General features: G+C 35.9%; 8 protein-coding genes, 3 long non-coding RNA genes and 1 pseudogene across 13 annotated transcripts; 5 read left to right on the plus strand and 7 right to left on the minus strand.

Annotated features, from left to right (window-relative positions):
- The first annotated feature begins 761 nt into the window (after positions 1-761).
- LOC137731952 (auxin efflux carrier component 3-like) lies at positions 762-4,852 on the plus strand. The gene is made up of 6 exons (XM_068471220.1): positions 762-2,132; positions 2,242-2,533; positions 2,639-2,724; positions 3,757-3,914; positions 4,018-4,094; positions 4,376-4,852. Exons 1-6 carry the CDS (start codon positions 896-898, stop codon positions 4,440-4,442), a joined length of 1,917 nt encoding a protein of 638 aa, XP_068327321.1. The 5' UTR covers positions 762-895; the 3' UTR covers positions 4,443-4,852.
- A 5,757-nt stretch (positions 4,853-10,609) lies between these two features.
- Positions 10,610-13,304, plus strand: LOC137731228 (probable aquaporin NIP-type; annotated as a pseudogene).
- Positions 11,657-12,525, plus strand: LOC137730644 (uncharacterized). Its single transcript, XR_011068199.1, has 3 exons — positions 11,657-11,795; positions 11,876-11,994; positions 12,163-12,525. It is a non-coding gene; the product is annotated as an uncharacterized lncRNA (long non-coding RNA).
- Positions 13,305-14,911: 1,607 nt separating the features above from the next.
- LOC137731841 (protein WVD2-like 7) lies at positions 14,912-19,569 on the plus strand. Of its 2 annotated transcripts, XM_068471077.1 has the most exons (9): positions 14,912-15,500; positions 15,622-15,702; positions 16,178-16,843; positions 16,919-17,135; positions 17,228-17,271; positions 17,354-17,425; positions 17,523-17,631; positions 17,997-18,107; positions 19,430-19,569. In XM_068471077.1, exons 2-5 carry the CDS (start codon positions 15,661-15,663, stop codon positions 17,266-17,268), a joined length of 966 nt encoding a protein of 321 aa, XP_068327178.1. In that variant the 5' UTR covers positions 14,912-15,500; positions 15,622-15,660; the 3' UTR covers positions 17,269-17,271; positions 17,354-17,425; positions 17,523-17,631; positions 17,997-18,107; positions 19,430-19,569. The 2 variants fall into 2 exon arrangements, with proteins under 2 accessions (XP_068327178.1, XP_068327179.1); XM_068471078.1 differs by lacking the exons at positions 17,997-18,107; positions 19,430-19,569 and having other exon boundaries at positions 17,523-17,632.
- Positions 19,570-21,608: 2,039 nt separating this feature from the next.
- On the minus strand, positions 21,609-22,091 carry LOC137731229 (extensin-like). Its single transcript, XM_068470330.1, has one exon. It carries the CDS (start codon positions 22,089-22,091, stop codon positions 21,609-21,611), a length of 483 nt encoding a protein of 160 aa, XP_068326431.1.
- Positions 22,092-28,032: 5,941 nt separating this feature from the next.
- On the minus strand, positions 28,033-28,476 carry LOC137731231 (anther-specific proline-rich protein APG-like). The gene has a single exon (XM_068470333.1). It carries the CDS (start codon positions 28,474-28,476, stop codon positions 28,033-28,035), a length of 444 nt encoding a protein of 147 aa, XP_068326434.1.
- A 5,166-nt stretch (positions 28,477-33,642) lies between these two features.
- Positions 33,643-34,623, minus strand: LOC137731232 (uncharacterized). Its single transcript, XM_068470334.1, has 2 exons — positions 34,311-34,623; positions 33,643-33,914 (listed from the first exon to the last, which is right to left on the minus strand). The coding sequence occupies exons 1-2, from the start codon at positions 34,621-34,623 to the stop codon at positions 33,643-33,645; spliced, it is 585 nt and encodes a 194-aa protein (XP_068326435.1).
- A 1,106-nt stretch (positions 34,624-35,729) lies between these two features.
- LOC137730455 (uncharacterized) lies at positions 35,730-37,079 on the minus strand. The gene is made up of 4 exons (XM_068469445.1): positions 36,809-37,079; positions 36,449-36,536; positions 36,242-36,312; positions 35,730-36,132 (listed from the first exon to the last, which is right to left on the minus strand). The coding sequence occupies exons 1-4, from the start codon at positions 36,920-36,922 to the stop codon at positions 35,842-35,844; spliced, it is 564 nt and encodes a 187-aa protein (XP_068325546.1). The 5' UTR covers positions 36,923-37,079; the 3' UTR covers positions 35,730-35,841.
- Positions 37,080-38,640: 1,561 nt separating this feature from the next.
- On the plus strand, positions 38,641-40,096 carry LOC137731703 (uncharacterized). Its single transcript, XM_068470889.1, has one exon. The coding sequence runs from the start codon at positions 38,856-38,858 to the stop codon at positions 39,963-39,965; it is 1,110 nt and encodes a 369-aa protein (XP_068326990.1). The 5' UTR covers positions 38,641-38,855; the 3' UTR covers positions 39,966-40,096.
- Positions 40,097-41,204: 1,108 nt separating this feature from the next.
- Positions 41,205-43,433, minus strand: LOC137730485 (uncharacterized). Its single transcript, XM_068469473.1, has 2 exons — positions 43,173-43,433; positions 41,205-41,646 (listed from the first exon to the last, which is right to left on the minus strand). Exons 1-2 carry the CDS (start codon positions 43,314-43,316, stop codon positions 41,335-41,337), a joined length of 456 nt encoding a protein of 151 aa, XP_068325574.1. The 5' UTR covers positions 43,317-43,433; the 3' UTR covers positions 41,205-41,334.
- A 2,227-nt stretch (positions 43,434-45,660) lies between these two features.
- Positions 45,661-47,624, minus strand: LOC137732208 (uncharacterized). The gene is made up of 2 exons (XR_011068317.1): positions 47,284-47,624; positions 45,661-47,093 (listed from the first exon to the last, which is right to left on the minus strand). It is a non-coding gene; the product is annotated as an uncharacterized lncRNA (long non-coding RNA).
- Positions 47,625-67,136: 19,512 nt separating this feature from the next.
- LOC137732245 (uncharacterized) lies at positions 67,137-68,843 on the minus strand. Of its 2 annotated transcripts, none has more exons than XR_011068321.1 (2): positions 68,709-68,843; positions 67,137-68,580 (listed from the first exon to the last, which is right to left on the minus strand). It is a non-coding gene; the product is annotated as an uncharacterized lncRNA (long non-coding RNA). The 2 variants fall into 2 exon arrangements; XR_011068320.1 differs by having other exon boundaries at positions 67,137-68,612.
- Positions 68,844-71,239: the final 2,396 nt, after the last annotated feature.

Raw genomic sequence — 71,239 nt, forward strand, 5'->3', positions numbered from 1 at the left:
TATATATATATATATTTTAAATCGATATTATTATTTATTAGCAAGCGAAATTATTAGTTGTTATGTAAAAGACCTTAGTTTTCCTTAGACTGAGAGCTTTAACAAAATACTCATGGTATTATTTATTTTAACGAAAAATGACAATTTTACTTTAAAAAGTCACTCATTATATTATTCACTTACAACACATTTTTGTCATTTTGATTAAAACTCAAAATTTTTAAGCAATTTTCATTAATTTTCTTAGAATTAAACCTATACTAGAATGCATAATCATCATTACTTTCTATTATTGTCCTAAAATGTCATATGCGTCTGTATATCTTGACTTTGGAGTAAGGTTTTCTCTTTTCCTATTTCTCTCTCCTTGTCACACACTTTATTTTTTGTCTTATTTCTCTATAAGAAAATCAATATAAGATGTTTACGTAGTTTAATGATACTATTTAAGTAGAATAAGAAGAAATAAGAGAGATTAGGAGAAGAGAATCCTACTCCTCGACTATCATTATCTACTCCGTTATCTCTGTCGCCCTATATATAATATTCCCCCAAAGTTACTACAACTCAATCCCCCTTGTAAAATCACTCCCTCCCTACTCTCAAACTCTCTCTCTCCCTCTCTCTCTCTCTCTCTAGGTTCATCAGCAATATCAGAACCTGAGATAACACACTGATACAGCGCAGCCAACAGCAGCTGCGCAAAGTATACTTCCAATTCCCAGTTCGTTAACTAACGGTTTTCCTCTCCTTCCCATTTTCCCCCTCCCCTCTTCTCCAACTCACATCCAAATGCCATCCCACCTCCACCACGAGATCTGAACACCGGAAGTGTGACTAATAATTAAGCAACGGCGCCGTTTCACTCACGCGCACTCCCAACAGCCAGTCAAAAATGATTTCGTGGCACGACCTTTACAACGTGTTGACGGCGGTGGTGCCGCTGTACGTGGCGATGATATTAGCCTACGGCTCCGTCCGGTGGTGGAAGATCTTCTCCCCTGACCAGTGCTCCGGCATCAACAGCTTCGTCGCGATATTCGCTGTCCCCTTGCTCTCCTTCCACTTTATCTCCACCAACGACCCCTACACCATGAACTTCCGGTTCGTCGCCGCCGATACCCTCCAGAAAATCATCATGCTCTTCGCCCTCAGCCTATGGACCAACTTCACCCGCAACGGCAGCCTAGAGTGGCTGATTACGATTTTCTCCCTCTCCACCCTCCCCAACACTCTCGTCATGGGGATTCCGCTGTTAATCGCCATGTACGGCAAAAAAATCCCGGAATCCGGCAGCCTCATGGTGCAGCTGGTGGTGGTCCAGTGCATCATCTGGTACACTCTCCTCCTCTTCCTGTTCGAGTACCGCGGGGCCAAGCTCTTAATCATGGAGCAGTTTCCGGAGACCGCCGCCTCCATCGTCTCTTTTAAACTCGACTCCGACGTCGTTTCGCTCGACGGCAGGGATTTTTTGGAAACCGATGCCGAAATCGGTAACGACGGAAAGCTCCACGTCAACGTCCGGAAGTCCAACGCATCGAGGCGGTCGTTCTCTGAAATGACGCCCCGGCAGTCTAACCTCAGCAGCGCGGAGATTTACAGCCTGAGCTCCTCCCGAAATCCCACCCCGCGAGGCTCCAACTTTAACCCCTCCGATTTGTACTCCATGATGGGGGTTCATGGGTTCAACACGCGCCACTCCAACTTCGGACCTGCCGACTTGTATTCGGTTCAGTCCTCCCGCGGTCCGACTCCACGGCCCTCCAATTTCGAGGAGAATTGCGCGGCTCAGACCGTTAAGACGGTACCCGCATCGTACCCGGCCCCGAATCCTGAATTCTCGGCGCCGACAGCTAAAAATAGCAACACAATTCAACAGCAGCAGAAGCCGCAAGTGGCAGCGCAACCCGTTTCGGATGGTGCTGCTGCTAAAACGAATAGTCATCACGATGCTAAAGAGCTCCACATGTTCGTTTGGAGCTCCAGCGATTCCCCTGTTTCTGAAGGCAGTGGGCTCCATGTTTTTGGTGGGACCAATTTCGGTGCTGCCGAGGAATCTGGACGGTCCGATCGGGGCGCCAAGGAGATCAGAATGCTTGTTGCTGATCACCTCCAAAATGGAGAAAACAAAGGTAACTAACGTTTATTTTCCCGACAAAAAATGTTCGTAATCTGAATAAAATAAACGAAAATAATTGACATGTTATCATTTTCTTAATTAATATTCTTTACTTTGTGCAGTGGCAGTTCCGGAGACTGCGCCAACGGCGGAGGTGTACGGCGGGGAAGCGTTCAGCTTTGGCGGGAGGGGTGGCGAGGTAGAGGAGGCTGAAAGGGAAAAAGAGGGAACCACAGGGCTTAATAAGCTGGCGTCCAGCTCCACTGCAGAGCTCCACACAAGGGGCGGAAGGCAAATGCCGCCGGCGAGCGTTATGACCCGTCTGATCTTGATCATGGTTTGGCGGAAGCTTATCCGCAATCCCAACACGTATTCCAGCCTCATTGGTCTCATCTGGGCTCTCATCGCTTTCCGGTGAGACAACTTAATCCAGTTTTATTACTTTTGTTTTTTGATATGTTTGATACAAACATTCTTAAATAACATTAAAATTTATGATTTGAATTATTTGATTTGTAGGTGGCATGTGGGGATGCCAAAAATAGTAGAAAAGTCAATTTCCATACTGTCTGATGCTGGGCTTGGAATGGCTATGTTCAGCTTAGGTAAGTTATATGTTTCTTGATTACCATACTCTTTCAAATTAATAACTTCGTATTCTTTTCTTGGATAATACTCAGAAAATTGTTATTTGCACTACACGGTATTTATACAACATTCATAATTAGATAACTGTAACAACAACCACACCAACAATGTTTTATTACAATGAGTGAGGTTGGCTGCATGAATTTTAGAATGCCACTACGCTGGATTTTGCACCAAGTTTTCCGTTAACTTTAAGCATTCCATGTCTTTTCTTAGAGTCTTTTTTCAAGTTTTTCTAGGTTTTCCTCTACCATTTTGCCCAGAGCCTCTAGTTCCTAATAATAAATTGCACCGCCTAGAACAATAGTCGTGGTTCAGTAATTTATACAAGTAAACATTGGCAGAATGTTGTTGTTTAGTGTAAACCGAAATACGTTGTGACAATATATTTCAAGTCATTTATGCATTTGTTATAGCATAATTTCAAATACAGATAAGTTTATATGGGTGTGGATACGCAGTACTCTGACGACTCATAACCAACCAGTGGTTCTTACAGCTGTTTGTTTGGTCACAAGAAAGAGAAGTTGAAGGCTGCAGTTTAAGGAGTTCACTATAATTGGACATTTTTCACGACAGATGCTTAATTAGGTCCAAATTAGTGAATGTAGTTGAAAGTTTGAAATAACCGGCTGGAGTATGGGACTAGGAAATTGAACCTTTTGGTTTGTGTGAAAGAGAGTTTGAAATCATTAGTTTGTGTGAAGTGAGTCTGCAAAATAAGTTAATGGAAATCGTAGGATGCAATTTAAGTTGTCTGGATTGCCTAGTCCTTGGGTCGTAGACAATAAAATTAGTGAGATTCAGAATGAATCTATGTCTCTTACGAAAATAAATAAACTTGTTTATGTTAATATATTTCTATTCACGGGTGGTTTTAGCACTTCTCGTTTGACTTTCCTTCTCTTTGTAACTTAAATTTAATTTGTAACAAAGGGAATAACGGGTTACTGATGATTTTATTGTTGTATTGATGATAAAATTGACAGGTCTTTTCATGGCACTTCAACCCAGGATAATAGCATGTGGGAACTCAGTTGGTGGATATGCAATGGCAGCAAGGTTCCTCACTGGCCCCGCCGTTATGGCTGCCGCCTCCATTGCTGTTGGCCTCCGGGGCACCCTCCTCCACTTAGCTATTGTCCAGGTACTTTTAAATTACCCATCAGGCCCTTCAACTTTTTCCTTTTCTTTTCACTTAACATTGGGATAATTATTAAAAAAAATTTGATCCATGTGTCGCAAACTAGGCTGCTCTTCCTCAAGGAGTTGTTCCCTTTGTCTTTGCCAAGGAGTACAATGTTCATCCAGCCATTCTTAGCACTGCGTAAGTAGAAACATTGTATCTCAAACTTAGTTCTCGTTTGAAAGTGTTGTTAAAATGACTGAAAGTGTTTTTGGTGATATTGATTTTGAGTTTTAAAAGCACTTTAAGTGCTTTTCTCATGATCCATTTGGATTTTTACTAAGGATTGATTTTAAAAACATTTTTACCAAAGCGCTTTCTGTCATTTTTAAAGCACTTCTAATCTAGCGCTTAATCTCTTCTTATCTTAATCAAACTTAATTTTATTTTATAATATTAACCAATTAAATAATTTCTTGCAGGGTTATTTTCGGAATGTTGATAGCGTTACCTATTACGTTGGTCTACTATATTCTTCTGGGATTGTAATTGTTGGTGTCACAGAAGCACAGATGGATGCACAAAGCTAGGAAAAAGAAGAGAGATCAAATTGTATGTGTGTGGTCACGCATATATACTCAAAATGTGTCACACATTGAAATCGACGAGGATTTTCCGGTAGAGAAAAAGCTTAGCTAGCTAGATTAAGTACGATGAAGATCAACGAAGAATCCGCCGAGGTTTGAAGGTGTTCTATTCCAAGTTTTGGGGAGCAAATTAATAGATTTTTTTACTTTATGTAATTACGAAAAGCCCTGTTTATAAGGATCATGCTCCCATGAAAGGCCAAAGTTAGTCTAAATTTGTGAGAGCTTGTTGGAAGGGAGCAAACGCAGAAGAGTAAAACAAGGAAGAAAAGCAGATGATTTATTAATTAATCACTTTGCTTTGTTGCGTTAGATTTATTAATTTTTATTTATTTCTTTAATCATACGAGTTCTTTCTGCTCTCAACTAAACTAAGAAAACAAAATATTTGAGAGCAGTAGAGTTGAAGATGAAGATCGTATCTAACAATGCGATTCCCCACTTATGCCTCTTCTATATTTTAAGCAATGAGTGCAACTTGTGGTACTGTTCTGTGAAGACTTTTACCACTTGGGGTTAGAGCAACTGAGCAAGCAAAAGGCTTTTCTCGAAGGCACATTGTCTTTCTATCAAGTGAAGGTGAGAACGAATCCTTTACGTTTAGGCACAGGGGAGGCGGAGGCCTTTGTGGTCGGGAAGGGGGTGCTGCTTCTTCTTTCTAGAGAAAAAGGTGAGAGAAAGAAAAGCAGGGAGGTAGATAAGCAGAAGTCAAAAGTAGTTTTAAACTGCTACTTAGTACTACTGTTTAATGATATTCTTCTTCATTTATAAGTAAAGGTCTTAAGTTTGATTATCTCCAAAAGCAAATCTGAACCATATTATTATTACCAGTCTATTATAATGCTTAGCACGTTTCCTCAACAATTAATTCTATTGTTTGTTAAAAGAAAGTAGTGGTATTCTTCTTCACTTATAAGTAGAAGGTTTTAAGTTCAATTATCTTCATAAGTAAATTTGAATTATATTATTATTACTAGTTCATTACGATGCTTAGCACATTTTCCCAACAATTAATACTATTATTTGTTAAAAGAAAATAGTTTGAGGCTTAGATTACTCTTTAGCTTTTCACTTTTGATGCAGCCACACTAAGTCACGAAGTCCACAACCCTACCCTACTTTTTAGTTTTTATTTAGGCCCACTAGGCAGTGGTGGGGTGGTCGACACAATTAAATTTAATTGTATTTTTTTAGTTTTTTATTTTTAAAATATTGTTAGTACTCTAAAATATAATTGTGCATTTCAAATTTTTTATGTTTAAAAAAGAAAACTCTTATAAAAAGTGTAAAATTAAAATTTTAAAGTGCTAATAGTAGTTCCTTATTTTTATTTTACTTTTTTCCTCAGGAGAAAATGATGAATAATACTTGGTTACTCAAAGGATGAGTAGGAGTTCCTACTCAAAATTGTTCGATGCAGATTCATAAAAATTTGTGTTTATGATTAGAACTGTTATAAATCATTTAATAAAGATCGTCTCTACAAAAAAAATCAGTTAAAACTAATGTCTTTTAGTGAACAGATGAACGAAATTGGTAAAAACACTACGAACCATCTATGTATTTGCTATAATAGATTGACTAAACATCCTAATATTAATTTATTTTTTGCAGAAATGTTCTTTACATAGTGATTCATAATATGAACAGTACTAAATATAAGACAATTTTGTGATTTCAACATGAGAAATTTTGATTAGAAGTTCTTACTTATCCTTACGTAGTCAAGCAAGCATGTTTGTTCGAAAATGATAGGACGTGATGGGTACCAATCAACCTCTATATGTCATCCATACAGAATGATCAGAGGACATGATCATCCTGATCACCTCCAAGAAAGTCGGTGGTGATCGATCATCAGTTTCATAATTCTTCACATCAATTCGAATTTTAATTGGGTGATTGATTAGATCCTTCATCCAACTGCTGCCCGTAGGTATTTTATGGTACACGATGACGTTAAAAATGTGAGTTAAAGTGGCTCTTGTTGGTAATTAGGGAGATAGACATATTTTATTTGCCAAGACAAAAAAGAATTGTGATTAAAGGGACTAATTTCAAAATAGAACTTCATTAGCTTTCGTGTGTATATAAATGAGCCAATTAAGTTAAGGGCATTTTTTTTTTAGTATAATCGGTATTTTACATTAGTTTATATTAAACGTGAATGAAAAGATTTAAACTTAAGACGTAATAGCTTGACGAAGAGTTTTCAACTATCAGGGTAAAAGAAATGCTTATGGAACTATCCATAGGTTATCTGTCATCCCATGTAGTTTTTATCACAATATTTTATAATATTAGCACGAGAATTGACATTAAACTGTGAGGTGACAGAAAGTCAAACTTTTTAAAGAATCTGCTTAGTATTTCTCGTTACATGATCCACCACTTATAACTTAAGATGGTATTTCAATTACCAATTAATTTAATCAATGTTACTAGATGAAAAATCCATCGACAAGTAGGTGAATTTTAGGATAAGGCATTAGGGCAAAGGGGAACCACCCAAGATTTGAAGTAAGGAGGGTGTATATGTAGTTTTGGGAGGAAACACACGCACTACCTAGTGATAGGTGTTAATTTTCCCCGTAAAAAATTAAAAAAAGTAAGGAGTCAAAGAACAAAAATTAGGCAGTGAATCACGAACAAGGGAAGAAAGACCAACATGCTCGACGATCGATCAGTCGGCCAATAAGAAAACGAAAGCGACGGCAGTCATGCATGCATGTATGAGTGCATTTTTGCTGACCACCCTCAAGTGGTGGTAATGCTCACCACCCTATTTATAAGTTTATAACCAGTAGATGAGTTTGAATTTTGAGATTTGTGCCTATTCACTACATGAATCTCGAAATTCAAACTCATCTAACGGTAATAAATAGAGTGATGAGCATACACCATAGTTTATGATGGTGAGCAAAAATACTCTCATGCATGCATGCATGTTGGAGGTTGGAGGTTGCAAACTGGCGAATTACGAAACGGCGGATTCAGCCTTGACATGCAGATGGGTTCGCTTTCACATGCTCTTGTAGCCACAATCCAACAAATGCAATTAAGCAGCGAGCTCTCACCCCCACTTCTGCACTGTGTTGTCTACCTCACTCTCTTCTCAATCATGTAACAATTCATGATTTATATTCAAACTTCAAATTACATAGACACGTCTTGTGATAAAGTCTTATATCTGTCATGTTGTGTATTTGATAAAATGCTAGTTGAAAGACAATTTACAATGTAAACTCGTTAGGTACTGACCCTTTTCTTGAAATATTGACACTGTCTCAACTCACTATCCCGTTTTAGTAGCTACTACTTGCTAATGATTAAATGGCTAATAATATCGCCAAAATTCAAGTAACTATTGATTGATCATATATAAATAATGGTTAAGATAAAGCCCTACCTTACCTTTTAACTGCTGGCATTTGGAAATGCTAGGGTTTCATGTTAATAAATCAATTAATCTTATACAAATAATATTTAATGTATAACCCTCAACCCTATCTGTTCACTTGTTGCATTTGGAAATGTTAGGTGATAATTACCAAGTTGGAAATAATATCGGTGTGCAAGTGATAATTACTAAGTTATAGATAATATCGGAGTTGTATGGAGTGGACATTTGGCCCGTCTCTCAATAATTTGACATTATTTTGTATTCAAACACATGACCAGAGTGGCCGGGGTCCATGCTCATGTGGATCTCCATACTTTGTTCATGTGGAACTGGAGCCTGGAGAGCTTGCTAAAACTGTTTCAAACAGCGATTGCAGCCAAACATGCCATTGCAATCTATGACTGATAGAATTTCTCATTGACGCCAGTAGATAAAAAGATGTATATAGAATCCAAGCAAGGTAGGGACTGTTTGGGAACCAAGTTCCTCTGAGGCTTTTGGACTTTGTTGTCACAACTTTTCTTTGGATACAAAAGGGAATGGACCCCAATGCGACACGAACCACACAGATATACACATATATATACATATATATATATATATAGGTATATAAATTAAGAGTCCCCCCGATATGGCAGCACTTGAATTATAAGGTCCTAAAACGCCAGGCCTTTTCAAGTTTGAACTTATCTCAATGTAACACACACACACACACACACACACATATATATATCTCTCTCTCTCTTTTTGCAGCTAAAGAAGAAGCCTCTGCATATGCAATGCATGACTAATTGATCGTTTGCTGCTGATTATTCCGAACTTTAGTCGTACATTAGTGCCGTCAGTCCATATATAAAAATTTACTCATTCATTGATCTGGTTTTCAACGAGTTGTTTTAACAATAATGTTATTTAGACTCACAAAACTGCTGATGTTAATTACTGCATGCTCTTTAATAATATAGATGAATTCACCATTGTACGTAAAATATGTTAGCAATATTGTCAATTTATGTAAAGATAAATGGGTGATTAGGTTGGACTGGAGATGAGTAGGGTACACCATAAAGAACATATGGTAGTGTCCTTGTGCGCGTGGCTTCATTCTTGAGCATACATGGGGGCCATGCTACCCTTCTGGTCCTAAGTTCTGCAGGCACACCACCTCATGATACAAAATCAAATCTTCTGAATAATGAAACTATGATTATGTACTGCGTGACTTAATCGGTTCCTTTTAATATTACATGCGCCCTAGCTATTTCATAACCAAAATTTATTCAGGTGGAAAATTTTCAGTAACATAAGTGTGTGTGTGTGTGTGTGTGTGTGTATACATACATATATACATATATAAAAGAATCGAGAGATATCAAAAGAAATGTTGTGCAAGTTGGAGAATTGGCTAGGTTTTTTGGACCAAAACAATAAAGGCGTGGTGCAGATGAAAATAAATAAGAAACAAAAATGCATCATCAAAAGACTGAGAGAGCAATGGAGGAGGTGGTCATGCTGCTGTGGTCTAGAGTAGCGTGAAAAACGAACACGAAAGCCAGAGGGATGGACCAGCTGCGGCTTTGGGACCATTATTTGTTTAATTAGGGTAGGGTTGCAGACTTGCAGTTGAAGACTATTGAGGGCCATCGAGAGAGACATTGCATGTAAATGAGACTTTTGTTCATCCAATCCAATGATAATACAATGATGTTCAAAAAATTAAAGAAAGAACAAAGCCACCATCGATAGTATATAGATATATCTAACTCGGAAAATGAAACTTTCTTGCAACCAGTGCACCGTACCATATTATTCGTTTGATAGACATTTGTCATGTATTTAGAGAGTGAATCATCCATTTAAATGGTGCATCATTATAGACATTTATCATGTGTTTAAATAGTAACTCAATTTACTTATAAATTCATGAAAAGTTCTTCCTCCCATTAATGTGGGATTTATTCTCAACATATCTCTTCAAGTGTGGCGAATTTTCAAGCCAAATACGTGGATAATACAACTAAAATAACGTGGAGCACGTGTGGCCGTTGAACTTCACACATGAAACAATCTACTCCAATACCCCGAAAAAAAAGATATATTTCGTTTGTAACTAAATTAAGCGGATGATAATAAATTTTTTCGATCCTGCACAAACAAGGATAAAATTTTACCCAAACATTCAACTAACTACAGTCAAAGTAAGCGTGTAAAAAAATATTGACTTTGTTGATTTTATTTATAGAGTAAACACCTTTATATATCTCACAAGGACTTCAAAGAGTAGGATTTCTAAGAAAGAACCGATTACATTAAATTACAAAATATCTTTTATGCGTTAAGGCATGCAAAATTTGAGCTGCGTGGTGGGATGGAAGATATATACTAGCCAAATTGTTAAATTGGGTTTGAAACCACGGGCTGAGTTTGTTAATTATATCAAATATTTTTAGCAACAAATTGAAGAACACAAAAGACTGAACGTAGCACTTCGGAGCCCCAGAGTAAGCTGGGCCAGACCCATTTTGGTTCAAACCCTAACCCGAAAATAAAAGTCGAAAACTGATTGAAAAATGCAATGCAATTCAACCCTAATTTTCGTACAAGTTTGGTAATATCTCGGGTGGTCATGGTTATGGTTCCAGGAATTTCAGTTACATGAGGATTTCATGGTTATGGTGTATTCGATTGGTCATATCTCCGGTGCCCACTTTAATCCGGCCATCACCTTCACCATCTTCCGCCATTTTCCACCCAAACACGCATTAATTAATCAAAAACTATTCCACCCAATTAATTAATTAATCATGATTAAATTCTTGTCATATATTCATGCATTCAATTGCATAATTTGTAGTTGCCTCTGTATAATGCAGCGCATGAGTTAGGATCCATCCTTGCAAGCGGGACTTTATGCCTTGTTTTGGGTGCCCCAAGCGGCATATTTTGGAACATAACTAGTTGGACCAGACGTTCGATATTTGGTCATGCAGATCATTGCCTCTTTTGTCTGGATGTTTGTTATTTCAGGCATCGCCACAGATAGTAGAGCTGTTAGTAATTAATCCCTAATATGGTCATACGTATACATATCGATCCGCACTGCATGCATGCATGCAGATTGCAGAATTGGCAGGAATTGCTGTAGGAATGACAATAACTATGGACGTCCCCGTTGCCAGGTACATATATACATATAGCACACATATAAAATACAATAATATTGTACGTTTGGATATATAAAACTAACCACTACAGGAAAAGTGATTATTAGGGGCGTAATATTAGATGCAGAATTTTTTTTTTTGCCTCTAATAGTATTCATTAGGGACCAAAGCATGCATTTGTCTCTATTAAAATAATAGCGACAAACAATAAACCGCCTCTACTAATTTTATCACTTTTAGGGACAGAAAAAAACTGCCTTTACTAAATTTAGCTATTAGAGGCGAATGCAATTAGCCCCTAATTCAACTAATAATTATTTAAATTTAATTATTTTTTCATTAAAGGCGGATGTTTGTACTTATTTATTTAAAAAAAATTATATTTAAGACGGATATGTTTAATTACTATTTAATTTTTACAAAAAAAAATTAAAAAATGAAGGATATTACTATTTACCAGAAGAAAAAAAAATCCATCTAAACTCCAATTCCAATACATACCCACTACCCTCATTTTTCTCTTTTCCCTCTTCCACTGCTGCAAAGTTCATCATTTTCCCCTTTTTCCTTGATTTTTCTTCCCATCCCTTTCTCTTGTGCAGATTTAAACCCGTCCTCTCTTTCTTTCATTCTTCATAATCTTTTGTTGCTATTTTCTTTTTGCTACTCCGAGAGGACCGAATGAAAGGTTTGTTAGAGAGAAGATAAAACTCGTTTCATTTGGTTTGATCGAAGTTTTTTTTCCATCCTGAATTTTTTGTTTTGCAGGTATACTTGAGGGGGTTTTGAATAATTTAGAGTGGAAGAGAATTTCATGAATAGTTTGGAATAGATATATCATTTGATTGATAGGGAGAAAGAGGTTCTCAAGAATTTTCATTTTAGAGGTAATTCCCTTGTATTAATCTTTGTTTATTGATTTTTCTTATATGTTTAATTGATTGTGAAATTCAGGATTGATTTTTCTGTTTGTTCGTACAAATTAGTAAACTTTGTAATTTGGCTTTGTTGTTCGTTACGTTTTATTTTTTCGTTTTGTATTTGTTTATGAACAGTTGTTGATTGAGAACGACTCATGTGCTGCTGCAAAATAAGAAGATGAACTTAGAGATCTAATCTGCAAAGCTTGAGAAACTGAAAGGAAAAGGAGAAGATTTTGAGATCTGGAAAGAAGAAGATGAATCATGCTGGGTTTGAATATTTTGAATGATTCAAAACCAATATCTAACGTTTGGATGGATAATGCATTTATTATATTGTGGATTTACTTTTTTTTGTATAATTGAAAATATTAGGAGCGGATGTAATTATCTACTCGATTTATTATTTTTACATAATTAGAAGGTATTAAGGGCGGATGCTTCTGCCTGTAATGATATGTATTTATAAAAACCTGCCAACATGGCAACAAAAATAATAGGGACGGATATTTGACATTTTTTTGCATCTAATAACAATAGCAACGGCTCTTTTAGGAGCGAATCTACTTTCCGCCCCTCCTTTTTACCAGGGGCAATTTTTCAACATATTGGCACCTATTGGGGGTTTTTAGAGGCAAATATTACTGCCCATATTTATTTGATTTCTTGTAGTGAACGTACTTGAATACATATATATGACATGGTGCAGACCGGTCTTAGGGGCATCGATGGACCCTGCACGGAGCCAAGGGCCAGCAATAGTGATGCACACAGACAAGGGAATATGGATTTATATTGTAGGTCCATTCGTTGGCACCATATATACTCGGTGGAGTTGCCTACAATCTCATTCGGTTCGCTGACAAACCACTGAGAGAGGTAACTGACAAAACAAATACTGCGGAAGTTAAGAAGAGTGCTTCCTTCATCAAATACGTTTCCAAAAACAATTTTTCTAGAACTTAATAACCACGAGTTCATGGCTCAGTGACAAATGACGGATTACGAAGCTTCTTTAAAATAAAAAACGGGAGGTCTCAGTTAACCCGCTGTTAGTGTGGAAGCCAAACTTGTGGCTAGGAGAAGGCTGAAATGCCTCTGTGAGTCTTCTTCCTGGAAGAGGTGGATAACCGCTGCTTGCCACCAATTGTCCTTCTTAAAAAAAAAAAAAAAAAAAAAAAAAAACCTAGTTAATTCATAATCAATTATTACGTACTGTTGTGATGGAATCGATTGGTAGTCGATATCTTCTCCTTCTACAGCCTGCTGCTGCATGACATGCATGTCAAATAGGTCGTATGTTGTTTGGAAGGAAGAATAAAAAAATAAAAAAAATTTCTTTTTTGTTGATTTCTTAATCGGTGTTAAATTAAATTGTTTTTCCATATTTTATTATTTTATGAAATAATTTGTAACTTTTGTGTCATGCTTATGAGGTATTATCAGGTGTATGTTGAATGCGGTCACATGCGTGATATAATAATATTTTACGCAAATTATAACAAACATACTCATAGATTTTAAAAAAGAGACACATCAAGTACGTATGATACGTATTTAATAGCTAACTTCATTTCCAAAAGCATAGGCAGTTCCCAATAATTTCAACAGGTAACCATATATAATTGGCTTACAATTTCCATAACTAGTTACTCTATCAAAATCCTATTTGATTGCAATTGATGTGTAACCATGCATATACATAATGATATATAGCTGCCTTTGTTTAATTAATATGCATATAAATGTGACCTTCCTGAGATGCTCCTTTTCATAAACTTCAAACTAATTATTAATTTAGTTATAAACATTAAATAATCGCACTTTGTTTAAAAAAGGTTAGATCCAAAACACATGGAGCTCCTCACATGCATGAGTCATACGTTGCATAGAGCAAAAATCTCACATGTCCTTCAATTCAAAACTATCACATATTTCTGACTAGCTACTTTAATCGTTTACCAATCGTTACAGGTGTAGTAGGAACTTGTGAAATCAATCAATTGTACTAGCTAATACACACACACACACACACACACACACACACACACACACACACACATATTCGTCAAGGGATCTATATAAATATAAGTTGTCAAGTTATTTTCAAAACCATCTTAATCGATTTCTTTGTTTTTTATGTAGTCTTCAAAGTTATGGTGATCAGCCATAGACTTTTCCATCTGATATGTCCCTAGCTCCCACCAAATGTCTCTGGGGAAAAAACCCTTGACTCTCTCTAATCTTATGGTGCCACATGGGTAATTTTTGGTTGTCATTGTCTTTACTATCTTTGTAATATAAATGGATCAATGTCACCAACATTTTGTTTCTAAGAAAAGAAATTAAAATTAAAAAGCTATACATGTCATATAACAACTTCTATTATAGTTTAGCTATATTTTTCTTTCTTTGGAAACGAAAGATCTCACATTTAATTTCCATAAATAACGAGTCTGTATAATATTTGTGTTGAATTTGATAACTGATTATGTCTTATTTTAAAGTAAAACATCATCGTATGAAAAAAAATATTTATGCTCTATTTCATGTTTGGTTGATATATGCTGACTCTCACTGGTGTTAGGTGTCTATTGTTTTCTTTTCTTTTTTGAATCTATTATTTTCTAGTAGACGAAACCAGAGGAAAAAATAGAAAATAAAATACAACAAAAAATATTAGTGTTCTTTTAACGGACAGGATTACAAGAACACAATTCAATAAACGGACAGAAATCGAGTTTAGAGAGGCGTTGCCGACCGGTATCTTGTATATGTTGGCCACGGCGGGACATGCACAGCCCTTGCACATGGCTCCTCCACAGCTTTAGACTTCGTCCCATATGTGTATTTGTGACTAGTCGGCCCACCCTGATTCTTAACCGAATACCTAGATTCCTACATTTTCTAATCTAACGGCTCTAATCTTTCCACAAGACTATATTTGTTGGAAAAGGAGGTATAGATGGAGGGAGCTGACCGTCCTGGGCAGAACAGAAGACATTAACGACGGAAAGAACGGAGGATATGCAGGCGTTATCGAGGTGTCAGAAGGCAATGATAATATGATGATGCAAACCAACCTTTTTAAGCAAGTCCAACTTTACATTTTGATTTCGTACATGAGTACACTAATCACTTCTCACTCACTCACCAAAAAGTCTTATGTCTCTATCTCTCTCCTACTCTTTCTCTCTCTAGAAACCTCAGAAGCTTGTTAGCCAAACAACAATATCTAAACTTGCAACGCAAAAAACACGAAACCAAGATCTAAAGACAAAGACAGACAAGTGGGTTTTGTGTCCTAGATGCATGTGAGTGTGTTTTTGCTCCTAACACGCTTGCTTCTGATTCCCGACTAACATTTTAGCTCCTTCATTCTTCATAACCCAACTGCTTGATCTCTGGAATCCAATCCCACAGCACTGTTTGATATGCTTTTCTTGTAGCTGTGATATGGGGTTTTGACTAAGGTAAATTCTTAACTTTTCTTGCAATTATTTAACTTTCTCTCATTTGGGTTTTGGATATATATTAATTGACTTGCTTCCCATGTTTTGCTTACTTATTAAGTTCTGATTTTGTCCCTGCAAGATTGGCATTTCTTTGAGGTTTTGAGGGCAGATTGTAGTGATGTCTGGGGAGATGGAAGAGCCCTTTAGTTTTAGCTTTCAGGTACTTCTCTTCTTATGCTCTTTATTAATTTTGTTAGTGAGAATGCTTCTTAAATTCTACCCCAGTATAAGATTAACTGCTTAATCAGGAAGATTATGGCCTGTTTGATAACCGTTTAATTTTATGTGCTAGATATGAGGTTCAAAGACGGATATAAATATAAGCCTAGAGGTTGATTAAATGGGAATGTTCATGTCATAGTAATTTGTAAATCATACCCAAAGCGTGATGAAATTGCATACCGGGGTGATTAGTGAACTCTGATCTGTTTTTCCGATCGCTGATTTGCATCCCCTTGATTTACTTTCAGTAGAAGTGCCCAGTAATTGGATATTAATGCATCCATATTCTCCCACAATGTGCCATTCTGCTACGAATGTTCAAACGAGTGGATGAATTGACAAATTATGTTTAATGATTCATTCTGTTTTGTAGTCATCTGCTTTTATAACAGCTACTTCTTCGAAATGGACAGGCAGACTCTTTACACTCTGGTTCCATATCATTTGGGAGGTTCGAAAACGAAGTTTTATCTTGGGAAAAGTGGTCGTCATTCTCGCATAACAGATATGTTGAAGAGGTTGAAAAATGCTTGAAACCGGGTTCAGTTATTGAGCGGAAAGCTTACTTCGAAGCTCATTTCAAGAAGAAAGGTTTTCCCAAACCAAATTTAGTTGAGTGCCATCGCGGTACAAGTTATCAAGTCTGTGAAAATGGTGTCTTGGAGAGTGATGCTTACGGAGAAGAATTTGAAGACGGAAATGAAGACAACAGTTGCGCTCAATTTGATAAGGGCTCCGAGGGTTCAGAGTACCACGGAGACAGTGAAGTGAATGAATATGAAAAGGGAGATCCTGAAGTTTCATTGTCTGATCCTCAGAGGGCATCTGAGTTGAACAATGAAGATATTCTGGTCGCTATTAAAGATGATAATTCCGAGGAAACAGATCAAATTGGAAAAGGTTGTGACATGTTTTCTTCAATTATCGATGAACCAGAGAACAATGTAATTGAGAATCATGATGGTGATGCTGTGAATGCTGATGAATCATATAATTCAGTTAAGATAAACCCCAAAACTGCAGCAGATGAAGAAGTTAACATGACTATTGTGGAAAGTTTGCATAGTTCTTCTTCAAAGGTATGTTCTTCTATTAACTCATTTTTGTATAGTTAGTAACAGTATTAACTATAAATTCCTCGGTTTCCTGTCTAGTTGAAGGCTGGAAAAGAATGCAAAATTTCCAAGTCCAAAGTAAAATCTAAGGCCAGCATTTCTCCGGTTAAGAGAAGTATTTCTTCTGAGTCGTCTAAAGATTGTACAAAGAACTCTAATAGAGAAAGAGAGGGTACACGAAACGGAGAAACAAAAGCTGTCACCAAAAACCGCCATTCCAACTACACAATCTGTTCCCAGGACTCCAAAATCAGAGGTAAGCATTATGATGTTCTTCACCCTCTACATAGTATAGTATAAGCATATTGGTTTCTCAAAAAACGGTGTGCCTTTGGATTCTACACGCAGGAATCTACAAATCTGAAGGGAAAATCTGCTCACGAGAGTAGAAGGTATATATTGTTGATTGCAAGTAGAAATCCTAGATGCTTTACTGAATGGAACCTCATATGCATACTTCTTGCATTGTTCTAGTGGTAAGAAACTTGGTGAACCTCAACCTCCTGCCGTCAAGCCTGAGTCCAGAGGACGCCAAACGGCAAACAGGTTTATTAGAATTTCTTACTGAATGCTATGAGTGTTTCTATCTTTCAAACTGTAAAATTTTCGTGAAGTCACCCTTCCGTATTCCTCTCTCGTATAGGTTTAACCAAAGAGTCAATTTGACCAAGTCTGATATAAGATCAAGTGTTGCAACTTTCAATTTCAAAAGTTCTGAACGAGCAGAAAGGAGGAAAGAGGCAAACCACCATGTACTTTCTCTGAATTTGTTGTTTCTTTAGATTTGGGTTTCAGATTTATATGGCTTACAATGCTGATATTGACTTGTTCCTTTGATTACGATCGTGTGTATATAATGCTGAATTAGTTCACAAATTCATATTTTTGGATGCATCAATGTGTTGAAAAGATAACTATATCCTTCAAACTAGTGCTGTACTTGCCAGCGGTGGTTCTAATTCCTGGACTTTTGGATGATAAAGTATATATCTACTATCTAGTACTCATAGCTGAGGGAAATGCATGGTTGATGATAATAACACTCGAATTTTCCTGAATGCATGCTCCTGAAACTTCTCTTAAGATTTTCAACGGGTTTCGGTTAATGTTATTGCAGGAAAAAGCCGAAGCTGAGATGAGACAATTCCGCAAAAGCCTCAACTTTAAAGCAGTACCAATGCCTTCCTTCTACCATGTAGCTGTGAATGCAGCGCCTGATGGGAGCAAGGTAAATAACTGCCATTCATTGCATTTAAAGACATGAACTTCCAAGTGAATCGATGAGGTCAAATTTGAAATAGAGAATAAATCCAAGATTAGAGGATGACTTTTTGTTCGACTTTGTTGCATGGTTTCACCACTTTGCCTAAAACTCGCGTTCCGGAAGGATGAATCGCTCCCGAAAAGGAATCTATTGATTCTCTCCCAATTAGTTGGACCGTAGGTGCGATGATTTACTTTACGGGTAAAGTCTCTAGTTCAAGTCCAGGACGGCCCAACTGCACCAAGGAAAAGAATAGAAGAAGCATTTGACTCCTTCATGCATGCTCCACTAGGCTCGGGGGGATATAGCACAATTGGTAGAGCTCCGCTCTTGCAATTGGGTTGTTGCGATTACAGGTTGGATGTCTAATTGTCTAGGCGGTAATGATAGTATCTTGTACCTGAACTGGTGGCTCACTTTTTCGAAGTAATGGGGAAGCGGACATAAACATGCCACTGAAAGACTCTACTGAGACAAAGATGGGCTGTCAAGAACGTATAGGAGGTAGGATGGGCAGTTGGTCAAATCTAGTATGGATCGTACACAGACGGTAGTTGGAATTGGTGACTCTCCTAGGGTTCCCTAGGGAAGAGGATCAAGTTGGCCCTTAGGAACAGCTTGATGCACTATCTCCCTTCAACCCTTTGGAACTACAAGATCACCCCAAGGACATCCAAGGGTCGCAGACCGACCATAGAACCCTGTTCAATAAGTGGACTGCATTAGCTGTCCGCTTTCAGGTTGGGTAGTAAGGGTTAGAGAAAGGCAATCACTCATTCTTTAAACCAGCTTTCTTAAGACCAAAAAGTCGGGTGGAAGGGGGGGGGGGAAGCTCTTCGTTCTTGGTTCTCTTGTAACTAGATCCTCTGGAACCACAAGAATCCTTAGTTAGAATGGGATTCCAACTCAACACCTTTCCTTTTGAGATTTTTAGTACGATGAAAGTTGTAAGTTGTGTTCGGGGTGGGGTGGGGGGGTTATTGTTTATCGTTGGCCTCTATGGTAGAATCAGTCGAGGGCCTGAGAGGTGGTAGTTTACCATGTGACGAATGTCAGCAATTAGAGTCCACTTATCTCCAACTCGCGAATTTAGCCGATACAAAATTATATGATAGCACCCAATTTTTCTGATTCGGCAGTTCAATCTATGCTATGATTTATCATTTTATGTTTTTTCTTTGCACCAAACAGTTCATTTCGGAATGTGAATAAGATTTTGAAATGGAAAATTGGAAAATAATGGCCCCGTTAACTGCGATATCATGGATTTTCTATATATTTTTCAGGTTGTATCTACCAAATTCTCTAAAGTACAAAGCAAGTCAACAAATCCAGGGAGTGGAGCCGCTGCAAGATTTCCATCACATTCAGAGGCAGGCAAGGTTGAACCTCCCACTGCCAACGTTTCTGTAAACACAGCTGATTTGCATGAGGCCTCGAGAGAAACTAACAGCATCATGGCTGATCCCTCTGAAACTAGTTCAGTTTCTTCAGCTACACTGAGCAGCAGAAACTTATCCCGGGATACTGCAACTAAAAGTGAACATCCCAGGACGAAAGGAAGGGAGAAGGATGCTAATACGCAGAAACATCGGTTATTAGAGAGCGGTAAAATGGCAAAAAGTCAGAAAGCTGAAGGGAAGCAGAAAGTGGGAGTCCAAAAAAATAGCAGAGAGATGGCAAGGAAGGGTATGAAAGACGGCGTCGGCTTTGGAAGCAGTTCAAGAATGGGTCATCTAACGGTTGGTGTTGCCTCATGAATGAACACCAAGAGATCGAATATACTCAGCGTGCAGGATGAACACTGCAAGCCTGAAATTTAATGAAAGCAAAGCTTGTAACAAAACATGCAGGTGAAAGGATAATAATATATGGTTGTGCTGTTTGAGGGAGTAGAAAAATTGGAAGCCTAGGCCCTCTTGCCTCCTTCATAAATTAAAAGTTTTATTAAATTTATTCATCATGTAGTGAAACCAAGTTATCTTCCAATGTAATCAAGCACCTTGAAATGGATTAATGAGTTGATTAAGAGCATTTGCTCTTAAATTTGAGGTTCCGAATTTGATTTATCCATCTTCTTCATCATTGCTTGCATAAAAATTGTGGCATGGAAAGTTGGAGAAACTTGACCTGTCTTTTACGGATTGGTGGATAAAATCCCGAATATCTCATCTCGAGATTTCTCCTTGACATTTTTCCTGCCCATGAAACATTCGACATTCTAAAATTTATACAGCCGACTGCATGCAGTGGAATAATACTTTGTTGTGATCGTTGTTGTATAAAACACTTAGAAAAGTCACTAACTAGTTTGACTCCTAACTTCAATTGTTTCAGTCACTTACTCAGTTGTTTCGATTTGGTCGTAACTTGGAGTTCCGTTTCTTTTGTTGATGGGAGAGTTACGTGCACCATATGTTAGGGCAAAACCGTGTTTTGCTCGAATAGTTTGACTCGGATTTCAATTTTGGTCCATATGGTTTTTTTAATTGTTTCAATCAGGTCCCAGAAGAAACAAGTGATGAAAAGTTAGAATCTGGTGCTTGAAAGGTTTGTGGGTTGGAATGTCGTAGGGGAGATAGATATACTCCATACTCCTGTCTGTCTCTACTTTTGACTCTAAATACCAAACAAAAGGCCCCTACCATGAATTAAGCCTACCTATTACCCTAATAGATTTCGATTTATACTTATTGTGTTTGATTAGTGGTTGTAAGATCATCTCCAGCTACGTGCCATGTCTTATGTTAGACCGTAAAATTGATAAAAATAATCTCCAATTAAAGGGCTAAAAAGAATCACGCTAAAGAAATCAGACCACATTTATCCCTAGGCAGACTACTAATAACCAGTTCTCCGTATATTAGTTAAATATTTTTTTCTAAAAACACTTCTCAAATAAACCGATAATGATAATGAGGGTCCTTCACCGTATTTAAAAATTTGGAATGACGACAAAAATGAAAGGAAGGAGCCTGAGGAGGATAATTAACTAGGAATCGTGAAGTTTCCATGGACCTGCCGACTGTTAAGTTAATGATATTTTCTGTCCTGTTGTGCAAATATAAGCAAAACAAGTGATGTAATATACAAATTGGTGGTTACAAAACGTCAAAACCTACTCAAATCATGCACCTTAATACAAAAGAAAACGAGTATAATATCGTCATCTTCATCTTCTTTCTTATCACTTTTCTGTTTCTCTCACTTTTCCAGTGCCAATCCTTAATTTACCTAATCATATTTACAACTAAATGTATTGATGGAAGAGATCAAATGCATAACATGTGTTTGTAATTTAAAGCGTCTGGACGTTTACTCAAGAATTTAAAAAAAATTAAATATAATATCATAAAAATACTTAACATGATTAATTTCATTAAACAAAACATGATGTTTGATCATTCCAACGAGAGATAATTGTTACTAAACTAATTAATTCATTAAAACAAGAAGGCTTTTTAACTAATTTTGCAGAAAGTTAAAAAAGTAGACGAATACAACGAAAAGATTGGTGGTGGCGATAGTGTTGAAGAGCGTTGACGATCTTCTGATTACAGAGGTTGCCGACGAAGCGTCTTTGTTTCCACGAGCACCGTTTTTGAAGTAGAATGGAAAATAAGGTAAGATGGGGTCAGGAGGAGGATTAGCACCATATCCATAACCACCGTTATCAGTAGACGGAGGAGGGTTGTACGGGTAATTTCCATTTGGGTTGTTGACGACGGCCGGAGGCGGGTATGACCCGGTTTGGGACGACGGAGGAGATGGAGTTGTGGTTGTCGGAGTTGTTGTTGTTGGAGTAGAAGTGCTCCCGGTGCCTGTAGGTGGAGGATAACATGGGTATGCACAGGGATTATCTGATATTGTTGTTGCAGGAAAGCTGAGAATTATTGAGAACAAAAAGAGAGCTGACAGGATAAGTGGGTTTATCTTTGCAGCAGCCATGGGAGATTGAATTGAATATGGTGTGGGAGCTTAGGAAAACGAATGAGAGAGGAAGGACAAGGAGAGGTTTGGGGAAGAAGACAAAATGTGTAAACGAGTACAGTTGGTGGAGGTGGAGGTAAAACTATTATTATTAGAAAGAAAACTTTGAGAGTCTTGTCATGACTCAATGAGTAAATAAAAAGAAAGAAAATTAATGCAAAATGATTTTAAAATTTTGAGTTTTATTGATAAGGATAAAATAAAGAGTAAAGTGAATAGTATAAAGATTGACTTTTTAGTGTAAAAATATAGGTTTTCGTTAAAGTGAACAGTACCAAAAACTTTTCGTTAAAGTTGTCTAAAAAGAAAGAAAATATAGAGGGGCCAAAAGGTACTGTTGAAAAAGCAAATTTTAAAAGTTTTAGTAATTTTTCTTCAATACTACGTAATATCGAATCACACGAAAATTGAATAGATGAGATTAAACATAAAACATTTAAGAGTATCTTCAAATAAGATGTCAAATATAGTATGTCAAAATTTTATTTGATGGCTGATGTAGCAAATTGAATACAAGTGCTAAATTCTCTTATTTTCCAATGGATGTGTCAAATATTTATTTTATTATTTTATTGGGCCTAGAATTACATTAACTATTAAAAAAATAATCAAAATTAGTTTCAGTTTTTTTTTTCTTCTATTGGTTGTTAATGGGACCCATGCATTAAAAATTAAATTAAATATATTTGACTCATTCTTTGTTTGTTGTAAAAAAATACAGCTAGAAAATAAGGAGTCAAATGACTTACATGTCGCATCATATATGACATATCCATTGGAGAACACTTAAATGTCTTTTAATCCTATTTGGCATATTTAACATCTCCTTTGGAGATGGTCTAAAAAGTAGTGGCAATCAAATTTAACAACTAAAATACTTGTAATATTGGATAATATGTACATAACATTGAAACCTTACCCTAATTTTAGACCGTGTATAGTTAGAAGATGTCACATTCATACACCCTTGTTTTATGAATATTTTTTTTCTGATATACGAGAAGTTTAGAACCCTGTATGTAGTATTTTTTACCTATCATCCTATTTACCTTCACTTTCACTTTTAAACTTGGCTATTAGTGTTATTTAAAATCGATAGTAGCTAGCCTGCTAAATCAACAAATTTTGAAGTTAATCAACTTGTGCAAGGGAACAAACTTCTTTATACATACCTCGTAGTTCTTGTATGTCAACTCATTTCGAACTTCCTAGGCCTTACGTTACAAAAAAATAAAAGAAATATATATATAGTTCAGTTAGGCTAAAATCACTAATCATTCTTTTTGAGCTCAAACGTCACCCGAATTTGTATAATTTGAAGTCATGGGAAACTTTATGTCTTCCACTTTCGGGAGTGATACATTTGGTAAATCCTAATGTACTTGAGTTTCACAGTAGTTAACTATAGTGAGCCCCAATCACTTGGGGAGAGCTTAGACGTACGTATTGGAAGAAAGTTAGAGGAAATTGCATGTGGGACTAGGCTAGCTAATTAACTATTATTGTAATTATCTGCAATTATTGTCCTTGCGTAGTGAGGGTGCACGTCAAAGATTAAGACATGTCATATGATCGCAGCCTTACATGACTGAAACTCAATCATTTTAGTTTTGGGATAAATTATATCACTCCCTAAAATATATTTCTTTGCTACCTGTCCCAAGTAATGCTTTATGTCATTACTGGGCCAACAGTTTCAGTGGCTTGGATGAAAACAGATCACTTAAACCAACCTGCAGGATTTTGATCAATGTTTGAGAAACTTATATTTATTTTGTTTTGGTGAAAAACCCTAGTCGGTCATCTCTGCAAATAAATTAATAATGCTTTATTCATCTCTCTCGCAATTTCGATTGAATTGTATCCTGTTCCCTAGCTAGCTTCTTCAAACTTGAAACTTGTGTTAATCTGCTATATTATTGGATCTTGTCAAACTATCGAAAGAAGCCGAGTATCGAAGAGCTCAATAATGACTAATGAGTTGTTCCTTTGATTCTTCACCATATATAACGTATAAAAGGGGACATGATGACTACGAGGAACATTCTTTTGGCATAAAGCTACTGGTTAGGTAAAAGCGATAAAGTGATGAATAGAAGTAGGTTACTTTCAAAAGTCGAAACCTCTAATATTATAGGAAAGAAAAACTAGTCCTTCAAGGCATGCATGTCTTTAAATTTTAAAATACAAAAAAATAAGAAAAAAAATTAAAGTCTCTTTGGCTGTGCGTATGTGTGTGACCATATGCATGTGTATCCAGCAAATTATTGTCGACAGCCACCAGCTAAATTCCACACCTAACGATGTTCATTTAAACAAGCATAATTAATATTTGTGAAAAAAAATTTGATAAGCAAATTAATCATGGAGAGAGACAGACAGGTGTAGAAAGATGCAATTGAAAGGCTTTGAATAATTCCGATGATTTTTCTTTGCTGCCACGCAGTCAAAGAGCAAACTTGAAGGCACAACCGCACCGACGGAAGCAAAAAGTGAGCAGAGGTTGAGTAATTTTGACGAACAATGCAACCCAACATATATAAACTCGATCACTCACTAAATAACATGATTACTATGATTTTTGTAAGGGAATTATAGGGTTTACCATTCTATTTCTTACACCTAAGACAGATTCATCCACTATTTGGTACCCTGTCTCCGTTACGGCAATCTTTTTTTTTTTTTTTTTTTTTTTTTGTGACCGTGAAGATTCACAAAGGTATTGTAGCCTCTTCATGGCCACCAACATGTGAATCATTAGCGTCAAGAATCGAATTTAGGATGTGTTGTGTGAAATACGGACCTAAAATTCATCCACAACTATTGAACCACCCCGTGGTGGTTAGTTATAGCTACCATTGATTCTACTAAAGTTATTAGGACCATAATGACCCCCTGAACATCGTGCCTTCTAAATCGCCCTAATGTGATGGTGATGAATTTAAGTTGGACTGGATGAGCACACTACTTTGGCCAAAATTTAAAATAATTTTACTTACCCAATGATATGCAATTATTTATGTTTTCTATCAATAAGAAATCTTCAATTTTTATTTTAAAAAGTTAGATATTTGGGATGAATTACTTGGTGGAAATTATCTCTCTCAACAAAGGTATGTGCTCAACAATTAACTGACTAATATCAAAATTGTGTTTTCAGCAAGTATGATGAAAGTGTTGCAATCTTTTAAGTTTGAATTTTGGGTATTCGAAAGGATGATGCTTTGCTTTATCATCATCTATAGAAAGAGGTGAGCTGTGACGTTAGAAAAGTCCTTGGGAGAACATGTAAAAGTAGAAACTTCCTTTAAAAGTAGCATTTATCTATCTTATAACTTTGAAATTGAAATCTATAAACGTGGCTATAAATAATAGAATGGATTTGTCTTTTTTACACACGAATGATGCTAGATGAGAATCATGCATCACCTTTTTATCTTAAATGTTTTCTTTTCATCGAATTAACGTCAAAATACATATGTAAATTAAGTCAGTTAATTAGAGTAATAAATGCATTTCAGCTTTGCTTATCGTTTCTTCTTTACTCGAAATCAAAATGGGTTGGTCTTCAATTTCATGAATATTGATTTGATGATTTACCATCAGTCTGTTATGTTTGGTTGCATGGTTGGTGACTTGGTTAACCTTATCAATGAGCTGCCACTTACTAAATTAAGCACTGGATTTATCTCTATTTTTGTCACATCTTAATATGCAATTTCTAACTCTAATGATTTTATCCAGACTCTAGAGCAATGCATTAAAAAACCAGTCAGCACAACTGCCACTTTCCAATTGGTGCATACATGAATGGTGTAAGTCTTAATCAAACTTAATTACAAAACCTGCCCTAGGAGACTATTTAAAGTGATGAAAATTGGCCGACGACTCACCAGTCGTTGGTTGTTTATAAAATTCAAGATTAATATGATGTTGAAAAGAGAGAATATTTTGTTCATCGTCTTCAAATGGTCATAATGTTCGTGATTTTATTTATTATTGTTGAATGCGTTTAAATTTTAAGATCTATATGTACATAGATATAGATCTTAAAATTTAAACTTTTCTAATTATAATAAATAGGATGTAAGGCGATGATCTTATTTATTATTATTGAATGCATTTAAATTTTAAAATTACAGAGATATAAATATCAAAATTTAAATTTTTATAATTATAATAAATAGGGTGTAAGACGGTCAAAAGACAATTGTGAGTAAAAATGCTTCTCTAAAAAGAAAGCATCGGACCATAGTTTGGTGAAACCGAAGTTGATCTTTCTTTTACAAGCACAGAAGCATATGCTCTTTTCGACATTTCACACGTTAACGGAATGGGAATGAAGTCTGACATCAAGATCAAATGGTCGGCTTTTTTTTGCATGTCACAGCGACAGGCCCACGTACCCAAATTCAACAGTCCATGTGAACCTTCGTAATTGGCTGTGATGTGAACACATCAACCGACGAAAGAAATTTATATGCAATCGGAACAGAACGTCAAAATGCGTATAGTTTTTGTTTGAAGATTGAATACCACCTCAACCTTCTGATTACATCAAGTTCTTCTCTAAGAACATTAAGTTTTGTTAGGGTTAACTCATGTTCAAGAACAATCTCGACCACCCTAAATCTTACTTGGTGAATGATGAAAACTTCATCGGTTTATATTTTTTCTACCATGAATTTATTTATTTCGACAATTATTAAAATCACTGTTTTGAAAATTTCCATCTAGACCTTGCTTAACCAAGGCACTAAATCTTTATCCACCACTTAGCCCTTTTAGAACTTTGTTGAAATACTGTGTGTCGACTTTTTAAAACCTTTATGGAAAAGGGCTTAGTTTGCATACCTCAGAAAGTTGTTGTATATTGTATGTATTTTATTTTATCAACAGCCCCTTCACAGATTGCGAAAATGGTATATTTTGGTTTTGGATTGCATAGTGTATTGTCTACTGTTCGCATCTGATGACCATTTTCTCCTATATATATGTATATTAAAAATGAATACACCCAACTAGTACTCATGTACATACAAAGGCATCGTTGTCGTTATATCTTTTCAAAATTTAATTTTTTAAAGCACTTGAGTAGTCCAACTGTATGTTCATTAGATTATTAAGTAAGCAAAAATAGTATTTCTCCAATTTAATTCTAACCGTTCGTTTTCTGTACAATTGGGGAGTCCAAACAAGTGAAACTGTCGGAGGAAGTTTTTCTAACAAACGCAATTGAAAAAACTGTGGACAAAATGCACAGGTTCTGCCTTGAATCACATTCATAGTTGAGTCCACATAGCACATGCCACGTGGACACATAAGCTTACCCCTTACCTAAGCTACAAGCACATCAGACGTTCCATGATTAGAGGGTCCACAAATGAAACGAAGTTTTTTAATTAAGACATCAGTGGAAGTGCAAGCTTGTGAGTTGGGTTGTCGGATCCATACACACTCAATCAAAATCCACAGGATCGATCGCATCGATTACGAACGCAATGAAATTTCAATATTAAATTTTAAATTTTCATAATTTGGATGAATTTATTATAATATATTGCTACTATAAACCAAAATTGAATGAAAGAAAATAAAACTTATGAAATTGGAAAAATAAAAGTGATTACGTACTCTAATGCTATTCATAATAAAGTTGAACTTGAAAGATTTTATGGAAGATTATTACACAATTGGCGGGATATGAGATTAGAGCAAGAATTAACAAAATTATTAACCAACCCTTAATATTTTCCTGGATTACAAAAACTGATAATCCTGCCCTCAAACTCTTTATCCTTAACTATAACACCCAGAAATTCAATTTTATCTCCCTTATAATCATCTGAATTAATTTTGTAATACGCACTTACCATATGAATTAACAAGTCATAACTGATCACCAAAAAGCCAGGATACCCAGCAGTCCTAGCAAAACTGGCAACGCGTTAACCGAACTCCGACTGGCACTGTTGATATTCCGGTCGACAGGGTACAACTGCCCTGGTGGACCTGTGATGTATACCATCGCTGAAGGCGGTGGAGGCGTGTATTGACTAGGCGGGTATTGACCAGGCGAGTATGGTGACGGTGGATTCTTGGGAGAAGGCGGCTTCTTGGGAGAAGGTGGCGACGATTTGGGTGGTGGAGGAGGACACGGTGATGGTGGTGGTGGGGATTGAACCGGCGGAGGTGGGCTTGGAGTGCACGAGCCGCACTTGCCCTCGCCGGGCGCGCCTGGGGTGTCATCGCCGTGGACCGGGCCTACTACGTAGGCAGTCAAAAGGAGCATGCTTATTAGCACCACCAGAAGTTTCGACCCATATTGCATTTTGATCGCCATAATGCTGGCTCGTTTGTCTGAAATCTTGATGATTGTATGAATTTGAAGGAGAGGAAGAGGCGGTGGTTTGCTACGTTATTATGTGCATTGGGGGGGGGGGGGGGGGGGGGGGGGGGGGGGGGGTGGTTGAAACTTGAAGAAAGTAAAGTGGTTTGGCTGTAGGGCTAGTGGGTTTTGGTGCGTTAGGAAGAAAGAGGATTAATTAGATGGGCAAACTGGAGTGAGTGAGACGTGTTCTTATGGGGCTCTTTTTCTACTATGTCATCGGTGGAAGGATGTTGCTTTCTGGACCGAGGAATCGCACTGCATGTATGGTCCAAATTAGTCGACCCAACCACCATTTACATTTCATATCTATTGGGTGTATGGGCGTATATACAGGCAATCATTTTTTTTAATGTACGATATCCAGAATATTATGTACAACATTTTCTGAAAGATAACAAAATCTTAGAAAAATAGTGAGGGGAAGAAACCGGAAGCGAGTCGAGGAACAATCAAGAAAGTGGATAAAAGAGAAAATGTGGACTTAATCTGTATAATATGCATTGATTGAATTTAAAGGTAACTGGTTTAATGTTAAAAATTGTAAGAAATTTTACATTTGTGAGACATGCTAAAAAAGTTCTTTTAAAAAGTAAAGCGTTTAATGGACTCTCTGTCTTCTTTATGTTCTTAGTACAATGCTTACAATGTTGGCACATGAATTAATGTTAAATAGTTAGATAGTAAAAATTCTATAAAGAGTCTCCTTAGCATATCTCATACGTTCGAGTTCGTAGTGCAATTTTAAAAATTATTGGGTACTTCAAATTTTTCTTCTTTACGATGTAGTTAACATTTGGCACGTACTTCTATGCTTGTACAGAATACGATACCCCTTAATTTGCATCATTTGAGACTGAGTTTTCATAAAGAAATTGGATCATTAATTGGAACATTCTTGTTTGTTAGGACGACCGACTCATATTTCGGGGAAATCTTCATGTTGCAGCACATGGTTGGTGCATATTCGAGATCGATGGATTATCTGCCTAATTGGTGTGAAGTTTCATCTGATAGGTTCTATGTCTGCTGAAACTTATATTATACCGACATATTAGCGAGGTCAAATATATGATGAAACTGCATGAGAAGATGCGGAAGACTTGCTGAGGAAGAGTACCACTGTACCAGTCTTGCGGAAGACTTGCAATGACTGGCTGCCAAGGCACTTGAGGCACATATACGTGTCAATCAACGTATTTGTCATTGCCTGCGTGAAGTCTTATCAATTTTAAAGAGATTCCAAGGTTCCGATGCCATATATTAGACACGTGTGATGACCTAGCCAGTCCCTAATCACGTCCACTTCCATCGTGAAGGTATCCGATGGAGAGATGTCCCTGTCTCTCTTTGGTATCCAGCATACGTTATTGTCCAATCATCAAAATGAATTATTTACGAGTTAAGCTTGAGGAAAAGCGATAATAGTTACTGATGTTAACGGTACATGTCAATGTTCATTTTTAGGATGGAAAAAAATCATCAAATTGTAGTAATGAGAACTTAATCTTGAAGAAAGGGAATAGAAAAAAGTGGAACAAAAAGCTAGGAGGATGTGGAATCTACTACATGCGTTGCTAGGTAAAGAGGCACCGTCCCATTTTCTCTTAAAGCATCTACGATTCCTCCCCTTATCTTGTTGGCTGTCATACATCCAGCTCAACCTCCTCAATTATATAAACATTCTAGCAAGAAACAATTTTTAAGAGAAATTTTGTATTTTGTCAGACTTTTAGGACAAAGATTAATCGTTAAGTTACGTGAATACTGTTCGTTTTCCCAATTAAATCCAAGAGAAAGAAACGTAAGCGGAGAAGCCAATCGCTCAAAAGCAACTGTAAAAGCATTAAAACAAACACTTGAAAAGAAAACAAAGAAGTCCAAACAATTAACCAATCCAGCACGGGCCAAATCTGCCGTCTACTTTGACAGTTGAATCCAAATAGGATCGAAACCCCTCGACTTTGATGGGCTGTGGTCGATTAAAGCCCAAAAAATCTTACAGGCCATTCAGAAAATACAAGTCCAATGTAAAACTAGGAGGAGAAAAAATAAAAAGCCAAAATTGCCCTACTTTTTGCCTACAAGTTGTAAGTCGTGTACACCACCCAATGAGAACCCATACAATGTTGAATAATACTTGCTATTCAAAAAATGAGCGTGAGGTTCTATTTAAAATTATTCGTTACTAATACGTAAAATTGTGTGTTTATAATAATATACGTTTATATTATAAATAATTCTTCAAAAATTCTTAACAAAAAATTAATTAAAACAAAAATCGTTTAATCAATAAATTGTATAAAAACAGATGAATAAAATTTAACAAAGCACTACAAACACCTATATATTTATTATATATTGACTAACTGGTCTTAGTTTTAATTCGTTTTTGCAAGGATAATCTTTATGAAATGATTCTTATAAACAAAATTTTAATCATAAGCACAAAAATCTATGATTCAAACGCGAAAAATTCTTAGTAAAAATTATTACTTGAGCAGCCAAAACTTGTTGTACAATCTTTCACTTAATTGCCTTTTTGCTCGTTGGATCCTCTTCGGATCCTCTTTGTGGGAATTCAGGGGATCCATCGATCACGATCGTTCATCGTACATCATGCAATCAGTTTTCGTTAGATATTATTTATATTTAATTTTAAATTTTAAATAATTTCTAACCGCATAATATACGATGAACGACTGTTATTGATAGATGCCCTGGATCAACTAAGAGTAAGTCCAGCGTTGCTGGACGCTCAGGGGACATGATAGAGAAAAGGGGCCCGAGGCCCTGTGGACCGGCTCCAGCGTTGGAGAGCCCGAGTAGAGGTGGAGGCCCGAGCTCGGGGCCCGTGGAGAATTGCCAGCCTGAGAGCCCGAGTGGATGTGACGCCAGCGCTGACGTCAGCTTGGCGTCAAGCCATTTTTAAATTTTTTTTTTCTGTCAAGCACGTGCACCCCACTCGCGGGTGGGGGCGCGTCGCCGACACAAAATCAGAAGAAAAAAAAAACAGTGCTTTTTCAGTTACCATTGGGAAGCCACGTGGCTTCCCACGGTACGTTCGATCTTAACGGATCTTTAATTTTGACCTTTCGATCTCAACGCTAAAAAAAAAAAAAATCTTATTTAATATCCACCGTTCGATATGAGATCAACGATGGATATTAATATGCTTTATTAATAAAAAAATAAAAGAAAAAATAGTTTTAAAATTAAGAAAAGTTACCGTTGTGACACGTGGCACAATCTGGAGTGTTGGAATTCAAATTTTTTTATATCCAACGGTAGAGATTAATTAGTTGACTAAAAATTTTAAAAAAAATTGTAAAAAATTCAAAAAAAAAAATTGTTTTTACTTTTCTATAAATACCTTCTCATTATCATCTACCTTACATCACAATTTCATATTTTCTCAACTACTTTCAATCACATTCCTTTCTTTCTCTCAAAGTTTCAATCCACTTTTTTTCAACAAAATGACTACTGATGCATGTACGAATTGGTCGCTTCTTGAAGATGTTGCGTTGTGTACTAGCTGGGTTGAAGTTACTCATAGTTCGCTTACGGGTAATGAGATGCAGTTGCGAGAAATGTGGACTCTTATTCATATTAATTATCTTGAGAAAATTGGTGGGAAAATAACCAAAGAATCGATGTCCAGTCGTTGGAAATTACTTAGCCAATCGTTGGAAATTACTTAGCCAATCGTTTAGTACGTGGAGAGACGCATTGGCACAAGCTAGTAGTAATATTCAAAGTGGGGAAAATTACTCGGATCAGGTAACAATATATTATTTATTTGATACGTAAATTTACATTATAATTATTTATTTGTTACATACTCACATTATAATTATTTGTTTGTATTATTTATTTGTTACGTACTTACATTATAACTATTTGTTTGTATTATTTATTTGTTACTTATTTTCATTACAATTATTTCTTCTCCCGCATTGTGGTAGGAACTTCAAGGACAAGCTTGGTACGCTACCAAAACCAAAAGCAAAAATAAATCATTCAACCGGTGGGAATGTTAGAATATTGTCAAAGATTGTCCTAAATTTAGAGTTGTGCCAGTCGGTCCAGAAGTTTTCATGAACAACAACCCCTCTACACTCTACACCCGATCATGTCTCGCATATTCATGAAGATGATGCAGAAGAAGTGCCCGAAATGCCCCTCCCTGAACAAGCGTCAGGTTCGACCCGTTATCCAATTAGGCCTCAAGGTAAGAAGGCTTCAAAGAGAAAAGGGAGTGCTTCCAAGAATGATTATGCAAAGTTCATGGAAGAACTTACTCGCCAAGGTGAATTGACTTTGGCGAGAGAACTGACGAAATATGAGGCTGATAAGGCTAAAGATGACGCAAAAGCTGCAGCTATTGAGAGAGAATTTCAGGCTAATAAGAGAGAAAGAGAGCTACTTAGGCAAGAAAGGGAACATGTTAGAGAAGAAAGACGGGCTCAACGAGATTGTGAGATTATCAACACGCCTTTAGAAGGGAAGTCTCCAAATTCTAAATTTTTTTGGAAGTTAGAGAAAGCGGACGTGGTGCGAAAGAGGCGTGCAAGAGAAGCGAGAGCAAGCCAAGATGGTCCTAGCACCACAAGAGAAGATCATCATAGTACCACAAATTGGTTAAGTGATGATGAATAGAGTAGTTTTTATAATCGGAGCCCATAATTTTCCAATCACTTTGGGTTGTAATTTATTATTTATTGAATATAGTAATTTATGTTGTTTCCAATTTATTGAATATTTATTCAAATGAATTTGGTAAGTTATTTATACTAAGAGAATATTTATTGAAATAACAAAAACACACCAAATAAAATTACATAAGCATACCGAATAATAAATAACTCACTAAAAAATTACATAAACATACCAAATAATAAAACACACCAAATAAAATTACATAAACATACCAAATAATAAAAAACTCACTAAAAAAATTACATAAACATACCAAATAATAAAACACACCAAATAAAATAACATAAACATACCAAATTCAAAAAAACACACTAAATGAACTTAATTATCTTCAGCTTGTTTCAATGCCCACTGGTGCTCTATCAAGTCAATTTGCCGGGCATTGTGCATGTTTGGCATTTAAAATGCAGTATATCGTTGAATGAGCCTTTTATTGTAACGTCCATCCCTTTGTAATGGCTCATGTTGCACGGGCTCATCGATTGCATCATGAGCATAATATATACGTGTTCTTGAATTGTTCATCATGTCTGGCTCATATTCATCAACGACTTCATAATCATACTCATCTTCCACAATCATGTTGTGAAGAATGATGCACGTCATCATGATAGATCGAAGCGATTCTGCATCAAACAATCTGGCAGCACCCCTGACAATCGCCCAGCGAGCTTGGAGGATACCGAAACAACGCTCCACATCCTTCCTGCACCCCTCTTGACAGCTTGCAAAGTGTTTTTTCTTTGCACTTCGCGGACGTGACACTGTTTTGACAAATGTTGACCATCGCGGGTAAATGCCGTCAGCTAGGTAGTATGGTTCGTCGTACATACCTCTGTTGACCTTATACGTGACTTTTGATGCCTTTCCTTGCAGGACATCGTTGAACACTAGGGATTGGGTAAGGACGTTGATGTCATTTTGAGCTCCCGGAACCCCGAAAAAGGTGTGCCAAATCCATGTATCAAGAGATGCCACCGCCTCCAGAATGATACTTTTTGCTCCTTTTCTGTCCCCATAAGCGCCTTGCCATGCACTTAGACAGTTTTTCCACGTCCAGTGCATACAATCAATGCTTCCAATCATCCCAGGAAAACCACGCATCTCGGCCTTCTTCAATAGCCGTTCCAAGTCTATGTTTGTAGGTTTGCGGATGTACTCAGCGGTGTAGATAGATTCGATTGCTCTGCAAAACCTCATCAGGGACTCAAGAATAGTTGATTTCCCCATCCTCATTATCGCATCCACTTGGTCTGCAGATGCTCCATATGCAAGCATCTGCAAGGTAGCAGTAATTTTTTGCTGAGGAAGGAGACCCATAGCATCAAAAACATCATTCTTTTGCACAAAGTAAGAATCATGGTTGCAAACAGCAATCATGATTTTGTTGAACATATGTCGTTCCATTCTAAAACGACATCTAAAGTACGTATCAGGGAATGCACTATTAGGGATAAAATAATCGTCCAAGAGTTCCATACCTCGTCGTTGCCTGCTTCTATCAAGGTTTCTGGAATGGCTGGGCCTGCAGATCTGAGCCACAACTTGGATGACTCGACGGGAATGTGAGGCTCTGCCCATTCTTACTTCGTTATCTATTCTTCTACGCTCCTCATCCTCTTCCCTCTCATTTTTTGCCCCATGGTGATTGAACATTCCTTCTTATTGGTTAAACAATTCTTCCTCTTCCTGATCGAGTTCCCACATCATCCTTGAGGAAGAAGAAGATATTGTAAGAAAGAAGTAGAAACTATGAACAATGATACAGATTTTTGTGAAGAATGAAGCATAAACTATGAATAATGATAAAGATCTTGAGAAAATTGGTGTGAGATTTGTGAGGATGGATGGTGGATTATATGGAGGATTCAGAAAGGATTAGGTTGTACATAATGCCACGTGGCATACCGTCATTCGTTAAAAATCTGATGGAAATCTACCCTCAAAGATTGTAAACAGATTATGACATGTGGCGCGACGTGATTGGTTAATAATCTTATTAGAAATCCATCACCAATAATTGTATTTTCGGATAATGACACGTGGCATAACGAGTACGATTAAAAAATTTATCGAAAATCCATCCCCAATAATTGTCTTTTCAAATTTTATGACAAGTGGCGCAACGAGAACGATTGAAAATCTTATCCGAAATTACAAATAAAATTATTTTGTATTATTTAATAATACTTCGGACAATGACACGTGGCGCAACAAAAACGATTAAAAATCTTATCCGAAATTACAATTAAAATTATTTTGTATTATTTTATAAATAAAAAAATACTAATATTTTATTATCAATTGCCAGGGCTATTGAAATGTAACGGTGGAGATGCAAAGGCTATTGCCAGGGTTATTACTGTTCATTAAGGGCAGTTACTGTTTATAAAATGGATTGAATAATGAATAGTCTGGGGAGGGCTCCAATAATCCGAAGAAGAATCATTTTCCGTTCTCTAAACTACTAGAGAATGCGTTGATAAAAAAACCCACTAAAGAAAGAAGAGGATACACATCCATCACCAACTCAATCGACCCACAAATGCAAAAGAAATCAAACACTCAAAGGCATTCTCATCATTTTTGTCCTTCCCACTAAAACGAAAAAAATCCATCTCCATACATCCCTACGTTTGGTACATGTAAAGGTGAGCCTGAACCCGAACGTCTCCCAATCCCGGAACTAGATTCGAGCCGTGTTCTCTTCGAGCATCCAGATTGTTCGAAAGCCGCGGATTGTCCACAGAAACAAGAGGACGAAGGAGGGCCGAACCCTTGGACCATCTCCATGAACATCGCTTGCAGGTCCTCCATGCTATAACTCTTTGCCTCTCTTCTGGACTCCGCCATCAGAGACACCATTTCTTGCACAAAATCGCCGAACCCCTGCTTTCCACATAAAAAACAGAGCAACACGAAATCAAACTCACAATTCAACACACCATCTAACTTTTTTTTAAGAAAAAAAACCCAATCAACGAAAAGAAATATCCACCTCGTCCTCTTCGTCGTCAGGATCGTACAGGCCAGCGTCGTACATTCTTCGTTTTCTCTGGTCTGATAACACTGCATCCTCCGATCAAAGCGAACACAGTAAACAACAAAGACGCTATTGACACTGACATCTTCTTTAATATTATAAAATAATAACTAATGATTAATTCAAACAGAAATCCCACCCAGTTTTTTATATAAATTTTACCTGAATAGGCTTCTTGAATTTGCTGGAATTTCCGCTTGGCTTCACCCAACAAAGAAGGAGTTCTTGTCCACCTGTCCGGATGCCATTGCTGCATAAAATAAAAAACAAGTTGACCAATACAAACCGTCGTCAAATATATGCAGACTTCATATATTTCACCAAAATCTGGGAAGAAACAATATCTTCCAGAAACACAAAAATCCAATAAAATCTAAACTAGGTTGGTTAAACTTGAGGATTCAAACTCGTATGCGTCACTCTAGCTAATGTGATTACGCCCCCGTCTGATTATATATATATATAATTTAGAAAAACTGAAAAGATATGATATTTGATTAATTTTTATATAGCTTGACTTACCATAGCCAGCTTGCGATAAGCACGCCTTATCTCTTCAATGGAAGAATCCGAGCTGACACCAAGAACGCTGTAATAAGATGGAGACCCCTGAATCCGATCACCCTCCATCTCCATCAAAACCAAACTCTCGTAGCTTCTTCAAATCCCAAAATTGCAGCAAAACACTAGTTCCTCAAATAATCTTAATTAACCAAATGCTTAGTCTGTAATTAATTAGTGACGATTGACGGAAAATATTACGAGGGAATGGCGGTGGTTGCGTAGTTTATGATGCAGTATGAGAAGACAGAGCCGAAATATCTGCTTGCCTTTCGGTTTTTAACTCAGATTTCGCAATCCGGAACGTTCCGGAAACACTTCGATAAACGTGGAATTTTCTTTCCCTAGATTTTTTCGGCATTCAGATATTTTTCTGTTTCCATGTTAAGTGCTTGGTTTGGTATGGATTTGTATGCCGGGGTATTGTCCAGCTGACACTTGTAAGTTCACGTCTTCAAACGGAAGGGAAAGATCCTTGCCGGATTATTTTCCTCGGATCCGGGAGATTTTGTAATCGTATTCATTTATCGTATATCATGCGATCAAAATTTATTTTCAATTTTCAATTTTCAATTAAATATAAATTACATAACAAAAACTGAGCGCATGATGTACAATGAATAAACACGATTACAAAATTCCCGAATCCCCATTTCCCAAACGAAATCTGCACACGTACCATTTTATAAAGAACAATCCTCAAGCTTATTCATTTAGGAGGGTGTATTCAATTGGGAATTTGAGAGATTTAAATAGATTTATAAATCTATGGCTTTTTATGGATAAATTGATTTGCAGAGATTTCATGTAAAATTTTGATTCAATTCTCTCGAAATCTCATGGGAAAATAGGAGATTTGTGGATGTTATACACTACAAAATCTGTCTAATTCCCTCTAATTGGTCAACTTTTTGAAATTCTTTAACATCAAATTCTAATTGAGTACACCTGGAATGTTATAAACTTCTTTAAAATCTTAATTTAAAGCACCTATATTTCTAAGAATATTAATAAACTATCTTAAAATCATGATTGAATACACATTTGATTTTAGAGAATCACTTAAAATTCTGATTGAATACCCTTAGATTCATTAAAATAATTAAAATCCCTCAAAATCCGAATTGAATACATCCATCTTAGTTAAAGGGCATATGTTACCACTCATCGTTACCGTTCGGCTCAATTTTATTTCTTATTTTTTGCATTGGTAATCAAATAGTTAACGAGATATTTAAGATGATATTTATTGGTGTATGTTTTTCGCAAATAATATAATGCTGATAAATGAAACGCATGAGGGAGTAAATATGAAGTTTAACCTTTAGCGATAAGTGTTATAATATAAGGGTCTTCGCCTAAATAGGTTAAAGCCAGAATATATTCAATGCAAGTTTAGTGAAAATGGAGGTCCAAATGAGAGATAGGTAAGGATTAGAGATCTGGAAGTACCAAATGGTGAAAGCTTTCGCTATCTTAGATCAATTTTATAAAAGAACATAAATTTAAATGGAGATATCAACAATAGAATACAAGCTAAATAAATATAATGAAAGAGTGTATTTAATGTATTGTGCGATCATCCTATGTGACTCGTATAGTGCTCCTTTTGCAAGAGGATTCTTTTCACAAAATTTTTAATAGTGATATATATGTTAATTTATCCTAGACGTTGCCACATCACCTACTAATTTAATGAAATCATCTAAATTTTAATCGACTTGGGCTTGCTGTTTGGATCCCTAACTTTTATCAAAAGGCCCAACAATCTTTCCATTGAAGGTGAGCTACGGCTGTTCGATTTCTCATACAGATTCATCAGCATTAGATTAGATTAGATTAGTTCTTGTTGTTTTGACAAGAAATCAAATCATAGCTCAAACAATACAACTGGATTGTTCGACAAGAAAACAACTCCTGATTGAGTTTGGTTTGCTTTGCCTTTTACTATAAATACACCGCGGTGTCGGATGTTTCCATCACTCAAATTCCACTAAACAAAACAACCATGCCTCTAATCGCATCTAAACCATCCTTAATCTCCCTCGTCGCCGCCGTTCTCATCATCTTGGTGGCCCCAATCCCATCGCTGACCCACGCCGGAAAGCCCCACCTCATCAATTTCCGATCCCCCAACCTCTTCCCCGAAGGCCTCGCCTACGACCCATCCGCCCAGCACTTCATTGTCGGCTCCATCCGCCACCGCACCATCCACTCTGTCTCCGACGCCGGCGTCGTCGATACTCTCATCTCCGACCCCACCCTCCCCGACAACGTCACCGTCCTCGGCCTCGCCGTCGACAAACTCAACAACCGCCTCCTCGCCTGCATCACTGCGATGGACCCGCTCCCCCAATTCCACGCGCTCGCTGCCTACGACCTCCGCACGCGCCAGCGCCTCTTCCTCGCTCCCCTCCCCTCCGACGACGACGGGCCGCGTCCGGTAGCGAACGACGTCGCGGTGGACTTCAAGGGCAACGCCTACGTCACCAACTCGGCCGGCAACTACATCTGGAAGGTCAACGCCCGAGGGGAGGCTTCCATCTTCTCCAAGTCACGCGCCTTCACTTCGCAGCGCGTGGACCCCGACTTGCCGTACAGTTACTGCGGCCTGAACGGCGTCGTTTACAACAGCAAGGGATATCTCTTGGTGGTGCAATCGAACACCGGCAAGATTTTCAAGGTGGACGCCGACGACGGCACGGCGAGGCTGGTGCTGCTGCCGGAGGACTTAAATTTCGCCGACGGGGTCGCGATCCGAAGCGACGGCGTTGTTCTGGTGGTGTCCCACAAGACACTGTGGTTCCTGAAGAGCCAGGACAGTTGGGGGGAGGGCGGAATTTATGACAAAATTGCCCTTGATCCGGAGGGGTTTCCGACTTCGGTGGCGGTCGGGGGGGAGGACAGGGTGTACGTGTTGCGGGGGCACGTGTTGGAGGGTGCGAGGGGAAATGTGGAGCGGGAGGAGTTTAGTATTGGGGAGGTGAGGTCGGAGAGGGAGAGCAAGGAAGACGGTGTTTGGATCTTCGTTTTGATCGGGTTGGGATTGGCTTATTTCTTGTTTTGGAGGTTTCAGATGAGGCACCTCGTTGGCAACCTGAACAAAAAAACCAATTAGCCTTTTGGAGGCTTTTTTTGTTTTGTTTTTCGGTTTTTCATGTTTTTTGTTTTCATTTTGTAGATTACTATTTTAACACTTGTAAGTTGTTTGCTCGTTTGATGAAATAGAATAAATTAGTTTTTATCATACTTTGAGCTAACGAAATATCTATTATGTAAAATTAAGTGCAATGACATTCTAGAGCTTCATACAGCTAATCTCATTTAGTAAGATATGACATTCTTGTTGTTATCGTACACTTGATCTTCCAAAATACAATGCCATGTACCAACATTGGAACAATTATTACAATATTTTGTTGAAGAAAATGAATCAGCTAAACACAAGTGATATTTCTACTCTAAGAGGAGAGAGAGGGTTTGAATTAGAGTCAAAATGAGTTGAAGAAGACCCTAATCATCAGGGCAATCCACCACTAGTGTTTAGACAAGTTCAACAGGCTTTTTTAACCTCATTTGCTACTCATACGTTGCAAAATTATAAAATATTCGATTTAAAGTGTTTTTCCTCTTTGTTGAAAAAGAAAATTCTAAATTAGTTTGACTTGATTTAAAGTGTCCAAAGTCGTTAACTAAGGAGCAAAAATATTCACGCACTCATAGGTAGGCCTGTAAACGGGTTGAGTTTCTTGGGTTTGGATTGGTTCAACCCAACTTGTTAAGCTAACGGGTCATGCGAACCTAACCCGTTAAGCTAACGGGTCACCCGTTAACTCCTCTTTTTTTTTTTTTTTTTTTGGCATTCCAATACAATTACACGTATTAACTACAAGGATGTATAAAAGGTTGCTGACTTGAATATCTAGTTCAGTTTTTGTTGCACATTAGCCTTCCGCAAGCGTTGACCCAAAGTCTGGCATCGACCTACACATGAGCCTTCCGCAAGCGTTGCAAAGATGGCAAGCCAATGAAGGTACTTCTAGAATGTTTGACGATACGTCCTTCTCTCAAACTCAATAAAGCATCCCTTCAAAACCTTCCGGATTTGCTGACTCATTTGATTCAATGGATTTTTGATGATAAAAAAAGAAATAGACTACAACATTTTGGAACCAAGAAAAAGAAACTCGAAAGAGTTGGGATGGGGAAGATATGATCAAGTAAAGCAGCAGGTATCACAAGAGAAAGAAACTCAAACATCCTTAACTAACGGGTGCTAACGGATTGTTAACGGGTTCACCCGTTAGCGATCCGACCTGTTAAGCATCCATCCAAAAATTAATATTAACGGGTCGGGTCCAAAATGCCAGGTCTACTCATAGGTTTATAAAGTTCTCAACTAACAGGGCAAAAGTCCGCACCAAACAAAAAGTTTGATCAACCCCAACAGTGGGATGACCATTTATCTGAATCGACAATTACCCATCTCAAGGGAGAATTACTTCAACAGGTGGTAGCAATGTCTGAGGCCTTTTCTCCTTCGGCGATGGCGGTGATGGGTACGCCTCCTTCCCGTCATTGGTTTTTGGCTTTGACAAACCAAACTGCTCCCTTATCTTCGCTAACTTTTCAAAAATCTTCTTCCTGATCTCGGGATTGACAACACGTGCTTCCGCAGGTTCTACTGGAAGAAGGATGACTGCTGCCAGTGTCCCAACAGGCACAGATAACATCACATCTCTTCGTGAAAGTCCGAAGGCTTTCGGAGCCTCCACTTTTTCTTTTCCCTCACTTCTCAACTGCAAAGATAACATCACATCTCAGAGATGAATTGAAAAGTAAAAGACAACTAATTGTTCTACAATCCATCGCGGGTTCAGTTTCTGTAAAAGATGAAGCTCAAAAGTACTAAACAATGAAAAATCAAGTTGCAGCCTACTTACCCTACTTCTCCGGGCCTTATGACAATTAAGAATCAAACTGCAAGACCGAACAATTAAATCTGGCTTGTCACAACTTAATCACTTTTCGAGAATACAGTTCAAGGGGACCCATAAAACCAAAAAAGACCCATCCTACTACAAAGCCAAATTTAATCCATCTTCTTAATTCGTGATCCATTTGTATCTGTGAACAGAAAAATTTATCAGTGCTTAGACCTTTGGGATGAAAACATTGAAGCTGGAGATGACAAAACAGATCATATGTTCGGTCCTTCTTACTGAGATCACCATGAATTCATCAAGACAAGCTTGATTACATAAATTATTAAGCATACATTGTGGACAGAAATTAACTCTAGCAATGTGAACCACAAGGCAAAGATTACAACACATGTGGCCCGCCTAACCGAGACCTAGTGTCAAAATCTTCGTAACTTATCTCCACCAAAAACATACGATTGCTAGATTCTATGGACAATAAGTGTGATTGTCTCTTCTCTGCTTGAGTGAAACTCCAGATAGGCGGATGCGGAGTTACAATGAAATAAAATGCCAACTATGAAATTTAAGGATGCCGCGGCCCATGTTTAACATCATGCTCATAACTTGCTTCGATATGGACAAAAGTAAGCAGATCAGCTGCTTAGAAACAACTGTAACTCATACAACCAACGATGGTAAGGGGTACCATTATGAAAAGATACACTTAGTTTCACATGGCACGAGACGATTACTTCCCATAACAACTGCATTGCAGTCTGCACTCAATGACGCAAATTAGTTATTTCCTTTGAACCAAGTAACTGAACTAACTGCAAATAGCTCTGTAGCGTCACATAACATAGGCCATATCAGCCAAGTTCTCGAGTAAAAAACAGCTAACCCTCCCTCATAAAAAACATTAGAACATCAAAAAAGTGCACGCAAACCTTACATCTTACAGTTTAAGTTTCTCGATAAATTTCCGGAAATAAGGAACATAATTGCTATACTTGGCCCAAAACAAAGCGTAATGGCATTCTAGAATTCGTAAAGCCGACCCCACTTAGTGAGGAAGGCTTTGTTGTTGTAAGGAACATAATATACTAAACTAAACTAGTCATTCATTGTTCTGAAATTACTCATGTCTTTGATCTGTAAATACGCGAACTAAATTAGTAACATTACCCAATAAAGGAAAAGCCAGATGCATTTCCAGTTGAAAACTTCACAAATAAATTATAAAAATAACAAAAAAAAAAATTGAATTTTTGTGACTGAGGTGAGCTGGAATAAACAGGGTCAATCGATTCAGAGAACAAATTTTATTATTAAACACAATACAGATCAAAAGAAAAGAACTTTAAGCAAACTAAGTGAGTTGAAACAGTGCAAGTAGCAACCTGAAGAGGAAAAGCTCTCTTCTTTGTGGTGGTGGTGGTGGTGGTTGACACCGACATCGAGCGCTTCGTGGGCAACTGGGTTTCTCCGACCGCCGCCAGAAGACGCGAACCGCCCACCACATTGCTGCAACTAGGGAATGCCATCTGTCTCTCCCGGCGAAGATCAACGGTCTCAAGGCTCCAACTAGTTATTTATTGCAGAGTTTTTTGGGGAAGAAGACCGGACTCCGTGGAGCTGGAGGGACAAAAGGTCGAGATGGGCTGGTCTTTGACGGCTCAACTTAATTTTTGGTTCTGAAGTTATTGGGCCTTGGGTAACAATCTTTCTTTGATCCGGCCTGGTTGTATTTATGAGTGATGCTTTTTTTTTTTTTTTTTTTTTTTTTTTTTTTTTTTTTGTCTAGTTAAACTTCTTATTAATGAGTGATGTTATACTCAGTGTTTAAAATATTAGTATCAGAGAAATATAGATATACAAATTTGTGAAAATATTGATAGAAATTTGGTCAAAATATGGAAATTCAAAAAGAAACTTTAGAGAATGTCACACTAGTTTAAACAAAATATAAGAGTTTCTCTGATATTTAATTGAAATGTCAGAAATAGAGACCAAAACTATTAATTTTAGCTGAAATTTAAGAGTTTCTCCAATATAGGATGAAGTCGGGCTCATTTGAATATGCTTTTAAAATGACTGAAAGCGCTTTTAGAGAAAATGTTTTTAGGTTCCAAAAGCACTTAAATTTCTGCAAGAAGCACCAGTTATGTATTTCTTCCATAAAGCACTTTAAGTGCTTTTCTAGGATTTACTTGCATTTTTACGAAAAATTGGTTTTAAAAGTATTTTCACCAAATGTGCTTTTAGTTATTTTAAAAACACATCTAAACGAGAACTAAACTTCTTCCTCTTTTCATATCTTTTTCTAATTTTTATATAATTTTAAGAATTATTGAATGTATTGAAAAAAATTCAAACGCTGCTCATACTATTTTCACTCTCACCTTTTTACTAAATGGTATATGATAAATTGGATGGGACTACAACTTATATATTTTTTTGGAAACCTAGCTTTCAAAACGTTTTTACAAGTCGTGGTTCGATCCCCACCCATGCAACTAATACTATTTCAAGTAGTTTTGTAACTTGATACGGCATATAACACTATTCACTTTGTTTAATATGAGCCCATCACCTTTTAGGTCTTTACTCAAAGTATCCTTGCAAAATTCGTGGAAAGATGAATCATTTAATCATTAGGAGCATTTTTCCTCAACACAGTAAATTATGGTGTATGCTTAGCATACATCTAAAAATTTATCACGTGTCATTTCACTTAATTTTGATTTAACTTGTTTCAAAATTGAAAATGTAACATTTAATGTGAAAGTTAACTAGAATTAGGTAAAAAGATACGTGTCAGATGATTAGGTGTATAGTAAGCATACATCATAATTTATGGTGATAAAAAAAAAACTCATTAATAGAATATTGTTGAAGCAAAAGATTTTCCTCCAAAATCATATCAATTACACAACCACATTTGAAAATGGAAATGGCGGCTCCCTGTAGTAAGTATGACTTTAAATTTTGAGGATATGTGAGGAAGAAATGCATATTAGCCACAAGATTGTATTAGGTTAAGATCTAAAGTATTTGACAACTTAATAAAGAAAAATCAACTTAAATCCATGAACCTTTAGAAAACTCATTTTATTGTTTTGTTTTATTAAGTTATCAAATATTTTAAGTCTATAAACTAATATACTCTTATGGCTAATTTGCATTTGATCTTCGCAAGTCCTCATTTAAGGACCTTAAGAGAGCATGACTCTTTAATTTAATAGGAAAATTGGTTACTGCAAAACAACCAGCTGGAAGTAGTAGAGTACTGTGTTTTTATATATTTGGGGATGGAGGGGCACCCACAAATCTTGATTGATTGGAAACCGAGTTTAAACACACTTCACTTTGTTCACCCTCCAAAAAAGAAAGAAAGTTCAAATCAGATAATTTAATTGGTAAACCAGATAAAACCAGATAACAAATACTACTAATTTGTTATAAAAGTGAATCAGATCATTTGAGAAACAAAGGAATCTAAAACTGCGGCGAGTACAGTGGTGATCTGTGTGGGCAGGGAGATGGATGAAATTAGACTGGAGACCTAGAGTTTTTTTTTTTTTTTTTTTTTTAAATAAATTTACGATTAGTAAGAGGAGGAAGAGAGTTCGAAATTATTACATTAATTTAGGAGAGCGAGGAAGTTTGGAACTGGGAACGCATGGATAAAAACTCAACACCTTATCCACTAGAATATTAAAGTCGAAATTCAAAGTTCAAAATCTTACTTTGTATCGGATATATAGGGAAATGAATTATAATATGTGCATATAATGATAAATTTTGATGAATACGATGATTAATTTTCAAAACCATATAAATTTGGTTAGCATAAAAAAGGTTTATGAATTTCACATTATATACTGGTAACAAAATAAAAATACAAGAAGTTCACATTAGAATATTAACAAAATTGAATGACTTATGTTTAGTTGTTTCACGTCTAATTACACTGAGACATTTAATGATACAAACTCCACAATATTTATCGTGTTATGCAAGTAATATATAATGCAAGCTGGGAAATAATGTCAATGTAATTATATAGTAGTGAATTGTTGATCCTTTGATGTTCACTCCAAATTTTGGCATTTGTATCAAATCGAGCCTCTACGTAGCAACTGATCATGATCCTCCATCGTCCCTTCACTGGGAGTTGAGTCTCCATGCATCATCACAAATCACATGTTGAAATTTGTCAAGAAATATCAAATTTGTTAATTTGAAGAAAGAAAGAAAGGTTGATTAGATTAGGCTAAGAGAGACGAAGTGAATTACCTGGGCATAATCACCTCTCTGATGAAAGTTGATCCGCTTCCTAATAAACTTCATATGCAAACATAAGGTCAAGAATCAAGATGTTGAATTCCATGCAAACCCTTGTCAAATGAACAGTATCTTGCTCATACCTCAGACTCGCTGTTTGTTCGACCTATCAACATTCTATGGTAGCAGGTTAGCTAGTCACCACTAGGTAAACCCTAAACCACATTATTTTCTAATTAATTAAGGACTTGCTTATACGGCTCATGCTATTTACATTCTACAGTTCAAAACCAAGGAAATATATACTACTTTAGTGTAAGTAGCTTAATCTAATTTGGTAACTAGATTAGTTTCAAATCCAATTTAATTAGTATAACCGACATACACCTGAAAATAGAAAGTTGGTGGCCGCAAAATTCCAACGATTATCAAAATTATGATGTTAAATTACCACAAAAGTGGTACTTAGCAACTTATAGCCAGCCTATTACTATTTCTTTCAATTTCTTTCTTCTTCATATTTCAAAAGGAAAAGAAGGAAAGCCAAAAGATACCTAAACCACTTCCCAAATTAATCGGATAACTGCATATATATAAACTGGATCAGCTTGGGAGTTTTTGCTTTTTTTTTTTCCTTCTAGGTTAATGACTGTTTTATGGATAACTCAATAAATTTATAGGTTACTGCAGTCGATCTCGATCAACTAATAGGTCATACTCCAAGATGCCACAGAAAAAAATAGCTAGTTACCTACTAAAAAGCTGCCTTGTTTAACTTCTTAGATGATCAATCAAGTTGATTAATTTAGAAAGAAAAAACCATGATTACTTTCTAATTAGGGTTTTCAAGGGTACTATATATGCCTAACCTTTACCTTAGGTTTCAGGACGAACAGACAACGAAACTAAGATTATTTGCAAAGGGACTGCTCACTTGACAAGCATAGCATGGAATCCACTCACCCGTATCAAAACATATCAACACATCCGCGATCCTCGATCATATTTGTTGACTTTCTATATTTCTTTATTTTCTGCAAAAATCTCACACAAGTTATCATCCCATCTGAAAAAGTAAAAAAAAAAAAAAAACACAACAAACATATTTGATATGGACTAAGTACGTAAATTATAATGAAATTAAGGTTCCACCATATAATTAATTGGTAGTATGAGGAGTAGCCCAATATCATATATAAGCACATAGCAAACATTGTCCCTCACCAATGTGTGACAACTCTCAACATGCCCCCGCACATGTGGTGGATTTTCAAGCCTACACGTGGACAACAACTGGATGACGTGGAGCGCGTGTGGCCGTTGGGCTTCACACGTGGACAATCTTGCTCTGATACCATAATGAAATTTGAGGTTCCACCATAAACCAATTGGCAGTATGGGGAGTAGCCCAAGATCATATAAGCACATAGCAAACCTTGTCCCTCACCAATGTGGGATAACTCTCAGCAAATCAAACTAAATAATTAGCACAACTACGGAAGAACGTATACGTACGTCAAAGCGGAAGAAGAGAGGGAGAAGAACGTGGTCTTTTGAGCAAGAGACCAAACTGGGAGGTGTACTACAGCTGCTGGGTTTGAGCTTCATTTTATAGAGATAGGAATGAACCTTTCTATGATTCAATTACAAATCATTGGTGGAGCTTGCGATTTCTATACGGATCTTCATGTCAGCCAAATCCTTACACGTGATAGATCATTGACTAATCGATATTTAATTGTTGTGTTTCCCATTCATGAGAAATAGTTTAAAAAGTTAATGATAGGTAAGATTCATTGGTATAGGATCAATGGACGGTGTAAATTGTAGCACCTGCCACATTAGGGATTGATAGGACAACATACGTAGTCCGACATTCATGTCAAACTTTTAGCTACCACTGACTTTATGGCTTATGATTAATTTACAAGTAATGCTGAGCATATTAATTTTTCAGCCTAAATTTTAAGAGAAATGTTAAGGAGATTTTCAAAAGTGGGAGTTTTCATAGATTGTCTTTCACCTCATTTTTTTGCACAATGTTTGATAATATTGACACGATAATTAACATTAAACTGTGAGGTGATAGAGAGTTCACGGAGAGTCCCACTTTGAAAGAGTTTCCTAAGTATTTCTCAATTGGTAAATTAGATGTTGTGTTAGGGATAGTAAATAAACACGTTAATCACACTCAAATAATAATTCAATCGTCAACAATAACTTTATATAGTTTACAAAATTTGATTTAAATAATCAGTCTTTCTAAAATTACCTTTAATTCATTAGCTAGCTCACTTTCCACTCATTTGTTTCATGTTACTTTTTTGCTTCGGATGATTATATATCCACCTTAATTTGTTCTCATTTAACAGATTTCTTAAAAGTAACCCTTGATGGTTGGCTGAAATTTCAAGATATTTGAACAATAAATACACTAGATTTTTTTATGGGTCATTTTGATTCCGGTCCCTAATTAGTCTAATTGTTAGATTGAAACCTTGTTTGTTAAAATATTTTGATTGATGTCATTAGCATCATTTAAGAGATTTAATTCATGTATTTATGCATTTAATTAATGTCCCACAAATTATGAAATTTAAACAAATTCAAATAATATTTTTAAAGTACTTAAAAATCAATAATAGAGTAATATTGTTCTTCACAAAATTATAGCAAAAAAATAATGTACGCACATAATTACTAATATATTTTAAAACGTAAAATAAATACATATAATTAGCATGTATACATTTAGCAAAATTAAAAAATGGGTACGAATAAATTAAAAAATATGGGTACAAATAAAAACAAAAGTTTTAAAAATATGGGCACAAAAAGAAATTAATATATGGGTACAAATTAAAAATGAAAGGAAAATTGGTACAGATTGAAAAAGGGTTGCAAATAAAAAATGGGTACAAACTAAAAATGAAGTATATGACAAAAAATTTAGCCATAAATATAAATATATCATATGTAGCATTTCTAACAATAAATGAACATATTTAGAAATAAAAAATATTGTTACAGTCATATTTAGAATATGAATGTGATTGCATAAATCCTAGCAAATATGAGAATGTATCTTCTATTCCTATTAGGAGTTGATTACCTATTGAATGTTGTAATCCTAAAAGGGTAAGGTTTTTGCCTATCCTACTACCATAAATAAAGGTACAATGGGGTGATACAAACACACCTCACAATTAAATCACTCTCTCCTCTCTCTAATTGTTGCCGGCTCTAATTGTCGCCGGCCCCCCCTTCTCACTAAACCCTAAAGATCGTTCAATTAAATAGGCATACAACAAATATTTTATTATTAAAACCTAAGGACATTGATTAAAAATTAAAAAGGAATAAGGTTTTAATTAATGGAGTAGCAAAAACAGGAATGTGAACCTAATTTTTTTTATATATATACAAGTGATGTAAACTCGTTTAAATTATGAAACAGGAGTTCGAACTCGTGCGGAAAGAACATCACACCACTCAAACTAATTTGTCTAAGATGGAGGCCGCTGCATATATAATATAAACCTAATATTATTGGAAATACATTTTTGTTTAAATATTGTAGGATGCATGCATGATTGAATAAGGTTAATTCATATGGATTCATCAATATAAAAATATCTGCTGGTGTGGAAGGGAACTAGGGTATTATTACAAGAGGCTGAGCAACGTGGTTTATTGTTAATTCATATACTTATTTATGATGAACCTGCGCTCTCCACTCTCCATGCATATGATGTCATATTATATACGTGGGATATACTTAATGGGAATGAATCCCGCATTGATGAAATAAGGGATTTTGCATGCGCTTATAAATAGTTGGACTTCTCCCTATATTGCTATTTAGTTTTATGGTGAAACCTCAACTTCTTCATTATACATGGGCTTAATTTGAGATCTCTCTCGGCAAATAATCAAAACGAGAAATAGCGTAACAAATAAAAACTTCAGCCTACATACGTAGGGCTTGGAAGATCATAATTCCTACTATATATGTTGCTAGAAATCAAACCAACATTTTTATAACAGAAACTGTATATGGATTCTCCTTAAACATCTCGTTCAACAATAGAAAACTGGAGATGGTTTTACTTGTGTTAGTTTGATCATGAGCTGTTTAATAAGTTTCTTTTAGAGTTAATTAACTGGATAAGCAATATATATAATCTGCTCATCAGAGATCTTGCCAGGCTCCAAGCTGATGGAGGTCCTACGTATTTTCCAGTCCAGATTATATTATGTAGCAAGCTCGGGAACAGAAATGGGTCATCAGATAGCTTAGTTATGACAATTAAGAATCAAACTGAAAGACCGAACAATTAAATCCGGCTTGTTAAATCACTTTTCGAGAATACAGTTCAAAGGGACCTTAATAACCTGAAGCACAATGGACATCTGCACAGAAAACCAAAAATGACTCATCCTACTACAAAGCCAAATTTAATCCATCTTCTTAATTCGTGATCCCTTTGTATCTGTGAACAGAAAATTTTATGAGTGCTTAGACCTTTGAGTTAAGAAATATCATGTAATATATTTCCCTAATATGGTTTATGTCAAATGCCACCAAAAGAGGGATACCATTTTCTAGGACATTGATGTAGGGTTAATTGGTTGACCTACTGATGTATATATTGTACTATAAAGTTCATCAATAGAATATTATTCGAAACCAATTCAGTCTGCTCCTTTTCAATTGCTCTGCCATTTAGCCATTTTAATATTCATCCTCTTTAAGATGGTATACTGAGCATCAGGTCCTGGTACTTGATTGCCTGCGTTTTCAACCCTTGTTGTTTTACAAACATCATGTCAGACATAGACCTTCAACCACAACGACAAAACAGTCAAACCCTTAGCAAGGTCGGTATGGATTCATCAAATCCATATTATGTTTATAATTCAGATAGTCCTGGTTATATGCTCGTTCCGGAAAAATTGAATGGATCCAACTATCCATCTTGGAGCAAATCCACGATTCATGCTCTCACAGCCAAAAACAAAATTGATTTTGTTGATGGCTCCATTCAGCCTCCATCAGCAAAGGATCAACCAAAAGAACACGCTCACTAGAATCAATGCAATAGTATGATTTTAACATGGTTGCTAAATTCGTAGAGCCTGATTTATCCAAAGGAGTTGTTTATGCCAAAAGCGCTCAATAGGTATGGGAAGATTTTAAAGATCAATTCTCACAAAAGAATGCACCAACAATTTATCAAATCTAGAAATCCATCGCATCCCTCTCTCAAGGTTCCATGACAATTTCAGCTTATTTTACAAAACTTAAAGCCTTTGGGATGAGTTAGAGACTCGTCGACCTCTTCTCTTCTGCGACCAGACTAAGGCACATAATGAACAAATAGAAGAAGATCGAATGATGCAATTTCTCATGGGTCTAAACGATGTCTATAATGGAGTGTGAAGTAATATTCTCATGGTGGCACCTTTGCCTAAAGTTCGTCAAGCCTACTCACTTTTTATTCAGGAAGAAATACAAAAACAAATGTCTTCGGGATCGAATGAAAATTTTTCCATTGCTGCAGCAGTTCAAAGTCGATCAAACCATTCCTTCAATAGTTCCAAAAATTTCCGTTATGAATACTGTGATAAAGACAGACATACAATTGATAATTGTAGGACTAAAAAATATCATTGCAAGTTCTGTGATCAAAGAGGCCACATTGAAGATAGATGCCGATTTAAAAATGGCATGAATGGAGGAAGTCATAAAGCACAACAACGTTTCCAAGGCAGCAACATCCCACGTGCTACCCATGCCTCTTCTCCTGCTGACAATGCAGCGTCGGGTCCCATCACTGCTGCAAACGCAACACATGTCATTGCTCAGACACAGACGCAACCTTCACTTGTCATTCCTCAAACACAGACGCAACCTTCACCAAACCCGTTGCAAGGACTTTTTGCTGACCAACTACAACAATTGGCTCACGTTGTATCCATGATGAATTTAAACAATACCTCTGGTAATAACAATGCTTATGCAAATGGAGCAAGTCTATCTCTTTTTACTGTTGCATCCATTAATTCTGTATATACTCAACCTTGGATTTTGGATAACGGGGCTACCAATCATATCATTTCAGATTCTTCTCTTTTTACCAAAAGCACATCTTCACCAATATCCACTGTCAAATTACCCACTGGCTCTTCTGCCACAATCACTTATACAGGAACCGTACCATTCAATTCAGATATTACCTTAGACAATGTTTTATATGTTCATTCTTTTCACTTAAATCTCATATCTGCCAATTAAGTCACTGATTCTCTAAATTGTTGTGCCATTTTGTTTCCCATTATCTGTGTCTTGCAAGACTTGGTTACGGGGAAGATGATTGGATCGGGTAAACAACATGGTGGTCCTTATTACATGTCCCTGTTGCAACGAATGCCTCTCTCCTGTCAAGTTTCTCATTCCTCCAATTTGTGGCATTTGCAACTTGGACATTCTTCACCTACTCGCCTTAAATTACTATTTCCTTCGTTGTCTTCAAATAATTTTTCTTTCGATAATAATTGTACTGTTTGTCCCATGGTTAAACAAACCAGACTTCCATTTCCTTTAAGTTCTATATCAACTCATGCTCCCTTTGATTTATTACATTGTGATATATGGGGTCCTCATAAAATTCCCACACATTCGGGGGCTCGATTCTTTCTTACCATTGTCAATGATTTTTCTAGGTGCACATTGATTTTTTTGATGCAACATAAATATGAAACTCAACACCTTTTAAAATCTTTTGTTACTTTTGCTCATATACAATTTCATGCAAAAATAAAAGCAGTAAGGGTTGACAATGGGTCTGAGTTTTTGTCCATGAAAGATTTTTAGGAAAACTAATGAAAATGACTTGAAAACTTTGAGTTTTAACAATAAGGACAAAATAAAGGGTAAAGTGAATAGTACCAGGTTTGACTTTTTAGTGTAAAAATGTGGTTTTTCGTTAAAGTGAATAGTATCGTGGACTTTTCGTCAAAACTTCCAAGATTTTTTTTCAAACCAATGGCATTGAATATCAACACACATGTGTCTACACTCCACAACAAAATGGTGTTGTCGAACGTAAGCATGTCACATTCTCATTGTTGCACGTAGCTTACGCTTCCAATCTCAGGTACCCCTTTCATTTTGGGGTGAGTGTGTATCCACTGTTGTCTATCTCATTAATCGATTACCATCTCTTTTGTTATCTTACAAATCTCCTTTTGAGTTATTATATAAACGTCCGCCATCTTTTGACCACTTGAAAGTTTTTGGTTGTTTGTGTTTTGCTACTGTTGTTCACCTTACTCATAAATACAACCCTCATGCTAAACGCTATGTCTTTGTTGGATACCCACTGATCAAAGGGGTTATAAACTATATGATTTGGAAACTAAAAAAATTCTTTGTCAACTGTGATGTTAAATTTACTGAAAATACCTTCCCTTTCCAGTCTCTACCTTCATCCCTCTGACCCATACCCTTCTCATACATGACAGCAGGCCCCTCATACCCCATACCCCATACCTACCTGGTCTTGCTGACACCACACTCACACCGCCAGCTTATCAAACCTCTCATCCATCACCCTCAAACCTATCTAACCTTTGTACCCTACCACTTACTCCTCCCCCCCCCTGACATGCTCCCACCACCCCATCTTACTTTTCCTGACATGTTTCCATCAACTTCCTTACCCACTGCCATGCCTACCTCTCCTACCTCACCATCCACTGACATGTCTGCTCTATCATCTACCATATCCCATCCACCAGATGCCACGTCCGCTTAGTCACCCTCTCCACCCCTCCTACGTCAATCTTTCTGTCCTAAGCAACCTCCTATATGCAATAAAGACTATCATGTGACTAACCAGATTAGTCACTCTCCTTTGACATCTCGTTCTTCCACAGGTACTCGTTACCCTCTTTCTAATTTTCTTTCTTATTCACGCATTTCTTCTGGCCATTGTGCTTTTCTAGCCAACATTACAAGTCTTACTGAACCTACTTGATATGCCCAGGCTATCCTTGATCCTAATTGGTGACATGCCATGCATGCAAAATTAATGGCTTTGCACGAAAACAATACATGGACCATGGTTCCCTTACCTGTAAGACATAAACCAATTGGCTGCAAATGGGTCTATAAAATCAAATACAACTCTGGCACAATTGAGCGGTACAAGGCTCGTCTTGTTGCAAAAGGATACACTCAAATTGAGGGCATTGATTATCAAGAAACCGTTTCTCCTTCCGCCAAACTCACTACTCTTCGTTGTCTCCTTGCTGTTGCCAATGCACATCATTGGTTCGTTCATCAACTGGATGTTTAGAATGCTTCTCTCCATGGTGATTTGCATGAAGTTGTTTTCATGGAACCTCTTCTTGGTCTTCGCCGACAGGGGAAGAACATTGTATGTCGGCTTAACAAATCTTTATATGGACTCAAACAGGCTTCTAGAAACTGGTTTTCGACTTTTTCAGTCACCATTCAGAAAGCAGGTTACCAACAATCAAAAGCTGATTATTCTCTTTTTACTAAGGCTCAAGGTACTTCGTTTACTGCAATCCTTATCTATGTGGATGACAAACTTCTTACAGGGAATGATCTTCAAGAAATGGAACACCTCAAAAAACATTTCTTCTCACACACTTCCGCATCAAAGATCTTGGTGATTTGAAATATTTTTTGGGCATTGAATTTTCTCGTTCTCAAAAAGGCATTTTCATGTCTCAGAGAAAATATGCACTAGACATTTTGTAGGATTCTGGACTTACGGGAGCATGCCCAGACAAGTTTCCAATGGGACAAAATTTGAAACTCACTCCCACTGACGGAGCATTGTTAGATGATCCCACCAAGTACAGAAGACAAGTCGGACGATTGATTTATCTTACTGTCACTAGGCCTGACATAGTCTTTTCAGTTCGCACAATGAGTCAATTCATGCATGAGCTTCGCAAGCCTCATTGGGATGCATCTTTACGAATTCTCAGGTACATCAAAAGTACTCTTGGTCAAGGTTTATTATTTCTTGTCTCTGACAATCTTGAGTTAAAAGCTTTTTGTGATTCCGATTGGGGAGGTTGTCGTGCCATAAGAAGGTCACTTATAGGATATTGTGTTTTTCTTGGAAATTCTCTCATCTCATGGAAATCCAAGAAATAAGACAATATTTCTCGATCATCTGCAGAAGCCGGATATCGAGCTATGGCCAACACATATTTAGAGTTAACTTGGCTACGCTATTTATTGCAAGATTTAAAAGTTCCGCAAAAGGCTCCCACATCATTATTTTGTGACAATCAAGCTGCCTTATATATTGCAGCTAATCCTGTTTTTCACGAGTTTACGAAGCATATTGAAATTGATTGTCACATTGTTCGAGAAAAACGGGCTGGAATGATTATTCCCTCACATGTACCTACATGTTTCCAGTTAGCAGATTTATTTTCAAAAGCCTTCTGAAAAGATCAATTTGCGACACTAAGTGACAAAGTTAGGAGTTCATAATATGCACTCTCCAACTTGAGGGGGAGTATTAAGAAATATCATGTAATATATTTACCTAATAGGTTTATGTCAAATCCCACCAAAAGAGGGATACGATTTTCTAGGACATTAATGTAGGGTTAATTGGTTGACCGACTAATGTATATATTCTACTGTAAAGTTCATCAATAGAATATTATTCGAAACCAATTCAGTCTGCCCGCTCTGCTATTTAGCCATTTTAATATTCATCTTTTTTAAGACTTTGGGATGAAAATATTGAAGCTGGAGATGACAAAACAGATCATATGTTCGGTACTTCTTACTGAGACCACCATGAATTCATCAAGACAAGCTTGGTTACATAAATTATTAAGCATACATTGTGGACAGAAATTAACTCTAGCAATGTGAACCACAAGGCAAAGATTACAACACATGTGGCCCGCCTAACCGAGACCTAGTGTCAAAATCTTCCTAACTTATCTCCACCAAAAACATACGATTGCTAGATTCTACGGACAATAAGTGTGATTGTCTCTTCTGTGCTTGAGTGAAACTCCGGATAGGCGGATACGGAGTTACAATGAAATAAAATGCCAACTATGAAATTTAAGGATGCCACGGCCCATGGTTTAACATCATGCTCTTAACTTGCTTCGATATGGACAAAAGTAAGCAGATCAGCTGCTTAGAAACAACTGTAACTTATACAACCAACGATGGTAAGGGGTACCATTTATGAAAAGATACACTTAGTTTCACATGGCACGAGACGATAGCTTCCCATAACAACTGCATTGCAGTCTGCACTCGATGACGCAAATTAGTTATTTCCTTTCAACCAACTAACTGAACTAACTGCAAATAGCTCTGTAGCCTCACATAACATAGGCCATATAAGCCAAGTTCTTGAGTAAAAAACAGCTAACCCTCCCTCGTAAAAAACATTAGAACATCTAGAAAGTGCACGCAAACCTTACATCTTACAGTTTAAGTTTCTCGCTAAATTTCCGGAAAATAGGAACATAATTGCTATACTTGGCCTAAAACAAAGCGTAATGGGTTTTATAATTCATAAAGTCTACCCCACTTAGTGAGGAAGGCTTTGTTGTTGTAAGGAACATAATATACTAAACTAAACTAGTCATTCATTGTTCCGAAATTACTCATGTCTTTGATCTGTAAATACGCGAACTAAATTAGTAACATTACCCAATAAAGGAAAACCCAGATGCATTTCCAGTTGAAAACTTCACAAATAAATTATAAAAATAACAAAAAAAAATTGAATTTTTGTGACTGAGGTGAGCTGGAATAAACAGGGTCAATCGATTCAGAGAACAAATTTTACTATTAAACACAATACAGATCAAAAGAAAAGAACTTTAAGCAAATTAAGTGAGTTGAAACAGTGCAAGTAGCAACCTGAAGAGGAAAAGCTCTCTTCTTTGTGGTGGTGGTGGTGGTGGTTGACACCGACATCGAGCGCTTCGTGGGCAACTGGGTTTCTCCGACCGCGGCCAGAAGACGCGAACCGCCCACCACATTGCTGCAACTAGAGAATGCCATCTGTCTCTCCCGGAAAAGATCAACGGTCTCAAGGCTCCAACTAGTTATTTATTGCAGAGTTTGAAGGGGAAGAAGACCGGCCGGACTCCGTGCTGGAGGGACAAAAGGTCGAGATGGGCTGGTCTTTGACGGCTCAACTTAATTTTTGGTTCTGAAGTTATTGGGCCTTGGGTAACAATCTTTCATTGATCCGTCCTGGTTGTATTTATGAGTGATGGTTTTTTTTTTTGAACAAAAAACTAGCAGTTTTGGTTAAACTTCTTATTTATGAGTTTTGTTATACGCATTCATTTATACTCAATGTTTAAAATATCGGTACAAAAAAAATATAGATATGCAAATTTATGAAAATATTGATGGATATATCGATATTAATATTGGTCGCCTTTAATAAAAATGATAGAAATTTGGTCAAAACGTGAAAATTCAAAAAGAAACTTTAAAGAATGTCACAATAGTTTAAACAAAATATAAGAGTTTCTCTGATATTTAACTGAAATGTCATAAATAGAGACCAAAACTGTCAATTTTAACTGAAATTTAAGAGTTTCTCCAATATAGGGTGAAGTCTAAACTTCTCCCTCTTTACATATCTTTTTCTTATTTTTATATATTTTTACGAAATTATTGAATGTATAAAAAAAATTTCAAACGAAAAAATTTCAAACGCTGCTCATACTATTTTCACACTCACCTTTTGACTAAATGGTATATGATAAATTGGATGGGACCACGACATATATATATATATATATTGGAAACATAGCTTTCAAAACGTTTTTTCAAATCGTGGTTCAATCCCCACCCACGTTACTAATACCATTTCAAGTAGTTTAGTAGCTTAATACGGCATATGACACCATTCACTTTGTTTAATTTGAGCCCATTACCTTTTAGGTCACTACTCAAAAGTATCCTTGCAAAATTCCTTGAAAGATGAATCATTTAATATGACATTAGGAGCAATTTTCCTCAACACTATAAATTATGGTGTATGCTTAGCATACATCTAAAAATATGTTATGTGTTATTTCACTTAATCTTGGTTTAACTTTTTTTTAAATTGAAAATGTAACATTTAATGTGAAAGTTAACTAGAGTTAGATGAAAATATATGTGGCAAATGATTAGGTGTATAGTAAACATACATCATAATTTATGGTAGTGAAAAAATGACTCATTAATAGAATATTGTTGAAGCAAAAGATTTTCCTCCAAAATCATATCAAGTACACAACCACATTTGAAGATGGAAATGGCAGCTCCCAGTAGTAAGTATGACTTTAAATTTTGAGGGATATGTGAGGACAAAATGCATATTAGACATAAGATTGTATTAGGTTAAAATCTAAAGTATTTGACAACTTAATAAAGAAAAATCAACTTAAATCCATGAACCTTTAGAAAACTCATTTATTGTTTTGTTTTATTAAGTTATCAAATATTTTAAGTCTATAAACTAATCTAATCTTATGGCTAATTTGTATTTGATCTTCACAAGTTCTCATTTGAGAGAGCATGACTCTTTAATTTAATAGGAAAATTGGTTACTGCAAAACAACCAGCTGGAAACCAAGTTAAAACCCACTTCACCTTAATATTTGGGGATGGAGGGGCATCCACAAATCTTTATTGATTGGAAACCAAGTTAAAACCCACTTCACCTTGTTCAACCCCACCGCGGCACCGCACCCCCCCCCCCCCCCCCCCCCAAAAAAAAAAAGAAGTTCAAATCAGATAATTAAATTGGTATAACAAATACTACTAATTTGTTATAAAAGTGAATCAGATCATTTGAGAAACGAAGGAATCTAAAACTGCGGCGAGTACAGTGGTGATCAGTGTGGGTAGGGAGATGGATAAAATTAGACAAGAGATCTAGAGTTTTTTTTTTAAATAATAATAATTTACTATTAGTAAGAGGAGGAAGAGAGTTTGAAACTATTACCTTAATTTAGGAGAGCAAGGAAATTTCGAACTCGGAACACTACATGGATAAAAACTCAACACCTTATCCACTAAAATATTAAAGTGGAAATTCAGAGTTCAAAATCTTACTTTGTATTGGTTAGCATAAAAAAGGTTGTTGAATTTCACATTATATACTGGTAACAAAATAAAAATACAAGAATTTCACATTAGAATATTAACAAAATCGAATGACTTATGTTTAGTTGTTTCACGTCTAATTACACCGAGACATTTTATGATCCAAACTCCACAATATTTATCGTGTTATGCAAGTAATATATAATGCAAGCTGGAAAATAATATCAATGTAATTATATAGTAGTCAACCGTTTACCCCTCGCTGTTCGCTTCGGTCCAAATCTTGGCATTTGTATCAAATTGAGCCTCTACGTAGCAACTGATCATGATCCTTCATCGTCCCTTCACTGGGAGTTGAGCGTCCATGCATCATGACAAATCACATGTTGAAATTTGTCAAGAAACATCAAATTTATTAATTTGAAGAAAGAAAGAAAAGTTGATTAGATTAGGCTAAGAGAGACGAAGTGAATTACCTGGGCATAATCACCTTTCTGATGAAAGTTGATCCGCTTCCTAACAAACTTCACATGCAAACATAAGGTCAAGAATCAAGATGTTGAATTCCATGCAAAACCTTGTCAAATGAACAGTCTCTTGCTTATTCCTCAGGCTCGCTGTCTCTTCGACCTATCAACATTCTATGGCAGCGGGCTAGCTAGTCACCACTAGGTAAACCCTAAACCACATTATTTTTCTAATTAATTAAGGACTTTGCTTATACGGCTCATGCTAATTACATTCTACAAGGAAATACTACTTTAGTGTAAGTAGCTTAATTTAATTTGGTAACTAGATTAGTTTCAAATCCAATTTAATTAGTATAACCGACATACACCTGAAAATAGAAACTTAGAAAGTTGGTGACTGTAGCCGCAAAAACTAGGGTAAAATTCCAACGATTATCAAAATTATGATGTTAAATTACCACAAAAGTGGTACTTAGCAACTTATAGCTTGCCCATTACTATTTCTTTCAATTTCTTTCTTCTTCATATTTCAAAGGGAAAAGAAGGAAAGCCAAAAGATACCTAAACCACTTCCCATATGAATCTGATAAATGCATATATATATATATATATATATATATATATATATATAAACTGGATTAGCTTGGGAGTTTTTGCTTCTTCTTTTTTTCCTTCTAGGTTAATGACTGTTTTATGCATAACTCAATAAATTTATAGGTTACTGCAGTCGATCTCGATCAACTACTAGGTCATACTCCAAGATGCCACATAATAAATAGCTAGTTATCTACTAATAAGCTGCCTTGTTTAACTTCTTAGATGATCAATCAAGTTGATTAATTTAGAAAGAGAAAAACATGATTACTTTCTAATTAGGGTTTTCAAGGGTACTCTGCCTAACCTTTACCTTAGGTTTCAGGTCGAACAGACAATGAAACTAAGATTATTTGCAAAGGGACTGCTCACTTGACGAGCATAGCATGGAATCCACTCACCCATATCAAAACACATCAACACATCAACACATCCGCGATCCTCGAGCATATATATTTGTTGACTTGTTCTAGATTTCTTTATTTTCTGCAAAAATCTCACACAAGTTATCATCCCATCTGAAAAAAAAAAAACACAACAAATATATTTGATTTGGACTAAGTACTTAAATCAAACTAAATAATTAGCACAACTACGGAAGAACGTATACGTACGTCAAAGCGGAAGAAGAGAGGGAGAAGACCGTGGTCTTTTGAGCAAGAGACCTAACTGGGAGGTGTACTACAGCTGCTGGGTTTGAGCTTCATTTTATAGAGATAAGAATGAACCTTTCTATGATTATCATTTTCAATTACAAATCATTGGTGGAGTGTGCGAATACTATAGGGATCTTCATATCAGCTAAATCGTTACACGTGATAATCGATATTTCAATAATTTGATTGTTTGTGCTTCCCTCTCATAAGAAATAGTTAAAAAAAAATTAATTATAGGCAAGATTCATTAATATAGTATAAAAGTACGGTGTAAATTGCAGCAGCTGGCACATTAGGGATTTAGGACAGTACATAGTCCGACATTCATGTAAAACCTTTAACGTGGTGGACCACCTACTTTATAGCTAATGATTAATTTTTGAAGGCGGACAATCTACTTTACAGCTTATGATTAATTCGAGTGATACTAAATAGATTAATTTTTTAGGTTAAATTTTAAAAGAAATGTTAAGATGATTTTCAAAAGTGGGAGTTTTCATGAATTTTCTTTCATCTTATATTTTTTGCACAATGTTTGATAATATTGATAAGAAAATTAACGTTAAATTGTGAGATGATACAGAGTTCATGAATAGTTCCACTTTGAAAGAATTTTCTAAATATTTCTCAATTGATAATTTATATGTTGTGTCAGCGATAATAAATAAACACGTTAATCACATTCAGATAATAATTTAATCATCAATAATTACTTCATATAGTTTACAAAATTTGATTTAAATAATCAATTTTTCTAAAATTACCTTTAATTCATTAGCCAGCTCACTTTCCACTCATTTGTTTCATGTTACTTTTTTGCCTCCGATGAGACAAAAACTTGTGTGGGGCTTGGCTTGCCACTGGATTTCGTTGAGTGGCATTACAATCCACTCAAAACTCGCCACGTGGCAAGTCTTAAATATATTCTTTTATCATTCTTTTATATAAAATATCATTCTTTTATATTTATAATTTTTATAATTATTTTTTTAACTAATTAATATATTATATATATTAATGTTATGTTTCCTTTTTTATTTCTTTCCCCCTATATTTTTTCTTTCTTTATACAATAGTTGCTTTGATCATGTGACATGAATAACCCACATATATAGATGTAGTAGGGTTATTTTCTTTTCTTTTAATTGGGGGTTTTTGGGTTCGGGTGAGGTTTTGTGGATTTTTATATTTATAATATGAATTAGGGTATCTTCTATGTTTGCTACCTTCTTTATTATGAGTCTTTAATTAATATATTAGTCTAATCTTTGATTTTTTTTTTTTTCAATTGATAGGTTGCTGCTGAGGCAATGGAGTTTGAAGAAGATTTGAAAATCGGAATGGTGGTGCATTCAGACGCTGAAGCTTACAGATACCTGGTTGCTTTCCATGATAAACTTGGAGTGGGTGCATAACTTTATTTTATTTTATTTTATTTTATTTAAAGAAAGAAAGAAATGAAATTGGGAAAGAAAGAAAGGGGAGGGAGTCCTATGACCTACGGCAAAACAAAGTGTGTGGGGGGGGGGGGGGGTGATTTGGGAAGAAAAAAAATAAGGGGAAAGAAATAAAAAAGGAAACATAACATTAATATATATAATATATTAATTAGTTAAAAATATAATTATAAAAAATTTAAATATAAAAGAATGATAAAAGAATATATTTAAGACTTGCCACGTGGGGGGGGATTTGGAAAGAAAAAAAAATAGGGGGAAAGAAATAAAAAAAGGAAACATAACATTAATATATATATATAATATTAATTAGTTAAAAAAATAATTATAAAAATTTTAAATATAAAAGAATGACAAAAGAATATATTTAAGACTTGCCACGTGGCAAGTTTTAAGTGGATTGTAGTGTCATTCAGCGAAGTCTAGTGGCAAGCTAAGCCTCATACAAGTTTTTCTCCTCGGGTGATTATATATCCACCTTAATTTGTTCTCTTTTAACAGATTTCTTAAAAGTAACCCTTGATGGTTGGCTGAAATCTCATGATACTTGGACAATAAATACACTAGATTTTTTTTATAGCTACAAGTGATGTAAACTCGTTCAAATTATGAAAAAGGAGTTCGGACTCGTGTGGAAGAAAATCACACCACTCAAACTAATTTGTTTGTTTAAATATTGAAGGATGCACGCATGATTGAATAAGGTTAATTATCCCATGTGGATTCATCAATATAAAAATATCTGCCGGTGTGGAAGGGAACTAGGGTATTATTAAAAGGCTGTGCTCGTGTGATTCTGAAATGTCGATAGAATCCGAGGGTCGAATACTAGATGTGCTCGTGTCAAACTCAGGAGAGCAAGGAAGACGGTGTTTGGATCATCGTTTTGATCGGGTTGGGTTTGGCTTATTTCTTGTTTTGGAGGTTTCAGATGAGACACCTCGTTGGCAACTTGAACAAAAAAACCAATTAGTCTTTTGGAGGCTTTTTTTTTTTTTTTTTTTTTTTTGGTTTTTCATGTTTTTTGTTTTTTTGTTTTTGTTTTCATTTAGCAGATTACTATTTTGACACTTGTAAGTTGTTTGCTCGTTATTATGAAATAGAATAAATTAGTTTTTATCATACTTGTGCAAAACTAAGTACAATGATATTCTAGGATTTCATACTGTTGACTCCACTTAGTAAGATATGGCGTTGTTATTGTTATTGTACATTTGATCTTCCAAAATACAATGCCATTTACCAACATTGGAACAATTATTACAATATTTTGTTGAAGAAAAAGAATCAGCTGAACACAAGTGATATTTCTACTCTAAACTACTCTAAGAAAAGAGAGAGGGTTTGAATTAGAGTCGATATGAGTTGAAGAAGACCATAATCATCAGGACAATCCACCACTAGTGTCTAGACAAGTTCAACATGCTTTTTTAACCTCATTTGCTCCTCATGCGTTGCAAAATTATAAAATATTTGTTTAAAGTGCCGTTCCTCCTTGTCGAAAAAGAAAATTCCAAATTACTTTGACTTGGAGTGCAGATAGCTAAAAACAGAATTGTCCAAAGTCGTTAAATAAGGAGTAAAAATGATCATGCACTCATAGGTTTATTACTCATAGGTTCATAGAGTTCTCAACCAAAAGTCCGAACCCAAAAAAAAGTTTGATCAACCCCAACAGTGGGATGACCATTTATCTGAATCGACAATTACCCATTTCAAGGGAGAATTACTTCAACAGGTGGTAGCAATGTCTGAGGCTTTTTCTCCTCCGGCGATGGCGGTGATGGATACGCCTCTTTCCCGTCATTGGTTTTTGGCTTTGACAAACCAAAGTGCTTAGTGCTCCCTTATCTTCTCTAACTTTTCAAAAATCTTCTTCCTGATCTCGGGATTGACAACGCGTTCGTCCGCAGGTTCTACTGGAAGAAGGGTGAGTGCTGCCAGTGTCCCAACAGGCACAGACAACATCACATCTCTTTGTGAAACTCCGAAGGCTTTCAGAGCCTCTACTTTTTCTTTTCCCTCACTTCTCAAGTGCAAAGATAACATCACATCTCAGAGATGAGTTGAAAAGTAAAAGACAAGTAATTGTTCTACAATCCATCGCAGTTTCAGTTTCTGTAAAAGATGATGCTCGAAAGTACTAAACAATGAAAAATCAAGTTGCAGCCTACTTACCCTACATCTCTGGGCCTTATGACAATTAAGAATCAAACTGAAAGACCGAACAATTAAATCCGGCTTTTTACAACTTAATCACTTTTCAAGAATACAGTTCAAAGGGACCTTAATAACCTGAAGCACAATGGACCACTGCACAGAAAACCAAAAAAGACTCATCCTACTACAAAGCCAAATTTAATCCATCTTCTTAATTCGTGATCCCTTTGTATCTGTGAACAGAAAAAATTATCAGTGCTTAGACCTTTGGGATGAAAACATTGAAGCTGGAGATGACAAAACAGATCATATGTTCGGTCCTTCTTACTGAGATAACCATGAATTCATCAAGACAAGCTTGATTACATAAATTATTAAGCATACATTGTGGACAGAAATTAACTCTAGCAATGTGAACCACAAGGCAAAGATTACAACACATGTGGCCCGCCTAACCGAGACTTAGTAACAAAATCTTCGTAACTTATCTCCACCAAAAACATACGATTGCTAGATTCTATAGACAATAAGTGAGATTGTCTCTTCTCTGCTTGAGTGAAACTCCGGATAGGCCGATACGGAGTTACAATGAAATAAAGTGCCAACTATGAAATTTAAGGTTGCAACGGCCCATGACTTAACATCATGCTCTTAACTTGCTTTGATATGGACAAAAGTAACCAGATCAGCTGCTTAGAAACAACCGTAACTTGTACAACCAAGTGACCAACGATGGTAAGGGGTACCATTTATGAAAAGATACACTTAGTTTCACATGGCACGAGACGATAGCTTCCCATAATAACTGCATTGCAGTCTGCACTCGATGACGCAAATTAGTTATTTCCCTTGAACCAACTAACTGAACTAACTGCAAATAGCTCTGTAACCCTCCCTCATAACAAACATTAGAACATCAAAAAAGTGCACGCAAACCTTACATCTTACAGTTTAAGTTTCTCGGTAATTAAATTTCCGGAAATAAGGAACATAATTTCTATAGTTGGCCCAAAACAAAGCGTAATGACATTCTAGGATGGCACTACGACTTATATATTTTTTTGGAAACATAGCTTTCAAAACGTTTTTACAAGTCGTGGTTCGATCCCCACCCACGCTACTAGCTAGACATACCATTTAAAGTAGTTTAGTAACTTAATACGGCATATGACACTATTCACTTTGTTTAATTTGAGTCCATAACCTTTTAGGTCATTACTCAAAGTAATCTTGCAAAATTCCTTGAAAGATGAATCGTTTAGAGTATTTTTCCTCAACACTATAAATTATGGTGTATGCTCAGTATATATCTGAAAATCTTTCACATGTCATTTCACTTAACTTTGGTTTAATTTTTTTCAAAATTGAAAAGAAAACATTTAATGTGACAGTTAATTAGAGTTCGGTGAAAAGACACATAACAGATGATTAGGTGTATAGTAAGCATACATCATAATTTATGGTAGTGAAAAAATGACTCATTAATAGAATATTGTTGAAGCAAAAGATTTTCCTCCAAAATCATATCAAGTACACAACGACATTTGAAGATGGAAATGGCAGCTCCCTGTAGTAAGTATAACTTTAAATTTTGAGGATATGTGAGGATGAAATGCATATTAGACACAAGATTGTATTAGGTTAAGATCTAAAGTATTTGACAACTTAATAAAGAAAAATCAACTTAAATCCATGAATCTTTAGAAAACTCATTTTATTGTTTTGTTTTATTAAGTTATCAAATATTTTAAGTCTATAAACTAATCTAATCTTGTGGCTAATTTGCATTTGATCTTCACAAGTTCTCATTTGAGAGAGCATGACTCTTTAATTTAATAGGAAAATTGGTTACTGCAAAACAACCAGCTGGAAGTAGTAGAGTACTGTGTTTTTTTTTTATATTTGGGGATGAAGGGGCATCCACAAACCTTTATTGATTGGAAACCAAGTTTAAACCCACTTCACTTTGTTCACCCCCCAAAAAAGAAAGAAAGTTCAAATCAGATAATTTAATTGGTAAACCAGATGACAAATACTCCCGAAAATGGTGGATAACCGTGATTTGCCACCAATTGTCCCTTTTTTATCCATGTGTTTCGACAAAAACAAAAAAAAAACAAAAAAACAAAAAAAAAAAAAAAAAAAAACAGATAAAAATACTACTAATTTGTTATAAAAAGTGAATCAAATCATTTGAGAAACAAATGAATCTAAAACTGCGGCCAGTCCAGTGGTGAGTATGGGTAGGGAGATGGATAAAATTAGACTAGAGATCAAGAGTTTTTTTTTTTTTTTTAATTACGATTATTAAGTGGATGAAGAAGGTTCGAAACTATTACATTAATTTAGGAGAGCGAGGAAGTTTCAAACCCGGAACGCATAGATAGAAAATCAACACCTTATCTACTAAAGTATTAAAATGGAAATCCAGAGTTCAGAATCTTACTTTGTATCGGAATGATATACAGGGAAATGAATTATATATGTGCATATAATGATAAATTTTGATGAATACTATGATTAATTTTCAAAACCATATAAATTTGGTTAGCATAAAAAAGGTTTATGAATTTCATATTATATACGGGTAACAAAATAAAAATACAAGAATTTCACATTAGAATATTGACAAAATCGAATGACTTATGTTTAGTTGTTTCACATCTAATTACACCGAGGCATTTACAGATACTGATACAAACTCCATAGTATTTATCGTGTTATGCAAATAATATATGGTGCAAGCTGGGAAATAATGTCAATGTAATTATATAGTAGTGTACCATTGACCCTTTGCTGTTCACTCCAAATCTTGGCATTCGTATCAAACGAGCCACTACGTAGCAACTGATCATGATCCTCCATCGTCCCTTCACTGGGAGTTGAGCCTCCATGCATCATCACAAATCGCATGTTGAAATTTGTCAAGAATATCAAATATATTAATTTGAAGAAAGAAAGAAAAGTTGACTAGATTAGAGGCTAAGAGAGACTAAGTGAATTACCTGGGCTTAATCACCTTTCTGATGAAAGTTGATCCGCTTCCTAATAAACTTCATATGCAAACATAAAGTCAAGAATCAAGATGTTGAATTCCATGCAAACCCTTGTCAAATGAACAGTCTCTTGCTTATACATCAGGCTCGCTGTCTCTTCGACCTATGAACATTCTATGGTAGCAGGCTAGCTAGTCACGACTAGGTAAACCCTAAACCACATTATTTTTCTAATTAATTAAGGACTTGCTTATACGGCTCATGCTAATTACATTTTACAGTTAGAAATCAAGGAAATACTACTTTAGTGTAAGTAACTTAATCTAATTTGGTAACTAGATTAGTTTCAAATCCAATTCAATTAGTATAACCGACATACACCTGAAAATAGAAAATTGGTGGCCGCAGCCGCAAAAACTAGGGTAAAATTCCAACGATTATCAAAATTATGATGTTAAATTACCACAAAAGTGGTACTTAGCAACTTATAGCCAGCCTATTACTATTTCCTTCAATTTCTTTCTTCTTCATATTTCAAAAGGAAAAGAAGGAAAGCCAAAAGATACCTAAACCACTTCCCAAATGAATCTGATAAATGCATATGCATAAACTGGATTAGCTTGGGAGTTTTTGCTTTTTTTTTTCCCTTCTAGTTTAATGACTGTTTTATGCATAACTCAACAAATTTATAGGTTACTGCAGTCGATCTCGATCAACTAGGTCATACTCCAAGATGCCACAAAATAAATAGCTAGTTATCTACTAATAAGCTGCCTTGTTTAACTTCTTAGATGATCAATCAAGTTGATTAATTTAGAAAGAGAAAAACATGATTACTTTCTAATTAGGGTTTTCAAGGGTACTATGCCTAACCTTTACCTTAGGTTTCAGGTCGAACAGACAACGAAACTAAGATTATTTGCAACGGGACTGCTCACTTGACAAGCATAGCATGGAATCCACTCACCCATATCAAAACACATCAACACATCAGCGATCCTCGATCATAAATATTTGTTGACTTGTTCTAGATTTCTTTATTTTCTGCAAAAATCTCACACAAGTCATCATCCCATCTGAAAAAAAAAAAAACACAACAAACATATTTGATTTGGAATAAGTACGTAAATCAAACTAAATAGTTAGCAAAACTACGGAGAACGTATACGTACGTCAAAGCGGAAGAAGGGAGAGAGAAGAACGTGGTCTTTTGAGCAAGAGACCAAACTGGGAGGTGCAATACAGCTGCTGGTTTGAGCTTCATTTTATAGAGATTAGCAGATGAGCACACACTCTATATGTGTGAACAACCGCTCATCTCCTCCCACGTTCTCCTCAAATGCAACGGCTTTAGTTCATTCAAACTATCCAAAAAACATCATGATTTCACTTACGTGTATGAAAAAAGTGATTGTGGGACAATTTCTCTTAATAAATGTATATTTTTTATCTTATGTAAATGTCGATATAAAATTACTATTTTGCCCTTATTATGTAAATATTGTGTATCAAAAGTGAGGGCAAAATAAGAAAAAAGGAGGGAAAGTTCAAAAGATACAAAATTACTATTTTGCCCTCCTCATGTCAACATTGTGTATTCAAAAGTGAGGATAAAATTATAAGAAAATGAGGTAAAAAGTTGACAAGTCCTCTTCTCTTAATAGAATAGATGGAATAGATAAGAAGGAACCTTTCTGTGGTTATCATTTTCAATTACAAATTATTGGTGGAGCGTGTGAATTCTATACGGATCTTCATGTCAGCTGAATCCTTACACGTGACAGATCATTGACCAATCGATATTTAATTGTTGTGTTTCCCTCTCATAAGAAATAGTTAAAAATAATAATTATAGGTAAGATTCATTGATATAGGATCAATGGACGGTGTAAATTGTATCAGCTGTCACATTCGGGATTTAGGACAACATACATGGTCCGACATTCATGTAAAACTTGTAACGTGGTGGACCACCTACTTTATATCTTATGATTAATTCACAAGTAATGCTAAGCTGATTAATTTTTCAGACTAAATTTTAAGAGAAATGTTAAGTAAATTTGCAAAAGTGAAAGTCATTATAGACTCTCTTTTACTTCATATTTTTTTGCCCAATATTTGATAATATTGGCACGAGAATTAACGTTAAATTATGAGGTGATAGAGAGTTCATAGAGAGTCCTACTTTGAAAGAGTTTCCTAAGTATTTCTCAATTGGTAAATTATATGTTGTGTCAGCAATAGTAAATAAACACGTTAATCACACTTAAATAATAATTAATCGTCAACAATCACTTCATATAGTTTACAAAATTTGATTTAAATAACCAGTCTTTCTAAAATTACCTTTAATTCATTAGCTAGCTCACTTTCCACTCATTTGTTTCATTTTACTTTTTTGCTTCAGATGATTATATATCCACCTTAATTTGTTCTCTTTTAACAGATTTCTTAAAAGTAACCCTTGATGGTTGGCTGAAATTTCATGATATTTGGACAATAAATACACTAGAGTTTTTTAAATATACAAGTGATGTAAACTCGTTTAAATTATGAAAAAGGAGTTCGAACTCGTGTGGAAAGAAAATCACACCACTCAAATTAATTTGTCTAAGATGGAGGCTGCATAATATAAACCTAATATTATTAGAAATGCATTTTTGTTTAAATATTGTAGGATGCATGCATCATTGAATAAAGTTAATTATCCCATGTGGATTCATCAATATAAAAATATTTGCTAGTGTGGAAGGGAACTAGGGTATTATTACAAAGGCCGAGCAACGTGGTTTATTGTTAATTCATATACTTAATTATGGTGAACCTGCGCTCTCCACTCTCCATGCATATGATGTCATATTATATATGTGGGATATACATAATGAAAATGAGTCTCACATTGATGAAAGAAAAGACTTTATATGCGCTTGTAAGTAATTGAGATTCTCCCTATATTACCATTTAGTTTTATAGTGGAACCTCAACTTCTACAATACTGCATTATACATGTGCTTAATTTGACCTATATTGAAAATATGAAGTATATCCCTTGGAATTCAATTTTCATTAACTAAAACCCACAATTGTAAAATTTTATAATAAAAACTCAATGACTAGGCTCCAACTAAGCAATATCCATAATTAAGTATGATTTAGCAAAATTGGTATTTTTGGACGTCTAAATTACCCCTAATATCATTGACTTTGGGTCTATTACTTGTTATCTACATTTATTTTATATTATTTCATTCAATTACACGTTTTAAAACGTTTATGCAGATTTGGAAAAGAAAAATTTTAGTGTCATGATTTCCAATGCATATTAATAACAAAAATTACATGATATTAGAGTTTTGATTCCTTATATAGTTGTTTTCACATTTATGTAAAATGAGCATTTTTTTTCCTTTTCAAATAATTGTAACAGGTAAATTAGTATTTTTCACAGATATACAAATGTTATTTTAGTCAAAATTACCAATAATAATATCAAAACGCACCTAAAATATGTAATAATACATGTAAAATAATTTACCTACAGAATAAATGAATGTTGATTGATTGCAAACAACACATAATAAAAAAAAATGTGCCTAGTATATGTAATAATACATGCAAAATAGTTTACCTACAAAATAAAAGGATGTTTTTAGCCAATTGATTCAAAGTTAATTAATTACCTATATTCTACTTAAAAATATAG

This window comes from Pyrus communis, chromosome 4 (genome assembly GCF_963583255.1).
Source record: "Pyrus communis chromosome 4, drPyrComm1.1, whole genome shotgun sequence".
Classification (NCBI taxonomy): domain Eukaryota; kingdom Viridiplantae; phylum Streptophyta; class Magnoliopsida; order Rosales; family Rosaceae; genus Pyrus; species Pyrus communis.

Coding starts and splice junctions, on each gene's coding strand:
- LOC137731952 (XM_068471220.1), top strand. CDS start 896: ATGATTTCGTGGCACGACCTTTACAACGTGTTGACGGCGGTGGTGCCG. Junction 2,133..2,241: donor CCAAAATGGAGAAAACAAAG/GTAACTAACGTT, acceptor TACTTTGTGCAG/TGGCAGTTCCGGAGACTGCG. Junction 3,915..4,017: donor TCCACTTAGCTATTGTCCAG/GTACTTTTAAAT, acceptor GTCGCAAACTAG/GCTGCTCTTCCTCAAGGAGT.
- LOC137731841 (XM_068471077.1), top strand. CDS start 15,661: ATGTCTGGGGAGATGGAAGAGCCCTTTAGTTTTAGCTTTCAG. Junction 16,844..16,918: donor TGCATAGTTCTTCTTCAAAG/GTATGTTCTTCT, acceptor TTTCCTGTCTAG/TTGAAGGCTGGAAAAGAATG. Junction 17,136..17,227: donor CCAGGACTCCAAAATCAGAG/GTAAGCATTATG, acceptor TTCTACACGCAG/GAATCTACAAATCTGAAGGG.
- LOC137731229 (XM_068470330.1), bottom strand. CDS start 22,091: ATGGCTGCTGCAAAGATAAACCCACTTATCCTGTCAGCTCTCTTTTTG.
- LOC137731231 (XM_068470333.1), bottom strand. CDS start 28,476: ATGGCGATCAAAATGCAATATGGGTCGAAACTTCTGGTGGTGCTAATA.
- LOC137731232 (XM_068470334.1), bottom strand. CDS start 34,623: ATGATTGCTGTTTGCAACCATGATTCTTACTTTGTGCAAAAGAATGAT. Junction 33,915..34,310: donor GATGATTGGAAGCATTGATT/GTATGCACTGGA, acceptor GTATCCTCCAAG/CTCGCTGGGCGATTGTCAGG.
- LOC137730455 (XM_068469445.1), bottom strand. CDS start 36,922: ATGGAGATGGAGGGTGATCGGATTCAGGGGTCTCCATCTTATTACAGC. Junction 36,537..36,808: donor CTTATCGCAAGCTGGCTATG/GTAAGTCAAGCT, acceptor TATTTTATGCAG/CAATGGCATCCGGACAGGTG. Junction 36,313..36,448: donor AATTCAAGAAGCCTATTCAG/GTAAAATTTATA, acceptor CGGAGGATGCAG/TGTTATCAGACCAGAGAAAA.
- LOC137731703 (XM_068470889.1), top strand. CDS start 38,856: ATGCCTCTAATCGCATCTAAACCATCCTTAATCTCCCTCGTCGCCGCC.
- LOC137730485 (XM_068469473.1), bottom strand. CDS start 43,316: ATGGCATTCCCTAGTTGCAGCAATGTGGTGGGCGGTTCGCGTCTTCTG. Junction 41,647..43,172: donor AGAGAGCTTTTCCTCTTCAG/GTTGCTACTTGC, acceptor TTATCTTTGCAG/TTGAGAAGTGAGGGAAAAGA.